Below are 69588 nucleotides of genomic sequence, written 5' to 3'. Positions count from 1 at the left end.
CTGAGCACCGCCAGGGGTAATTCCTGAGTGCATGAGCCAGGAATGACCCCTGTGCATTGCCGGGTGTGACCCACAAAAAAAATATTGGGGCTTATTCCAACTGAGGCCTTTTCTGGTGATTTTGGTGTCAGCTGCGGTTTCTGTGTCGTTCTCTCCCTCCCCAGCTTATGTGTTTGGGATTTCCAGGTGCTTCCTTCGATTCTCGCTTCTGGCTCCTCTGTTTGTCTTTAATCTTGGCCATGTGTGAGTTTCTGCCTTTGACATTTCTCCTGCATGGTGTACGCATACGAAAGTTTAGCAGTTACTTAAGCTCTTCAAAAACAATGAATCCTCAATGCTTTCACCTTGATTCTCCCGGCCCCTCTCAGCTTACATGCTATTACTTAACAGAATTCTAGTTCTGTGTAAACAGAATTCTAGTTCTGTGTAAATAAAGTTGTGTAAACGGTGGATTCTGGCCCGATAGTGTGTCTAAGAGTTAAGTTCACAGGCTCTGTGAACTTGGAGGAATGACTTCACCTTGTTTGTGCTTCTGTGGCTCCACCCATCATATGAGGGTCGTACTCACCCCTGCTTCTGATGGAGGTGACCAGAAAGTTTTGGAAGCTCTCATAACCCCTCAGCTCATGGCCTATCTTCGAAAACTTATTAGCTTTCTTCATTACTGTCATCATCATTATCTTCACCATCCTCATCTTCACAACCACCCTCCTCCTCCTTCTCCCTCCTCCTCCTCCCTCCTCCTCCTCCTCTTTCTCCTCTTCCTCCTCCTCCTCCTCCTCCACCTCCTCCTCCTCTTCCTCCACCACCTCTTCCTCCTCCTCCTCCACCACCTCCTCCTCGTCCTCCTTTTCCTCCTTTCTTCTCCTCCTCCACCACCTCCTCTTCCTCTTCCTTCTCCTCCTCCTCCTCCTCCTCCTCCTCTTCCTCCTCTTCCTCCTCCTCCTCTTCCTCCCATCCCATAAACTAGGCATTGACCTTCTTTATTTTTGCTTTTCGGGTCACACCTGGCAATGCACAGGGCTTCCTCCTGGCACTGCACTCAGGAATTACCCCTGGCGGTGCTGGGGGAACCCTATGTAGGATGCTGGGAATCGAACCCGGGTCGCCCGTGTGCAAGGCAAACGCCCTCCCTGCTGTGCTATCACTCCAGCCCCGACATTGACCTTCTTAATGCAGCTTGTGTAAGCTTATCTGGATTCCCGAGGACACACATACTGTGTCATACACACACACAGACTAACTCCTGATCTCCATTTCCCAACTACCGTTTCTCGGGGCATCTTACATTTTCCTTCAAGCATCATTCGTTTCTCTTTTTTTGTTTGTTTAATTGGTTTTTTTGAGCCACGCCCAGCTGTGCTCAGGGCTTCCCCCTGACTGTGTGCTCGGGGATCACTCCTGGCAGTGCTCTGTGGGGGGGATCAGGTGTGATGCTGGGGTCAGTCACATGCACGCCAGCTGCCTTCGCCCCTGTGCTCTCTCTCTCTGGCTGGCGCGTGCTCTAGGGGAGGTGCTCTTGCAATTGCCGGCCGGGAGAGCTCCCGCCCGTGATGCTGCTGCCCATGCTTTCCTCGGCTCATCATCCTGCCTCTGGGTCTCTCCCATTGTCTAGTTGCAGTGCTGGCCAGGGCCGCATGATCTCTTTTTTTTTTAATTTTATTGAATCACCGTGAGATAGTTACAAGCTTTCATGTTTGGGTTACAATCTCACAATGATCAAACACCATCCCTCCACCAGTGCACATTCCCCACCACCAATATCCCGGGTATACCCCCCCTTTCCCACCCTCCCCCTGCCTCTAAGGCAGACAATATTCCCCATACTCTCTCTCTCCTTTTGGGCATTATGGCTTGCAACACAGACACTGAGAGGTCACCATGTTTGGTCCATTATCTACTTTCGACACACATCTCCCATCCCGACTGATTCCTCCAGCCATCATTTTCTTAGTGATCCCTTCTCTATTCCATCTGCCTTCTCCCCTCCGCTCATGAAGCAGGCTTCCAGCTATGGGGCAATCCCTGTGAGGGCCACATACTCGTGGCCTGGTGCTCGCACACGCCTGGCTGTCAGCGTCCACCGCTCCCAAGAACCAGAGCTGCTGGGATCACACCTGGCGATGTGGCATTGGGGATCCAAACCGTGATTGCGCATTTGTGCTTCTGCTCTGAGCCAGCTGTCATCTGACCATGTTTCATATTTCATTTTCATTTTTTTTTTGCTTTTATGGGTCACACCCAGCGATGCACAGGGGTTACTACTCTATACTCTATACTCTATACTCAGGAATTACTCCTGGCGGTGCTCATCAGACCATATGGTAAGATTTTTTGGGGGGGTGTCACACCCGGCAATGCTCAGGGGTTACCCCTGGCTCTTCACTCAGGAATTACTCCTGGCACAGTGCTCAGGGGACCCTATGGGATGCTGGGAATTGAACCTGGGTCGCCCGCGTGCACGGCAAACACCCTCCCCGCTGTGCTACTGCCCCAGCCCCTCATTTTCGTCTTTTCTACCCCCCTCTCCCTGTGCTGCCCCTAATGTCGTGAGCTCTGTCCTCTGGTCAGCCGTGGGTTCTCACCTGGAGCTAAGCTGCCAGCCCCCATCCGCTCGAGTAAACCTCTAACTTGAAACCTACGTCATTTTTCAGATGGCAGAAAGTAGAAACTGAAGGACGCGCAGTAAGCAACTTCACGGAGCACAGGCTGATTTTGTACATTTTCTCTCCCCCCAGCCTCTAGCCCCAGATGTTCCTGTCCCAATTCTTCCAAACCCCAAACCTCTTACTGTCCCGGGAACTGAATTTTTCACGGTGATATGCTTTGTTTTTGAAATCCCACGTGCCTCTGAAACTACTGTTAGCTCTGGGCAATTTCTTTCTCTCTCTTTATTTTGGCTTTTTGGGTCACACTCGGCGATGCTCAGGGCTTACTCCTGGCTCTGCACTCAGGAATCACTCTTGATGGTGCTCAGCGGGGAGTTGGTCACATGCAAGGCAAACGCCCTCCCCGTGTCCTGCTGCTCTGGGACCCCCCGCCCGCCCCCCCCCCCCCCCGCCAGCTGCTTCATCACCGATACTCACTGTAATGGGACGGTTTCAAACACGCATGCTGTTTTGTGTTCTGAAATGCTCGAATCTTTCCTATCTTGTAGGATTTGGTCCTCTGATATCTGGGATGTGTGTGTGTGTGTGTGTGTGTGTGTGTGTGTGTGTGTGTGTGTGTATACTTGACACAGAGAGGTCAGTTTCCTGAAACAGGATCATTGATGAGAACACGCCAGGTGTTCCCGACTGTGTAAGGTCATTCCATTCCCCTGAAAAGATGAGACAGGAACTTGGAGAGGCTAGTCTGTCTATACACATAGCTGCTGGGGGCTGAGTCCAGGGCTCTGCTCCCCTCTCCCCTGCCCACCTGTCCTCCCCACCACTCCTGCCTTTCTGGGTCCTCTTCCCCTCTTCCCTACCCTCCTGGGCCCTCCTCCCCTCTCCCCTGCCCACCTGCCCTCCTCCCTACTCCCCTGCCCTCCTGGGTCCTCCTCCCCACTCCCCTGCCCTCCTGGGCCCTCCTCCAATCTCCCCTGCCCTCCTGGGGTCTCCTCCCCACTCCCCTGCCCTTCTGGGGCCTCCTCTCCACTCCCCTGCCCTTCTGGGCCCTCCTCCCCACTCCCCTGCCCTCCTGGGCCCTCCTCCACTCTCCCCTGCTCTCCTGGACCCTCCTACCCTCTCCCCTTCCCTCCTGGGCCCTCCTCCACTCTCCCCTGCCCTCCTGGACCCTTCTCCGCTCTCCGCTGTCCCCCCAACCCCCCTGTCCATCATCCATAGGGGAAGTGCACACAGGGGTACACCCTGGAGTGCCCATTCCCTGTTGACTTGGGGTACTGGGACTTCCTTCTTGGGGCTCCACAGGGGCCACGCAGGAGGCAATGAGCCTCATGAAGGCCTCCTACACCCCGGAGGTGATTGAGAGATCAGTGAGAGACATCGAGCACTGGCACGGCAGGAAGACGGACGACCTGGGTAGGCGGGGTGTGAGGGGCGCCCACGGGCAGGGCAGGCACCCCCAGGCCCCAAGAGGACCCAGACGGGCACCCGGAGCCCCAGGGCGGTGTGAGGAAGAGGGTGGGTGCATGTGGGGCAGGGGGCCGAGACCCTCTGGTAACGGGAGCTGAGTCGCCCCCCCGCCCCCCGCCCTCCGCAGGACGCTGGCACCAGAAGAACCTGATGGACATGAACTTGCAGAAAGCACTGGAGGAGAAGCAGAGCGACAAGGGCAGGAGCTTGAAGAGCTAGAGCCCGGGAGGGTCGCCCGGCCGGCGGGGACGCGCCAATAAAGGCCCAGCCCAGGACATCCCTGCTGTGTGGACGCCGCCCCCAACACTCAGGCCCGGAGCCCCGAGCTGGGGGTTGGGGGTCACGCGTCCAGTTTCCTCTGGTGACCCCGGCCAGCGCCGGGGAACCCACCCCACGGCTCTTACTATAAACGAGACACACACACACACACACACACACACACACACACACACAGCCAACAGCACCGGGGAATGTGGAACCACATGTCAAGGTTTATTATGCCCCGGTTGCTGGGATACACATCTGGGGGGGGCATGTGGGGGTGGGGGGCTGGTGTGTGTGTTTAGGGGGATGGGGGCGACTGCTCCGTCCAGGCTCCCCAACAAAAACGAAGCCGAGAAAATTTCGACTCTCTTAGCCCCCGTAGGCGGCATGAGATGTTTGTTCCCGCGGAACTCCGCAAAATTGAAAGTGGGAACCACGGTCCAGGGAGGAAGTGGGGGCCGCTGAGGGGCTCAGTGGGGCCCCAGGGGGCGGGAGGGGGGGGACTCCGGACGACCAAGGGGATGGACAGTGGCACTGGCAGGGAGAGTTCTGGGGAGTCCTGGGAAAGACACCCCACGGGGTGCCCGAGCCCCATTTTGAATCAAGAGCCTCGGGAGGGCGTCACTCCCTGTCTCTGAGGGGCGGAAATAGTTCAGGAGCGACTGGAGTTTGCTCTGAGCAGGCGAGACCCCCCCACACAGACAAGTGTTAGAGGTCGGGACCTCGGCAGGGGGGCTCAGGATCAGCCCAGTTGCACCTAGCACTTTCCCAGTGTCTCCTTGAAGAGCAACCGGGTCTCGACACGGTCCCCGAGCTGGGTTAGGGTCTCTCCGGCCATTCCAGCCTTGCCGGTGTCAAACAGTTCCCGCCCGCCCCTCCTCCCCCTGCCCCCCACGCCAAGAAGTGAGCACAGGCTCCTTTAGTTCCCACGAAGAGAGCAAACCCTTCCGGGGACGGCTGGGACTCTGTCTGACCCACGGGGCGCCGTCCCTCGGACCCTCAAGGCCCAGAGGGACCCCGACCGGCCCGGAGAGAGAGTTCTTGGCCCTGAGTTCCATGACAGGCCAGTCCTAGCAGCCTCCGGGCCCGTGTCTGGGGGAGCGTCGCTTGTTGTCCCCAAGGAAATGAGCGTGTCTGGCAGAGCCCCCGGGGAGACAGCAGACGCCCCAGGAAGCCCAGAGAAGTCGGGGAGAAGCGACGCCCGCCCAGGCAGGGGATCGGCCTGTGGTCCCACCTGGGCCGGGCCCCTCTGTCGTCCCCCCAGTTACGGGGGTGGGGCCGGGCACGGGAGCCAGAAGGGGAAAAATCAAACATTGGAACAAGAGGCAGCCCGTGACTTTGCGGCTTGGCTGAGAGTCACCCCGGATACTGTGTCTGTGTGTGTGTGTGTGTGTGTGTGTGTGTGTGTGTGTGTGTGTGTGTGTGTGAGAGAGAGAGAGAGAGAGGGGGGGGGTGGTCCTAGTTTCATGCAGACCTGCTTGATCACTGGCTATCAGAGGCCCGTTGGAATCATTGAGGGCCAGATGGGGGGGGGGCGGCGCGCTGAGCACCCCCTAAGAGCTGAGTGTCACCTCTTGGTTGCAGTCAGGGACCAGGGCTTGGGCCTGATCTTCTCCACCAGGTGTGTGAGGACATCGTTGAGAACCTATTCAGTGGGGTCTGCATCATTGCCCTCCCCCCCAACCCGTCATACCTCCCGGCAGGAGGGAGGGTTATTCCCCGCGTGGAATGCATTTCATGGCTAAAAGTGCCCCCTTCACAAACAGGTCCCGCAGGGAAATACTAGGCTCTGCCGACTCGTAGGAATTCCCGTCCAGAACCAGAGAGAGAGAGCGGGCCACATGCCTTGGGCAGCGGGGGAGTGTTGGCCTAGCGCCAGCGGGGCCAGAACTGCGTCCAGGGCAATGAGAAAAGGAAGCTCGGGTGCGGCGGACGACCGCCGCGGGCAGGGGTATTTGCAGGCGGTAGGTGGACAGTACAGAAGCCGCACCCCCAAAGCTTGTCACTTTGCAGAGCGGGAGCTGGGCCACCCTGTCACGGGCGCAGCTCTGGCTCGTTCCGGGGCGCCCAGAGTCTCAAAGCGAGACACAGCGGGCCACCTCGGGGACCTCCCGGGGGCGCTGCCTCGTGCCTCGTCCCGCACGCCCTGTTCCTGGAAACGCGGGCAGGCACGTCACAGTCTCGGGGTGCAGCAAGAACAGGTCCTGCCGCAAGGAAGGCCCCCAGCAGGCCAGCCGGGGTGAGAAATGGGGCGGCCCACGGAAACCTCCGGAAGCTTTTGCGTGCAGAGACCAGCCGGGTCCTGGGGGTGTCAGGCAGGGCTGGAGATCTTCCTTCTCTCGGTTGAGGGGGTCCAGGCTGGCTCTGGCTACAAGCTGGACTCCCGACAGCAGTCGAAGTCAGAGAACGGCGGCATAGCCGGGGCGCCACCTCCTCCCCTCGTGAAATTGGCCGCCACCATCAGCCAGCCGAGTTTCACTGGAGTCTATCGTGTGTCTACGTCAGTTTTAACTGTGACAGGACGGCACGTTACCTGAAGCTTTCTTTCGCTAGACGAAGCGGCCCTAGCCCCCCTGGGCTCGATCGGGAATGCACGGTCAGAGCGCGGGGAGGGCGTTTCCTATAACAGCAGGGGGCTTGGCTTGCCCTTGGCCGCAGACCCAAGTTCAATGCCCGGCATCCCTGCCTGAGCCTGGCCAGGGGCGGGGCAGTGCCAGGAGGAACCCCCTGTGGGCATCACCAGGTGGGATCTTGACTTTGACTTTTCTCCATTTCCAGGAGACAGAGTCAAGACAGGCAGGGTCCCCACAGACACCCCAGAAACAGGCCGGGTGCTGGTGGGATCCCCCGAGAGGCCACAGCTGTTTTCAGGAGAGGTGACGACCACCTCTTCCGGTGTGGACTGCACTGCGGGCAGCGGGGACCGTGACCTTACCGGTTCCACTGTCGGCAGGTCCTGTCCTGCAGCTGTCCTTGAGTCCAGCACAGTCAAGAGGGGCAGGGTGGGGCAGAGGTGACCAGGCTGGAGCACCGTCTCCCTCACAGTCTCTCAGAGCAGTGCCGCTTCTCTGTCCCCCCCGAATGGGTGGCATCCGTGGGCCGGCACCGTGGGCATTTCCCGGCCAACACACCCAGCTGGACTGTTAAGAGCCAAACGCTCGCCTGCAAAGCCTCGGAAGTTTAGGATTAGCGGGAGCAGTAGCAAAGCAGGGAGGGTGTTTGCCCTGCACTCGGCTGCCCTGGGTTCGAGACCCCCAGCATCCCATAGGGTCTCCGAAGCCAACAAGGAGCAGTTGCCAAGTAAAGAGCCAGGAGTCTGCCCTGAGCGAGGCCAAGTGTGGCCACGAAATAAAAACCGAGCTTAGAAGGATTTATTGGGGACTCAGACTTGAGCAAGGGCTTTTTTGGTCTGGGATCCCGAGAGGGCCAGAATTTAGACTTTATTATTAGCCCCATATACAGCATGGGACGTTCTTCTGCATACATGGATCTAAGTAGAAATGGTGTGTGGGAGGAGGTGGGATGGGGGGCGGTGGAGGCACTTGCCTTATCTGGGTGTGATCCCCGGCATCCTCGGTGGTCCCCCTGGCGCCCCCCCACACCCCCCCAGGCGCAACCAGGAGTGATCCCTGAGCAAGAGAACCAGAATCAGGCCCTGGAGCATCACTGGGTGTGGCTCCCAACCCAGCCAAAACCGAAAAAGGAAGCCAAAGCAAAACTGACTAAAGGGTTGGGCGCGTCCACAGGTAGACCGTTCTGTCCTAGGCAGGACACACCCGGAAGACTCATCGCCAACACAGGGGTATTAAGTGCTGCTTGCTGAGGTCAGGAATAAAGGCAAGCAACTGAAAGCCTATGGTGGATGGAGAACCAAACCAATTTTTACTTCCGTTTATGAATTCTGACCGAGAAGTCTGACCCATCTCGTCAGACTTTTTCGTGAAAACCCTGAATGAACGGTGTGAGGCTCTTCCTGTTCCTGGAGCGAGCAGATGTCACTGGGCTACAACTAGCACGCGACAGGAGACGTTCCTGGCGCCCGCTCGAGCAAATCGAAGATCAGCGGGAAGACAAGCGATACAAGTGATGAATGTTTTGGTTTTTGCACCACAGCCGGCTGTGCTCGGGGGCCCCCTCCTGGCCCTAGGCTCAGGGACCACTCCTGGCGGGCTTCGGGGACTCTCTGGGGTGCTAAGGATCAAACCCCCATTGTACTCACGCCTGGCACCCTTGGAGACAGAGCTTGGGAGTTCTCGGCATTGTGACGCCGTCTCTCCATCGGTTCCGATGGCCCAAGGAGATGGACTGGTCCTGACGAGTCATGCTGTGACCGGTCGAGTGACCACTGCTGTGGTTTGGCTCCCTTGCCAGGTACGGACTTGTGGTGTATGCGGCCTGCGGACCCCCTGGTGCCGAGGGAACTGAAGTGACAGTCACCAAAGTGATGCCTGCTCGGCTGAGTGTCTTGAAGGCCATCTTAGCATTCCTGTCGGGGGGATGTGGTCTGTGCTTCTCATTATGTTCGTGGCCCTCTGCTTCCCGCTGGAAGTCGGGAGGGCTCAGATCTGACTTCTGGAGGTCCGAGTCTGTGGAGGTCGTGAGAGTGGGCTTCTGTGTTTGTGACCCATGAGCAGGCCTTTTCGCCAGAGCCGTCCTCCCTGAATTTCTCCCAGCGGGGGATTTTCTGGACATCCTACCCACTGTGCATTCTCACGCCTTTTCACGTACAAACATCTGTCCGTCCTTCTGGGCCAATCTGCCATTAAGTGCAGCTCGTCTCTGCCCTGGACCCTGGACCTGCGTGACCAGGGGGACCGTGGAGCGACAAATGACCATCTACGCCCTCCTAAGCTCGCCTGTCGCCATGGTCACCTCTTGCTGGGGTTTCCTCCCATGCACCCTTCAGAGTGATGCCTGCAAGGGATGGACAAGCATGCAGGTCGGGGCTGACAACCTTCAGCATTTAGAAATACCGACACACTTTCCTCCCTCACTAGAAAGTGTGTTTTTTTTTTAAGCGTGTCCGGAGCAGACCGCCCAGACCCTCCTTTAAAAGTGGAATCCCCATGAATTGACAGAGTTTTAATGTTATGCATGATGGAGTTTCGGGTGTACAACGTTCCAACACCCTTCACCACTGCCCACCGAGGTTTCCTGTCGCTGGAAAGGCACTATTTCTGTTTCCCCTTTAGGCGCGGTGGCTTACCCTACTGTTACTGGTTGGGTACTACGCCTGTCACTGTGACTCCGCTCAGCCTGGCTGTGTCGCACCGGTGAGCGGCTTGAGTCTCTCCAGAGACGGAAGGAGGTTCATTGGAAGCAGTCTGACGGGTTTCACTCCCAGACCTCCTCACCCTTCTCCCAGACACGCCACATCTTGCTCACACGGACATGGCGATGTGAACGACGCTTTGGGACGACTCCTCGACTCTTTTTGTCCAAGAAAAAAGTGGCTTGAGCACAGAAATCTCAAGCTTCTCCGGCTTCGGGAGGGACAAAGGCAGAGACAAGAATGATATTGCAGAGACGCGAAGTCCCCTCATTTTGACTAGGCGTGGTCCTCCCTAAGGCAAATTTATTTTTGACTAGGAAGCGAGGAAAAGAATAAGTTCCCAATGAGGAGGAACTTGGTCTAGGACGGAAGTGCCAGCGAGTGAGATGAAGGCGGTCCCCACACGCCCGGAGCTCCTGCTTTCTCCGGGAGTTTGCTGTGAATGTGGGGCCCGGGCTAGAGGGGGTGCGGCTGACTGGGGGGGTTCGTCCTGGTCTTGTGCCCAGGATATTCCCAAATCGCTTGTTGAATGGAGTTGGGATTTTTGCTCTAGTCTATTCTTGGCTCGGAGGCTGACTGTGGCCGACCCTAAGAGAGCCCCCCCCCCCGCCCCGGGATTTCCCAGTTCCTGCTAGAGCCCCTCCTTTGTACACGCTTCATTTTTACAAAGCAGAAATTGTGACTTGTTTCTCAACAGGTGAACATTTTGAGGTCTAGAATTTGACAGTAGCAAAGGAAAGACTGTTTTTTCTTTTTGCTATACAGCTAGCATTGTTCGGGCCTTACTCCTGGCTTTGTGCTCAAGGATCACCCTGGCAGTGCTCGGAGGACCATATTTAGTGCCAGAAACAAACCCAGCGCAAGGTGACTGCCTCCCCTGCTGAACTATTTCTCTGGCTCGAGTCTTTTTTTATATGTACTTTGGTGCCACCCTGGCGATGCTCAGGGCTCACTCCTGGCGGTGCTCAGGGAACTGTATGGGATGCCGGGAATCGAACCCACGTCGATCGCATGCAAGGCAAACACCTTTCCCGAGGTACTATCTCCCCAGCCTCACAGCGATGGGATGTAATGAGTCTGAAGAAGTTGCCACCTGTCGGCTTATGGAGGGCGACACGTGGCCAGGACTCGAGCTGAGAGTCCCCCAGGACTGATGGCCAAGAGAAACTTGTGGACATCATACGGCTGCAAAGGAACCGAATTTTGCCAATAACGTGAATGAACTTTGAAAAGGATCTTTCCCAGTCGCGTCTTCGAGTTGCGACTACAGTCCAGCTTATGCTTCGCCACGCCCGTGAGCCTCAGCCCAAGGTCCTGACCCATGAGAACTGGGAGAGAAAGCTTTTTAGGTGCCAAATTTGTGGCCATTTGCTACACATCACTTGGGAAGCACATTCCCCACACATGAGGGCCCCTACCGTGGGTCCAGAGTCCAGGGAAGCTACATAGGTTGGTCAAGAAAGAAACATGGAGATGTGCTGTTTCTCCCAGCTCAGGCTATAGTTCTCATTTGCTGGCCTCTGGCAGATAACACAACCATGGACTAAGCAGTTGACAAACACCCGCAGATATTTCAGAGACAGAGACGCTGGCTCCTCTGCCCCTTCCCCTTCGAGAAGCGTCTGCAGGCATCCGTTTGGAAGAGAGACAGCCCTGAATCCATCCAGCCCCGTGTTCACTCACTGGGCTTAGCAACGGGGGGGGGGGGACCTGGGGTCCCGACACTTTCATTTGTCGCCATCATTCCATCCAGTGACCTGGTTGCCCTCCTGTGAGCCTCACCGGGCACACAGCTTGGCATCTAGACGGTTGGCAGTTGGGACAGCCAAAGGCTTGGCAGTTGGGACCGTGAGATGCTTGGCAGTTGGCAGAGTGAGATGCCAGCTTCTATTGGCATCTAAGCTGAGCATCTCTGTGCCAGGCCCCTTGGGACCTCAGCTGGGCTTGCAGCTGGAGCCCCGTCTGTGGGGAGTCTCCGCCCAGTATGTGCTCGCAGCTGTAGAAGTGGGCTTCCCCTCTCTGGCCCGAGAGAACGTTCAAGAATGACTCACAGTCAAGGTTGCACAGTCCTTACACCAGTGTGTGCTGCACTGCCACTGCACCTGCCGACACCCGGAGTCTTTGCTGCAGCTTTGAACACCGTGCCACCTTTCCCCTGGGTGCAGATGCTGTGGGTCTCTCGGGATTTTCTGGAAACTCTTTGGTGAAGATATTCCTCAGCGAATCAGCGGGTCGTTTGTCCCGGATATGTAGGGGCTCTGAATCAGGACCAGGCGAAGGAAAAGGATGGATGCTCTTGGGAAAGTCACCAAGACTCAGGTTCCAGCTACAGACCGGGATCCGGGCGCACAAAACTCCTCCCTTGGGCGGCAGGGAGGTGGCACAAAGGGCTGCACCCAAGCGGGGTCTCCCAAGCACCTTCAGGAATACACCCGCCCCCCGTAAAACCCGCCTTTCTGATTGGAGGAGAGCCTAACCGAAGATTTGCCCACATCTTTCACCCAAGGAGATGATTGGTAGAGACTGAAGACGGACAGGCAGTCTGGCCAATGGGGGAGTTATGCGGTTGGTCCCGAGGCGCAGCCGTTGGTAAGCGGTTTCCCCGTGAACATTTGACACCCAAGTAGGAGAGGGGATAACGCACGTGGCACAGGGGTTCCATCCCGCCCCCCTCAGCTTGTCCTTCAGGATCACCACCTTTTGCTGGGGTTTTCTCCCTTACAGAATTCAGAATAATACTTCTCCAAGGGTGATGATTGCAGTTTACTGACATTTAGAAATTCTTTTTTTTTTTAAATTCTTTTATTAAGTCACCATGTGGAAAGTTACAAAGCGTTCAGGTTAAAGTCTCAGTTATACAATGCTCAAACACCCATCCCTTCACCAGTGCACATATTCCACCACCAAGACTCACGATATACCTCCCTCCTTCCCCCCACCTCCCCAGCCCCCCACCCCGCATGTGTAACTGGTAAATTTCACTTTACTTTCACTTTACTTTGATTACATTCAATATTTAAACAAAAAAATTCACTATTATTGATTTGGAGTTTCTCCCCCATAAGTCGATCTGCTGAAAAGAAAGCATTTGGTAATTTGTTTTTCATTGCTGAGAATGAAGAGATATGAGGTCAGGAGTCCGCACTAGCAACAGCATAGTTTTGGATTTCTGTATTTTAGTATTTTAGTAACTAAGTCCAGAGAAATGTCTGCCAGGAATCTCAACATTGTAAGCTTGTACCTCTCAGCTACTTTATATTCCACATAAGAGTGCGATCTTTCTATGTCTGTCTCTTTCTTTCTGACTCATTTCACTCAGCATGACACTTTCCATGTTGATCCACTTATATGCAAATTTCATGACTTCATGTTTTCTGACAGCTACGTAGTATTCCATTGTGTAAATATACCAGAGTTTCTTTAGCCAATCATCTGTTTTCGGGCACTCTGTTTTTTTCCATATTGTGGCAATTGTAAACAGAGTGGCAATGAACATGGAAATGCAGATGTCATCTCTACTATACCTTTTTGCCTCTCCGGGATATATTCCCAGGAGTGGTATTGCTGGGTCAAATGGGAGCTCAATTTCTAACTTTTTGAGAATCGTCCATATTGTTTTCCAAAAGGGCTGAACCAGTCAGCATTCCCACCAGCAGTGAAGGAGAGTCCCTTTCTCCCCACATCCACGCCAACACCGGTTGCTTTTGTTTTTTGGGATGTGGGCCAGTCTCTGTGGTGTGAGATGATATCTCATTGTTGTTTTGATCTGCATCTCCCTGATAATTAGTGATGTTGAACATTTTCTCATGTGCCTCTTAGCCATTCGGATTTCTTCTTTGGAAAAGTTTCTGTTCATTTCATCACCCCATTTTTTGATTGGGTTGGCAGTTTTCTTCTTGTGGAGTTCAACCAGTGCATTGTATACCCTTGTTATCAACCCTTTATCGGATGGGTACTGCATAAATATCCTTTCCCATTCTGTAGATTGTCTTTGTATTTTGGTCACTGTTTCTTTTGAGTTGCAGAAGCTACTTAGTTTGAGATAGTCCCATTTATTTATCTTTGTTTTCACTTGCTTGGCCAGTGGCGTGTCAGCTTTGAAGATACCTTTGGCTTCAATGTCGTGGAGGGTTTTGCCGACCTTATCTTCAATGTACCTTAGGGATTCTGGTCTGATGTTGAGGTCTTTAATCCATTTTGATCTGATTTCTGTACATGGTGATAGATGGAGGTCTAAGCCCATTTTTTTTCATGTAGCTGTTCAGTTTTGCCAGCACAATTTGTTAAACATGCTTTCCTTGCTCCACTTCACATTTCTTGCTCCCTTATCAAAGATTAGATGATCATAAATTTGGGGGTGTATGTCAGAGTATTCAACCCTATTCCATTGGTCTGCAACTCTGCCTTTGTTCCAATACCATGCTGTTTTAATGACTACTGCTTTGTAGTAGAGTTGGAAGTTGGGGAGGTTGATTCCTCCCATTTTCTTTTCCCCAAGGATTGCTTTAGCTATTCATGGGGGCTTATTGTTCCATATGAATTTCAGGAGCGCTTGCTCCATTTCCTTGAAGAATGTCAAGGGTATCCCTATAGGGATCGCATTGAATTTGTACAATGCTTTGGGGAGAATTGCCATTTTGACAATATTAATTCTTCCAATCCATGAGCAGGGGATGTCTTTCCATTTCCTCGTGTCCTCTTTTATTTCCTGAAGTAGTGTTTTATAGTTTTCATTATACAAGTCCTTTACCTCCTTTGTTAAACTGATTCCGAGGTACTTGATTTTTTGAGGTGCAATTGTGAACGGGATTGCTTTTCTCAGGTCACTTTCTTCTCTCTCATTATTTGCATATAGGAAAGCAATGGATTTTTGGGTATTGATTCTATAGCCTGCAACTATAGCCTATGACTATTGTTTCTAGGAGTTTCTTGGTAGAGGTTTTAGGGTTCTCTAGGTATAGTATCATATCATCTGCGAATAGTGAGAGCTTGATTTCTTCCTTTCCTACCTGAATGCCCTTAATATCTTTTCCTTGCCTAATCGCTATTGCAAGTACTTCCAGTACTATATTGAACAGAAGTGGGGAGAGAGGGCATCCTTGTCTCGTCCCTGTTCTCAGAGGGAAGGCTCTTAGTTTTTCCCCATTGAGGACAATGCTTGCCATAGGCTTGTGATAAATGGCTTTGACTATATTGAGGAAGGTCCCTTCTATACCCATTTTGGCGAGTGTTTTCATCATAAACGGATGCTGGATCTTGTCAAATGCTTTCTCTGCATCTATTGATATGATTATATGATTTTTATCTTTTCTTTTGTTGATATGATGGATTATGTTGATTTATTTCCGGATTTTAAACCATCCTTGCATCCCCGGGATGAATCCCACTTGGTCGTGGTGTATGATCTTTTTGATGAGTTGTTGAATTCTATTTGCTAATATTTTGTTGAAGATCTTCGCATCTGTGTTCATCAGGGATATTGGCTTGTAGTTTTCTTTTTTTGTGGTGTCTTTGTTTGCTTTTGGTATTAGGGAGATATGAGCCTCATAGAAACTGTTTGGGAGGGTTTCTGTTTCTTCAATTTCCTGGAAAAGCTTGAGAAGGACTGGCAAAAGGTCCTCTTTAAATGTTTGGAAGAACTCTCTAGTGAATCCGTCTGGACCAGGGCTTTTGTTTTTGGGAAGACTTTTGATTACCATTTCAATTTCCTTGATGTTAATTGGACTATTCAGGTACTCCAGGTCTTCTTGGTTCAGCCTTGGGAGATTATAGGAGTCAAGGAATTTATCCATTTCTTCTAGGTTCTCTTGTTTCGTGGCATAGAGATTTTCAAAGTAGTCTCTGATGATCTTTTGAATTTCATTGGTTTCTGTTGTGATGTTCCCCTTTTCATTTCTGATTCGGCTTATAAGGGTTCTCTCTCTCTCTTTCTTTGTGAGTCTTGCTAGTGGTTTATCAATCTTGTTTATTTTCTCGAAGAACCAGCTCTTGGTTTCATTGATCTTTCGGATTGTCTTTTGGGTTTCCATGTCATTAATTTCTGCTCTAAGTTTTATTATCTCTTTCCTTCTACCTGGTTTGGGCTCCTTTTGTTGGTCCTTTTCTAACGTCTTGAGCTGTGAAGTCAAGTTATTTATGTGGGCCCTTTCTTCCTTCCTGAGATGTGCTTGCAGAGCTATAAATTTTCCCCTTAAAATGGCTTTAGCTGCGTCCCACAGGTTCTGGTAGCTCGTGTCTTCATTCTCATTTGTTTCTAGGTACCTTTTGATTTCTTCCTTGATTTCCTTCCTGACCCACTCATTGTTCAATATCGAGCTATTTAATTTCCAGGTGTTTGATTTGGTTTTCTGCATCTGTCCACGATTAAGTTTTATCTTCAGTGCATCATGGTCTGAAAAGATAGCTGGTACAATGTCTATCTTTTTGATTCTGTTGAGGTATGCTGTGTGGCCTAGCGCATGGTCTATTCTGGAAAATGTTCCATGTGCACTGGAAAAGAATGTGTATTCCTTTTTTTGGGGATATAAAGCCCTGTATAGATCTATTTGCCCTCTCTCTTCTATTTCTTCCTTCAAAGCCAGTATTTCCTTGGTGAGTTTTAATCTTCTTGATCTGTCCAGAGGAGACAGTGCGGTGTTGAAGTCTCCAACTACTATTGTGTTGCTCGAGATGTCCTTCTTAAGGTCTCTTAGCAGCTGTTGTAGGTATTTAGCTGGTCCCTCATTGGGTGCGTAGACATTTAGGAGTGTGATTTCTTCCTGATGTACACATCCCGTGATTAATAAAAAGTGGCCTTCACTATCCCTTCTAATCTTTTTCAACCTGAAGTCTATGTTGTCCGATACTAGTAACGCCACCCCAGCTTTCTTGAGGGAGTTGTTTGCTTGCAGGATTGTTTTCCATCCTTTGACTTTGAGTCTGTGTTTGTTCTGGCTATTCAGATGTGTTTCTTTCAGGCAGCAGAATGTTGGGTTCAGTCTTTGAATCCATTTTGCCAGTCTGTGTCTCTTAATTGGTGAATTCAGACCATTGACATTAAGGGAGATTATTGTTATGGGATTTTGTGCCATCTTTGTGCAAGGGTTTGTTGTGCTTGTAGGGGTTGTTCTTGTCTTACAATAGCCCCTTTAGTGCTTCTTTTAGATTTGGTTTTGAGTCTATGAAGTTCCTGAGCTGTTGTTTATCCCCAAAGAAGTGTATGATTCCTTCTAGTTTGAATGAGAGTTTAACCGGATAAAGTATTCTTGGTGAAGCGTTGATTTCATTGAGTTTTTTCACTATATCCCACCATTGCCTTCGAGCTTGGAGGGTTTCCTCTGATAGATCTGCTGTGAGTCTAAGGGGTGCTCCTTTGTATGCGATTTCCTTCTTGGACCTTGCTGCTTGCAGTATTGTGTCTCTCTGAGCAATGTCCATCATTGTAACTATGATATGTCTTGGGGTTTTTCTGTTAGGATCTCTTTTAGCTGGCACTCTTCGGGGGCCTTGAATCTGGATGCCCGCATTGTCCAGCTGTGGGAAGTTTTCCGCAATGATTTGTTTGACTGTCTTTTTCGTTGGGGTCGGTTCCCTGTGGTTCTGGTAGTCCAATGATTCTAATGTTGTTCCTCTTGAAATCATCCCCTAGGACTCTGATTCTGGCTAGAGCTATTTTGAGGTCTCTTGCCATGGTTTGTTGTTGCCTGTAGGCCTCTTGCAGCTCATCTTCAAGCATACTGATTCTGTCTTCAGCTGCAGTCATCCTATTGTTGAGGGCAGCCAGAGAGTTTTTGATTTCATGTATGGAATCCTTCATTTCTTTTTGAAGGTTTTTTATTTCTGCTCTCATTTCTTCCCGTATTTTGTCGGCTGTCTGTTGTATTGTTTCTGCCAGGTCTTCCTTGAAGTTGTCTATCTTTGCATTGAGTTCATTGAACATGTTGAGGATTTCAACTCTGAATTCTTTCTCAGAGAGGTCAAGTTTGTAGGAAACGCCCCTTGAAGTTTCCGGACTCCTTTGATCGTCCTCTGCTTGCACTGGGGATTTTCGCTGTTTCTTCATGTTGTTGTTGTGGTATGAAAGAGGGCCTTTGAAGATGAGTATCCCTGTTTCCTTTTGTTGCGAAAAAAGATTGTGGATAGGCTCAGTTAATAGTGGTTGCCTTTTTACTTGCCGTTTGTAGAACCTGGTCTCCTACTGAGATGTTTCCTTCAATCCTTCTGTGAAGTCTTTTGTTTTATTGTCCTACTGCTTGCGAATAGCCAGGATGTTAGTCTTGGATAGGATGTTGAGGAAACTATCTGCCGCCGCTAATGCGGCGGCTGCCAGTGATGAGGCCACGCCCACTTTTCTTAGGTCACGCCCCCTGTCGATTATGCCACGCCCCTTTCCCACAACCCAGCAGCAGTCAAAGCGCGGGGTGCTCAGGGCCGCGGAGCAGGCTGGGTCCGGAAGGGGGGGTCGAGGGAGCGTCACAGACCTTTGCTGGAAGACAGAATGGCGGCGGCGCTTGGGGTCGGCGTGCCGGCCACTCGGCCGGCAGTCCACAGGGGAGGGAAGCGCGGGTGCTCAGGCCATTTAGAAATTCTTAAAGAAAAAAAAATATATATATACAATTGAATGACAGTGAGATATACAGTTACACAGTTGTCCATGATTGGGTTATATAATATAACCAATCATATAATGTTCTGATACCTGCCCCTTCACCAGTGCACATTCCCCACCACCAATGGACCAATGGTCCCAATTTCCTGCCCCTCCCACCCCGTGGCAGGCACTGTTCCTCTCTCTCTCCCTCTCTCTCCCTCTCTCTCTCTCTCTCTCTCTCACACACACACACACACACACACACACAGAAATTCTTACTGATTGACTCTCCTCCTTTACAAGGAAGTGTGTGTGTGTGTGTGTGTGTGTGTTCTAACCACGTCTAAACACTCAAGCCAACCTCCTTTGCTTACCTTAATGCGCATTTTCTGCTCTTGTTTATTCTTGTATGCAGGCTAAACTTTTCTCTTGTTGGGGCTGGAGAAATAAGACAGTAAGTAACGCGTTGGCTTTGCTGCTTTGCATGTGGCCGACCTGGGTTCAATCCCCAGCACCACATGGGGTCCCCCACTCCCAGCCAGGAGTCATCCCTGAGCACAGAGCTGGGAGTCATCCCTGATCACAGCCTGGTGCGGCCCCAAAACAAACACGCCAAAAAATCAAGGTCACATGGGCACAGACCCTCCATAGAAAACCAGCTCTCCTCCTCCTCTGACACCCCTACATGTCATTCCTTATTTCATTTACCGTTTCTATATATGTACACACCTACAGAACAGAAAACATTTTTAAAACTTTTTTGTTTTGTTATGGGACTATGCCCAGGGGTGCTCAGAACTTACTCCTGTCTCTGTGCTCAAGGATCATTTCTAGGGCTGGAGTGATAGCACAGCAGGTAGGGCGTTTGCCTTGCACGCGGCCGACCCGGGTTCGAATCCCAGCATCCTATGTGGTCCCCTGAGCACCGCCAGGAGTAACTCCTGAGTGCAGAGCCAGGACCCTGTGCATCACAGGGTGTGACCCAAAAAGCAAAAAAAAAGAAAAGGATCATTTCTGGTGGTGCCCAGAGAGTCATATTTGGTTCTGGATCAACGCGGGATTGACTGTGAGTAAGACAAGTGCCTTAAGCCCTCTACCATCTCTCGGGGCCCTAACCTGTGAACTTTTTATAATAGCTTATCTTAAAAACAGTGCATGGGGCTGGAGCAATAGCACAGCGGGGAGGGCGTTTGCCTTGCACGCGGCCGACCTGGGTTCAATTCCCAGCATCCCATAGGGTCCTCTGAGCACTGCCATGGGTGATTCCTGAGTGCAGAGCCAGGAGGAACCCCTGTGCATTGCCAGGTGTGACCCAAAAAGAAAAATAAATAGTGCACTTAGATTACACCTGAACTCTGACTAAAAAATATATATATTGGGTGGGGGTGCAGAACCATAGTACAGTGGGGAGGGCGTTTGTCTTGCATGCGGCCGACCCAGGTTCAATCCCGGGCATCCCATATTGTCCCTCAAGCAATGCCAGGAGTAATTCCTGAGTGCAGATCCAGGAGGAACCCTGAGCATTGCTGGGTGAGACCCAAAAAGCGATATATATATATATACATATATATATATTTACATGTAACTATATATATAAATATATATAAGAGGCCGTGACCTCTTATAGTCTAGCCCACTGACGTGCCTAAAGCAGCACACATGTGTTTGGTTTAACATACTTGCTTGTATTCTCTGATCTACATTCTCGTCCCTCTCGGAGAGCCCAGCAACTGCCAAGAGTATCCCGCCTGCATGGAAGAGCCTGGCAAGCTCCCCGTGGCATACTCGATATGCCAAATACAGTAACAATAACAGGTCTCATCCCTCTGACCCTGAAAGAGCCTCCAGTCGCTGGGAAAGATGAATAAGGAGAGGCTGCTAAAATCTCAGGGCTGGGATGAATGGATTTGCCCTCCATTCATCTCGAGCAAATCGATGAACAACGGGATGACAGTGATACAGTGATATATATGTTTTGGGGTCACCCTCTGCAACGCTCAGGGGTTACTCCTGTCTCCGCCCCCAGGAATCATTCTTGGTGGTACTCAGGGGACCGTATGGGATGCCCTGTTTGGAACCCTGGTTGGCTGCATGCACGGCAAGCGTCTTCCCTGTGGGTCTGTCTCTCTGGCCCCTGCGTCCTGATCCTCAGGCATCCGCTTTCTGTTCTGATAAACTGCTCGCTGCCTCCTTGGATTTGCTCTTGGATGCTTTCCTCCAGCGAAGAGCGTGGAACCTCTGGACAGAGCTAACGGCCTCAGCCCTGAAGGACTTTTCCTACCATTAGAAGGATTGACTCCCCCACACCCCCCCTTAGAAAAACGCCTCCAAATAAAAGCAACATCACGGTTTCAGGACAGGTCGCCGGGCATAGTGCCCTCCCAGGTGTGTAATAAATGCTACTTCCCGCTCCTCCTGGTTCACAGTTCCTGATATGTTTTGAGGAGTGTGCTGGCATGTTAATAGGCGTTCTGTGAAACAGTGTCCCGTGGCCAGATGAATTTGGATCATGCCACTTGAAACGACACTGAACAAGTTTCTGTGGCACAAGACTGCGGAAAACCCGGGAGATGCGGAAAGTTATGTTCTCCCCAAGTGGTTGCATTGGGTTCCCTTGCTCCCCCCTCCACCCCCCGCCCCGCCCCACCCCTACACACCACCTAGGGCATGGGCAGTCATGTCCATCATGAAGATTTTTATAAAAATGGTGGGTCTGGGGTTCCAGGAGGTCACAAGGTCGGAGCAAAGGTTGGCGGGTGGTTTGTGCACGGAAGCGCGCGTCCTTGCGAGAGTCCCCGAGAAAGTGGCCGCCTGCAGGTGTGTCCTACCCTCGTCTGGGCCGTGAGTCTCTCCCAGGAGAAAGAGGCGGCTTCACGGCAGTCCTGGAGGAGTGAGACGGGGAGGGGCTGTCTTCCTTCCTGTTCTCTGCCCGGTGCTGAGGGCCCCCCAGTTTATGAGAGGAGAGAGTGAGCTGCCCCCGGTCAGGGCCAGGACTCCGAGACTAGATGGTTCCTCATTTCCTATGTCAGAGAACACCTATGGCGCGAGGGTGTGGGAAGCCAGGAGGGGGGAGAGTCTGGAAGTGGGGGTCTCAGGCAGGGAGCACTGATCCTGGGAGCACTGGTGAATGAGTGGGGAGAGGGAAAGAGAGAGAGCAGAACGGGGCCTGCCTCATTGGGGGGGGGGGGGTTAGGAGATGCTGAGTCAGCAAAGCAGATGGTTTCGGGGGCGCGTTGCTGGAGCCAGAGTCCTGATGTGGAATGGAAATGGGGGGTCATGGGCCTGCTGGAGGCCAGGGGTGGAGAGTACCACGGCTGCCGATTGTTCTCCCAACTGGCTCCTTTAAGGATTCCTGACTGGCCGGCTCAGATTTTAAGACTCAAAGGACCGGAAGCCCAGGGGTCAGCTGCTATAAAGAAACATCACAGTGGGGTCAAAGGGGAAGACCAGGTAAGGCGCTTGCCCCATGCGGCTGAGTCTGGGTCCATCCCTGGCACCACGTGATGTGTCTGCTGGCCCCATGTGGTTTTTTTTTTTTTTTTTTGCTTTCGGGGACCCTATGGGATGCTGGGAATCGAACTCAGGTTGGCCGCATGCAAGGCTAACGCCCTCTCCGCTGTGTCATTGCTCCAGCCCCTGCACCCCACTCTGAGCACCACCAGGAGAGACTTCAAAAGCCAGAGTAGACGCAACCACTCTGGGTATGGTCCAGCTCCGGACCCCCACCAAAAAGGAGCAAGGAGAAGAAAATTCTCCCCCAGGCAGAGTATTCTGCTACAGACTCCACCACGACGTTCCCGCCTGGGAGGTCATCTTCAGAGCCCCCATTTTTGCACATCTGGACACAGAGGCCCAGAGAGGCCCAATGACTGGCCCCAGGACACACAGCAGCTGGGGTTTGGATCCACCAGGTGCAGCTCTGAAGTCTGTGCTCCTCGCCGGGTGACCGTTCCGTGGTCCTGGCGGTTTTCCCGGGCGCTGGTATGCCCGGGCGAGGCGTCTGGAGTGTTTGCAGAGAGAAACAGAGGAGGAAGTTCCCACGGAGATTTCCATGCGGAGGCGAATCCTGCCACACTGATGAGGAAGTGCCAGGGATGTTTTAATTTTATTAACTATTAATTAGAGTGATAGCGCAGCGGGTAGGGCGTTTGCCTTGCACACGCCCGACCCGGGTTCAATTCTTCCGCCCCTCTCGGAGAGCCCGGCAAGCTACCGAGAGTATCCCGCCCGCACGGCAGAGCCTGGCAAGCTCCCTGTGGCATATTCGATATGCCAAGCACAGTCACAACAAGTCTCACCATGGAGACGTTACTGGTGCCTGCTCGAGCACATTGATGAGCAACGGGATGACAGTGATACAGCCAGCCTGTGCCTCGGGCTGACTCCTGGTTCTGTGCTCTAGGGTCACTCTGATGGGGCTCAGGGGGTTCCTTTGCGGTGCTGGGGATGGGTTCGGGGTCCGAGACATGCTAGTGGGGAAAGGGAGTGGCCGAGAGCAGGTGCCCGTGGGCAGTGCCAGCAGAGGGGTCGGCCAGTTGTGTTTCCAGGGAACAAGTGGGCAGCAGATGGTCCCCAGCCCACAACTCCCACCCCAGAGATGAGCCCAAGAGCTGCGTGGCCCTCGCCTCTGTCCCTCCTCACTTTGCAAGTGGGGAAACCAAGGCACACAGTGGTATGTGACAGCATGCCTCCCCCTGCCCGTCCCCCAGCCGTGCTCTCATTATCCTGGCTCAGGCAGTCCCCGTGGGCAGAGCCAGGACTCGGGCCTCTGGACCCTCCCTCCGGATGCAGGTGGACAACAGCCTGAGCCCGTTTAAGCCTCAGTTGAGCTGGTTTAGTCTCGAACCTTCCTCACAGGTGGTGGCAGGGTTAACAGGGGCAGTGTGTGTGTGTGTGTGTGTGTGCGCGTGCGCGTGCGCGTGGGGGGTGGGCTGGAGAGATAGCATAGCGTGGAGGGCATTTGCCTTGCATGTGGCTGACCCAGGTTCGATTCCCGGCATCCCATAGGGTCCCCTGAGCACCACCAGGAGTGATTCCTGAGTGCAGAGCCAGGAGGAACCCCTGTGCATCTCCGGGTGTGACCCAAAAGGCAAAAAACGGGGGTGGGGGGCAGTGAGGCTGGAGTGATAGTACCTCGGGGAGGGCACTTGCCTTGCAGGCAACCGATCCTCGTTCGATTCCCTGACCTGGGTTCGACTCCTGGCACCACATAGGGTCCCTGGGGCCAGCCAGGAGTGATCCATGAGCACAGAGCCAGGAGGAAGCCCTGAGCACAGCCAGGAAGGTGTGTAAAAACACAAAAATAAAAGGAAAAGCGCGGGCGAGGGAAGGGACGGAGCCAAGATGGTTGGTCTCACCGCAGTTTATTCCAATCTCCTCTCTCCATTCTCCTCTGATTCTCCTCCTGCTTCTTCCTCCCCCATCCTACTTCATTCTCCCTCTCTGCTCCTCTGGAACTCGCCCCCAGCCCCCTCATACAGCTACCTTAAATCCCCCACATCCTCCCCGGATGAGGCAGGCCGGGGCTTACACAATAGGTGTGGTTACAGTCAATAGGGGGATGCTTTCACTAGGACAGAATCTCTCTCAGCAGGACATCCGCCCAAGAGTGGAATCCCATGGGTGTGTTTCTCCTCTCTTTATCTGACTAACATGTAAGTATTCATATTATAAATCATTTTGTATGGACATAGCAAGAGACACATTAAGCTTATAGAATTGCTCTCCTGGGGTCACCTGGATCTCAGACTACAGTGCTCAGGCCAGATTAATCTTTCCTAGTCCTAGCAGGGCCCTAGTCTCGTCATTGCTTTTGGATCATGATATGACATGTCCATGACCAAGCTCTTAACATATAGTTAAGCATTAGGCGCTTTGGCCAGGCCCATCTCGATGCCAGGGTAGCACATAACTCACCGCTTGCCCCGGGTCCGTCTCGTCCCTCGTTGGGACCCTACTTTTGGGGGTGCTAGGAAGTAAGGGCAGCTGAGGCTTAAGTCGAGAAAACAGATGCCCAGGAATGAATAATATTTGAAGCCAATTAAATCCCATGTTACCAAAGCATATTAATAAATGTCTTTCTTTGTCCATACAAAAAGGATATTGTTTTAAGGTAAACTATTCAAAAGACATAAGAGAGGAGAAAGGCAATATTAACTTACAAGTTCACTGTCTTAGCAAGGTCTGACCTTACAAATTAACAGTTTGATCAGAGGAAGAGCAGATAAACTGGTAGAAGTGGTTACAGATAAACAAAGGAATGGGAGTGACTCGGGAGCACTTTGATGGGTGTGACTGATAAACCTAAGCTCCTAGTGGCAAGGGGAGCAGGACAAACCAATGATATCCAACAGAGGGCATCCCCCACCCCCACGCCCCAAAGAGTCCCTCAGTGGGACGGGTGTGTTAGGGGCTGGATGGGTGCCACTCACCCTCAGTTCCCGACGTCTCCTGCTCTCCAGAAACTAGCGGGGGAGGGGCACTAAGGGCCGTCCCCAAGGCCAGAGCCCTGCCCTGGGTGTGAAGGCAGGAGACAGATGCACACAGAGGACAGCAGGGCACTAACTGTCCCCTTAGCGCCCCGCCCCCTACCCCTGCCCGCCACCACCCTCCAGGGGTCTGAATCAAGGGACCAGACAAGTTCCTGCAAAGCTCAGCCCGGGGTCTCTGGGCTGCGGACTGCAGCTCTAGCGGGGACCAAAGTAATGTCTGCTTTTGACCACCAGAGGGCAGCACCCGGCCGAGTGGAGGACGAGAAAGAGGGGGGCGGGTCATAACTGGTTCCTGTTAAGTCGGGTCCTGCCCGCCTCCCCCCCCCCCCCCCCCGCCCCTCCGCCCTCGCCCTCGACTCTGCGTCCTTAGTTCTTCAAATGTGGAAACCTAGGGATGATCGAATCCAGCCTTCTGAGCCTCAGTCTTCTGAGCCAATTTCTATCACTTGCTTTTATAGTTTCTTTTTTCTTTTTTTCTTTTTGGGTCACACCCGGCGATGCCCAGGGGTTACTCCTGGCTCTGCACTCAGGAATCACTCCTGGCGGTGCTTGGGGGACCCCATGGGATGCTGGGAATCGAACCCGGGTCGGCCGCGTGCAAGGCAAAGGCCCTACCCGCTGTGCTATCGCTCTGGCCCCCTTCCTTCCTTCCTTCCTTCCTTCCTTCCTTCCTTCCTTCCTTCCTTCCTTCCTTCCTTCCTTCCTTCCTTCCTTCCTTCCTTCCTTCCTTCCTTCCTTCCTTCCTTCCTTCCTTCGTTCCTTCCTTCCTTCCTTCCTTCCTTCCTTCGTTCCTTCCTTCCTTCTTTTCTTTCTTTCTTTCTTTCTTTCTTTCTTTCTTTCTTTCTTTCTTTCTTTCTTTCTTTCTTTCTTTCTTTCTTTCTTTCTTTCTTTCTTTCTTTTCTTTCTCTCTCTCTCTCTTTCTTTCTCTCTTTCTATTTCTGAAATTTTTCTGATTGCATATGTAATGCAGTTGATGATAGAGCATAGTGCATCTCCCCGAGTAAAAACCATAGGGAATGACACTTTGGGGTTCTTTTCCTTTTCAGGTCTGTAAAAGGAACTGTCTGTTCCCTCCACGCAGCCCCGGAGACACTGATGCTTCTACTGACGCTTCGAGACCCCTATTTCTTATGAGTCCAGACAAACACGCCAGTGCTTGTTTCCCCCCTGAACAGACCCCTTTCTGCGCCGGCCTTCAGTGGGCTTTCCCTCGGGTCTGCGTGCGGAGACTGGCCTTGGCTGATGGATCGATTCTGGTGTTCAGACCACACGTAGCTGTGCTCGGGAGCTGCTCCCAGCTCAGTGCTCAGAGATGACTCTCAGCATTGCTCGGGGGCCCACGCGGGGTTTGGCTCTATTCAGCCTCGGGGCGGGGGTGGTTCCAAGGCTGGGCTTCCTCGTGACCTGGGGGCTGGGTTCTGGGCGGGCTACACTTGGGGACACCCCGGGAGACGGGTTCTTCTTCCCAGCCTCACGGGCTCCGTGACTCTCCTTCCTCTCGTGGAGGGGCAAGTCCCCTGGATCCTGGGTCACTGGCAGTCGTTCTACCCACACACGCCCTTTGTCCTTCTCCCAGCCTCTCTCGTTCTGGCTTCACGGGGCGATGCTCAGGGCTTCCTCCAGGCTCTGCCCGCAGGCACCACCCCTGGTGGGACCCAGGAGACTCTTACAGAGCACCGGGGGTCGAATCTGGCCCAGGTGCAAGGCAAGTGCCCTAACCACTGAACTACCTCTTTGGCCCTCGGTGTGGACACACATCAAGTCATCCTGCTGGACCGAAAGAATCCCACCGGGCAGCCTCCATCCTTTCTCCTCATCCGTGATAACCTTCATAAAGCCGCAGGGAAAAGGAAGTTGCTGAGCCCGGAGAAGGCGGGCCACACCCCGTCAGTCATCTGGGGACAAGGAGCTGCAGCGCAGCGCAGCTGCACGAGACAAAAATATTCTCCCCGGAGCAGCGTCGTCAGAACAAGCTCCTAATGGGACCCAATCTGGGCACCGGATGGAACCAGCAGGGAGGTGCCGCCGTCTCGGGGGACGGGGAGACTTACTGCCCTAGGGCGGGAGAGACCCCGCACGCGGCCCCCGGGGCCCCCTCACGCCCTCCTCACTTTGGTCTGTGCGCATCATCGTCCGTGAGATAAGCCCCCGGCAGGCCAGAGGGTCCCTGGGGTTGTTTGGGGGGTTCTGGTTTGGGGAGGGCTGGCAGGGGCTAAAGGCGGGAAACAAAGTAATGTCTACTTTTAACCACCAGAGGGCAGCACCCGGCCGAGTGGAGGTCTCTGTAACCCCTCGATCAAAAGACCACCACCATCCAAACCAGCTGGCAAAGAGGACCCAGGAGGGCTGGCAGTCAGCCTCAAAGACGGACGGGGTGGGGAGGGGGAAGGGACCCACCTCCAGGCAGAGGGCCGGGTGCTTGTCTGGCTTTAAGACACCACCAACCGGGGCTGGAGTGATAGCACAGCGGGGAGGGCGTTTGCCTTGCACGCGGCCGACCTGGGTTCAATTCCCAGCATCCCATAGGGTCCCCCGAGCACCGCCAGGAGTCATTCCTGAGTGCAGAGCCAGGAGGAACCCCTGAGCATCGCCAGGTGTGACCCAAAAAGCAAAAAAAAAAAAAAAAGACACAACCAACTGCATCACTCCTAGACCCCGGGGTACCGTAATCTCTGTGCTGTTTAAACGGTCCCAGTAGGAAAGTCAGGAGCCAGGGCAGGGTGGGGGGAAACCACTCCTTATCCAGTGCAGCTACTCGCGTGCCTGGACGTGGGAAGACATGTGTGTCACTTCCTAAGAACGGGCTGGGAAGTGGCTCCCGGGTGGGGAACGGGGCTTGCCTAGGTGAGCCCTCGGGTCTGACCCCAGGCACCAAGGGGTTGTGGTGGACACGGTCCTTTTAGGATGGAGGCTGGCAAGCTGGCCGCTAACCAGCAGAGGGTGGCGGGTGAGAGCTTAGGACGAAGGACAAAGCCTGAACAGCAATGCCTCTCGGCTTACCCTGTGCCACAGCGCCTGTGAGTCTGTGCTGAAAGGGAGAGAAAACCACACTCATCCTCCACTTACTCCAGGGTAAGTCCCATAAGCACATTCGAAATGGGAACGGTATTTTTTTTTTTGGCTTTTTGGGTCACATGACAGGGACTACCACGTGACCGGGACAAATGGAGATGTTACTGGCGCCCGCTCGAGCAAATCGAAGATCAATGGGAAGACAAGTGATACACAAGTGATTTTGGGTCACACCCGGCGATGCTCAGGGGTCCTTCCTGGCTCTGCACTCAGGAATGACTCCTGGCGGGGCCTGGGGAACCCTATGGGAAACCAGGGATTGAACCGGGGCTGGCTGCGTGCAAGGCGAACGTCCTCCCCGCTGTGCTATCACTCCATCCCCACACATTTGAAATTGGAAAGAGCCTAAATTGAATAGTTGTGTGTGTGTTTGGAGGCCACACCTGGTGGTGCTCAGGGCTTCCTCCTGTGACTCTCTCCGGTGCTCGGGGGCCGCTGGGGAATGTCAGCAGCTCCCTGAGGCTCTGTGGAAGATTTTACTTATTCTTTGCTGCTCATATCAGAGATTCTTGGAAGAAAGAAGGTTTTATTTTTGGTTTTTCCCTCCCCTGAAATACTCGTGCACCTTTGCTTCAGCGAAATGCTCTAATTCAGGGAAACTGAGGATGGTTCGGGATGATGTCGGGGAGCCTTCCAGCCTCGCCAAAGTGAGGCTTCCAGACTCCAAGCCCTGCGTGCATGAGGTGGGGGGGCGAGGAAGGCAGACACCCCGGTCTCCTTCTGACTATGCCGGAATTTTAAAATTCGTGATATTTTAAGCACCCAGCTAGCTCAGTCGAGGGAACGTGAGATGCTTAAAATATACACCCCTTGACAGCTTCCTCAAAACTCTCAATTCAAAATGCAAAAGGGCGCTTTGTAAGGGTTTGATTTTTAACTTGGCCTCCCATATTCCCCCATCCTGAAAGATAGCAGCGTGTGCAGGCATGCACACACACACATGTGCACGCACTCACACATGTACATGCACACACGTGCATACATGCACAGTGCACACATACACATGTGCGTGCACACATGCACATGCACACATGCATGCACATGCAGACCCATGCACCCACACATACACACACGTGCACACACATGCACACATACATGCACACACACATGCACAAACATGCATACACACGCATTCTAAAGATTAACTCGACTTGCCAACATGGTCGAGAGAGATGGTTTAGCAGGTCCTGAGCACCGGGGTGAGTCGCAGGAGTCATCCTGAGAGCATCCAGGTGTGGCCCCAAACACACAAACAACTCTTCAACTTGGGCGCTTTCCGACTTCGAGTGTGTTTATGGGAGGTAAGTGGAGGACGGGCGGTAGCTTCTCTCCCTTCCGGTACAGCCCGTTAGCACCCCAGATGGAGCTGCCCCTCCCTCTCGGCCCACCCATCACACCCTCCCCGTGGCAGCCACCGAGGCATGTCCGAACTCCATCCCCTCTGCCCGGCCACACTCACGCATACACTCACACATATACACACATACACACTCACACACACACATATACACTCACACATACACACTCACATATATACACACATATATACACTCACACACTCACATACACACATATACACACACTCAGACACACATATACACACATTTATACACACTCATACTCACACACACACTCATACATATATATACACTCACACACACGCTCACACACATACACAGTCTCACACACACAAACACACACTCACACTCTGCCGAGCACATCCCAGCACATGTGCGCAAGGCCTGCAGGACACTGCGAACCCGAACAGACGCTCAGGGGCCGGCCCTGTCCGCGGGCGCCCAGAGGAAGCCCGTCCTTGTCCTTTATTTGACCACACACACAGTGGCCGGGCCCAGGACAGCGGCATCAGGCCAGGGCCGGAGCTCCGCCCCCAGCCCCCCGGCCAGTAGTCGGGAAGAGGTGAGCACCCTGGGCGAGCACCCCACGGGCTGGGCCGCTGGCGGGCCCCCCGGGAGCCCAGTGGCAGGCAGGTGAGGCGGGGCCACGGGTTCGAGGCTTTCTCTGGCTCGGCCGACAGGCAGAGACAAACTCGCCACCGTGTCCCGGGGTTCCAGGCCGGGCCCTGACGTGCAGGCCCTGCTCTGTGTCCCCCTCTCCTCGCGGGCCGGGTGGGCTCACTAGCGCCCCCTCCTGGGGTCTGGCCGCTGGGCCTCGTGCAGCGGGAGGGGCCGAGGGGGCGGTGCCGGGTACCTGGGCCCTCACAGCGAGGCCGGAGGGGCTCTGGGCTGCCCCCGCAGCCTCTGTGCGTCCCTGGCCACGTCTGGTGGCACCTGGGGACAGAACCTGGTCCCAGCACACGCGCCCCTGGCCACCCAGCCACCTCCAGGCCCAGCCGCCCTAGACTTTGTTTTGGGGGGTGCACACCTGGCGATGCTCAGGGGTCACTCCCGGCAGTGCTCGGGGGACCCCACAGAATGCTGGGGGTTGAGCTGGGTCAAGGCAGACACCTTCCCGCTGTCCCCTCTCCCGCCCCCGAGTCTAGACTCTTCTCCCTGAGCAGGGAGCTGGCCCCCCGCAGCCCCTCCTGCCCGCACACCTCACCCCCTGCGCCGGGCCTGTGGGGCGGGCCGGACACGCACGGGGCTGGCTGCCCGCGTGGCAGTGGGGGTCCCTGGCGCAGAGCCCAAGTCACACAGGGAGTCAACTCAGGGATGAGGGGACGAGAAGAGCCACGGGGAAGGGGCGGCCAGCGAGCCGGGAAATGAAGGCAAGGAGTTCTGGAAGGTTCTAAGGGGTCAGACCTGGGAGCAGGGGAACTTGCAGGAAGGACGTGTGTGTGTGAGTGTGCGTGTGTGTGTGTGTGTGTGTGTGAGTGAGAGAGGGGGGGGACTGAGAGGGACAGAGACAGAGAGAAAAAGAGAGGGGGAGAGAGGAGAGAAGGAGGAAGGGAGAGAGGGAGAGAAAGGGAGAGGGAGAGGGAGAGACAGAGACAGAGAGACAGAGAGATACAGAGACAGAGAGAGAAACAGAGAGAGAGAGAGGGAGAGAGAGAGAAAAGGAGAAAGGGAGAGAGAGGAAAGGAGAGAGAGGGAGAGGGAGAGAGGAAGAGAGGGAGAGAGGGAAGGAAAGGAAAGAGGGAAGGAGAGAGGGAGAGAGGAAGGGAGAAAGAGAAAGGGAGAGAGGGAAGGAGAGAGAGAAAGGAGAGAGGGAGAGGGAGAGAGGGAGAGAGAAGAAGGGAGAGAGGGATGGAGAGAGGGAGAGAGGGAGAGAGGGAGAGGGGGGAAGAGAAGGAAGCATAGAGAGCAAGGTGAGGCGTGGCTGACCTCTCCCCACCCCGCCCTGGTGCAGGCTCAGTACTGGGACTCGGTGCAGGTTCAGTACTGGGACTCGGTGCAGGCTCAGTACTGGGACTCGGTGTCCCTCCTCCAGCCGCCGTCCCAGGCGGGCAGGGCCAGGTATTCCTGCTGCTTCAGGGCCTTGAAGAGCTGGATGGCGGGCAGCTGGGGGGCGGCCGGGCCCCGCGGCTTCTTGCTGGGCAATGCCGGGTCCTCGGCGTCGGGCGCGGGCGCGGGCGGGCAGGGGTCCGGCGGGGGCACCGGGGCGGGGTCGGGCAGGAAGCAGTAGTCGCCCACCTGCTGCAGCACCAGCAGCTCCTCGGGGTGCGGGGGCGCGGGGCAGGGCTCCCCGGGGCGCGGGGGGCCGGGGCTGGGCAGGGGGGGCGCCCGGAGCGTGGCCTGGGGCCGGGGGCAGCTCCACGTAGTCCCCGAACCCGGGCTTCAGGGGGGCCCCCCCAGGCGGGCCGGGACCGAGGCGGGGGGCCTGGTCTGGGGCGGGGACCCCGGGGGCAGGGCAGAGGGTCAGGTGCGCGCCGGTGACGTAATCAGGGGCCGGGCCCCCGGCACTGGCGGCCGCTGCGGGGGGGGCGACTGTCCCCAGGGGAAGCCCCCAGCCCCAGCGGGGGCCCCGACCGGCCCTGCCCCGCGGGGGGCACACACAGGTAGTCCAGGGACCCCGAGGGCCGCGGCTGGGGGGGCGCCAGGAGGTCCCCGAGGTTGGGCAGCGAGCGGCTGTGCGGCAGCCCCAGGTAGGGGCCGTTGAAGTGCAGCCCGGGGGGCCGGGGGCTCTGGGGGGTCCCGGGGGAAGCAGGCGACGGGGCGGGCTCGGCGGGCGCGGCCCGGGCACCCCCTGGTTCCTCGGTGGTGAGCGGCGACACCTCACTGCGCCCCAAGTCTCCGGAAATCACCCTGTGGGGAGGGGGCTCGGAGTGGGACCCTGGCCCCGCCCGCTGGGGGGCAGGGGGGCGGGGGGGCAGGGTCAGGGGTCAGGGCCTGAGCAGAAGCCCCGTGTATTTCGGACCCAGTCTCCCTGAGGACCCTGGTTCCGAAGCTCGGCCCGGGGGCTCGGTTCTCACCCCCGGTCGTTTTGGGGGCCCCCGGCGGTGCCCAGGGGTGGGGCCGCTGCTGGCAGGACCGGCCCGCAGGTGTGAGGGCTCCACGCTGGGGGTGCTGGGGGTCACTCTGCCCCTGGCCACAGCCCACCCGGGCTGCCCATCCCCCCCTGCTCCTGCCTGCTGCTCCTGAGGGCCGGGCCTCCCCCACCAGCACCCCTAGACCCCCTCCCCCACCGCCCCACCCTCCCTCTGGGGGGCCCTTTGCTTCCCTGCAGACCCCAGACGCCCCCAGGGTCTCTCTCAGCCCCCCACGCCCCCCACACACTCACCCCTGCAGCGCGGAGAGGAGGCCGGGCCCTGGGCCCTGGTGTGGGGGGCGCCGGCTGACGGGCAGCCGCAGCCCGGCGCCCCCATTCTGGAAGGGGAAGGGCATTAGTGAGGGGGTCCTGGGGAGGGGCTGCCTGGCACCCCCCTCGGGGGTCCCGTCTGCACCCACAGACCTTCTGCCCAGTGGCTGTTCCTCCCGGCACCCCCAGACCCGCCAAAGCCCAGCACGCCAGGAGCGACCCCGAGGCCACGGGGGAGCCCCGCCCCTGCCCACCCCCCCACTGCTGCTCCCGTGTGGGGGCGGGGCGGCCTGGGCTGGGGCCGGGACCCCCTCTCCCGCCCCTACCTGGAACAGGAGGCTCTTGGCCGGGTTCGGGATCTTCTCCTCCCACTTCCGGTTTAGCCTGCAGTGCGGCGGGGAGGGGGTCAGGCTCGTGCACAGAGGGGAAACTGAGGCCCAGGGAGGGGGCTCCTGGGTCCCGCAGCACCCCCCCCCCGCCCGCCGTGGGCGCCGCTCACCTGTACCCGTAGACGCCGCAGAAGCGCAGGGCGGGCACCGAGGCCAGGGTGAGGAGCACCAGGATGAGGACCAGGCCCCAGGTGGGCAGCACTGCGGGCGGGAGGGGACCGTCCTCAGTGCCTGCACCCCCCCCACCGCCCAGTGCTCGGGAGAGGGAGACACGGGGCTCAGAGACTGCACACGTGTGTGCATGTGCTGTGTGCACGCATGCATGTATGGGCGAGGTACATGTGTGCATCTGTGTGTGTGTGACTGCGTGAAGTGCAGGTCTATGTGAGTGTGTGTGGATACAAGCATGTGTGTACATACACACATGGACACACGTGTGTGTCTCTATGGGTGTGCATGTGGTGAGTCTGTGCGTGTGGGGGGGGGGGGTGTGTGTCTGTGCGTGTGCAGCCTCCAGGCAGCCTGTTGGAGCGTGGTTGTAGGCTGAGGCAATCCTGGGGACTTCCTGAAGGAGGCAGCACATGTGCTGGTCCTGGAGAACCCGGGTGGGTTCTGAGGCCCGAAGAGCAAAGATGTGGGTGAAGGAATCAGCAGGCCCAGCGGGGGCCTCCAGCACTGCGCTGGGCAGACTGGGGTCCCCAGGGCTCCTCTCCCCCCACCCCTACTCCTTCTGGCGCCTGCTGGTGCAGGGAGCAGGAGCAGGAAGATGGGGGAGCGGGAAAGTGCACACAACCCCCAATTCTGGGTCCATCTGGGCTCCTGCCCTGGTCACGGGACCTGCAGGCCGAATGGTCACTGGGCAGTGGCTGCCCCGGGTCATATCACAAGAGACAAAGCGCCAGGGGGAGGGAGGTTGGCGGTGAGACCTGCTCCCCGCTGCGCTGGCTGCCTCGCTTTCCTTGGGGGGGGGGGTGGTCCCACCTCTAGGTGCTGGGCTGTGCTGGGGTGGGGGGAGACGTACCCCACTCAGTGTCCCAGACGCTCTCCTTGCTCCACTCGCTCCAGACCCCGTTGTAGCCATTGGAGGTGGGCTTGACCCTGACCCTGGCGTGGTAGCGGGTGCCGGGCGCCAGCGGGGGCAGCGCCATGCTGCGCGCGTTCTGGAGGGACTCTGCCTCCGTGTCCTGAGGGCGAGAGGCGCGGCCCCCCCAGCCGCCAGCGCTGCAGGACCCCGGGTCTGGCCCCGCGTCACCCCCGGGCGCCTCCCTGCAGCCCGCAGAGGGACAGCCTGGACTTGGCCACACGGGCCAACCACGTGCAGTGCCACGTCCCGCCCTCCGGGAGACCCCTCGGCCCCCAGCTCCCTGGGGTGAACCTCAGGGCTGCACCACCGCTCCCTGCCTCAGTTTCCCCAGTCCTACCCCAAAGCCCCGAGACTGGCTCTAGGTTTCTGAGCGGGGCTCTATGCTATGCCCACAAGCCCCGAGGGCTGCCTGGAAGAGGAGGCGGCAGGCCCGGGCCGGGGCTCTGCCAAGAACGATTCTGCTCAGTGGCTGAGTCGTGTGCATCCGGGGTACAAACCTTCTGGGAAAATGTTCCGGGGGGGTTCCTTGGCTTTGCGGACCCGTCACCCCTCCGGCCCTCAGCCCCTGCCCTCTGGGGGGTCACTGCCCCGTAGTGACTCGGGGTCAGCCCTGATCGGCTCGGCCAAGACACGTGACCTCGCGGAGGTTGAACGTCTTCGCCGCCCACACGCGGCCGGGCTCCCTGACAGCCGGGGGCCTGTCCCGAGGGGTCCGCGGCTGGGGCCCAGTGCCCGCAGGACTCCGCCCCGGGTGCTCCTCGCCCCGCCCCGCCCCGCCCGCTCGCCGCGCGCCCTCACCTCCCACGCGGCCTCCTCGGTCTTGTACTGGACCTGGAAGGTGAGGCCGATGTGCTCGTACGCCAGCCGCTCCGCCGTCCAGTTCAGGCCGTAGCCGTCCCCGGCCCGGGCCACGCTCAGGGCCGGCCGGGCTATCTGGACTGGGGGGACATTCAGGGGCCTCTGCTCACCTGCTCCCCGGGATGCCCACCCGGGCCCGTCCCTCTGACTCCCCCCCACGGTGGCCCCGCCCCACCCCGCCCCCAGCCTGGCCGGGGGTGGGGACAGCGGCTCCCCGGGGTGGCCCGCAAGGCGACCCCACTAGCGGCTCTCTGCGTGTGGGGGAACGCGGGAGTGTCCTGCTGCCCCTCTGTGTGACTCTCCGGCCGACCAGGCAGCAGTGGAGGGCGGGGCCGGCCGGGCTGGTCATCACGGCCGGCACAGAGGCTGTGTGGGGGTGGCGGGCTCCGACCCCGGGTCCCGGGTAAAGGGTCCACGCCGGCCCTCGCCACCACGAGCCAGGCCGGGGCCCCACTGCAGAGCAGAAGGCCGACTCAGCTGCAGAGGACTGGCCTGAGAGGCTCCCAGGAACCTGTCGTCCTCCTCCCTCTGCTTCTGGGGTGCACCGCTGTACCCCAGTTTCTCCTACTTCAACAAGACCCTGGAAGGGGCCTGCTCAGGGCCGCGTGGGGGTCAGTGACGCCCAGGAGACTGGACCGTGAGGAGCCCTGCATTCACACGGGACACACATGAGCCAGGCCGTGCCAGGCTCCCAACACAGGCACACACGTGTGCACACGTGCAAACACACAGACATATTCACACTGTAACAAAAACATGTACATGCACGCATGCAGACACAGACATGTCTACACACACGCATATGCATAAGCACATATGCATTCTCTACAAACACAAGTGCACAAATGCATGCACACACATAAACACGTGCATAAACTCACACACTTTTGTACATAATATATAAACACAAAACAACACAAATACACATATACACACAAACACATACATGCACACACATACACAACACGTATGCGTAAAGTAGACAGACTTAAGCATGTGCACACACATGAACTTACGCATATACACACATGCATGCACACACATGCACAAAAACAGGCATGCATGTATACACAGGCATACACGCACACATGCACGCACACACTGACACGCATGTACACACATGCACACATATGGACTTATGCGGGGCTGGAGCGATAGCACAGCGGGTAGGGCGTTTGCCTTGCACGCGGCCGACCCAGGTTTGATTCCCAGCATCCCATAGGGTCCCCTGAGCACCGCCAGGAGTAACTCCTGAGTGCAAAGCCAGGAGGTAACCCCTGTGCATTGCCGGGTGTGACCCCCCCAAAAAAACCATATGGACTTATGCACGTACACACATGCACACACATAAACACATGCACAAACACAGGCATACATGTACACACAGGCATGCATGCACACATACATGCAAATTGCCATGCACGTACACACATGCATGTACATATACATACGTGCACACATAGGCATGCATATATATGCACACAAACGCGCGCATGCACACGCAGGAACACATGTACATACATACACGCACGTACACACATGCATGCATGTACACACTTGCACACACATAGGCATGCATGTATACACGCACGCACACAGACGCACGCACGCACACACGCAGGCACGCGCCTGCAGCGGCTCGCGACCCACTCACTGTTGTCGGAGCTCTTGATGAGCTTCTCCTCGCCGCGGGGCCTCACGGACACCGTGTACCGGCTCTGGGGCTCGGGCGCGGGGACGCGGATCTCGCAGCGGTGCCGGGTGTAGCCGCTGCCGCGCGGCTCCTGCCACACGGGGGCGCACTCCTCCTCCCTGGGGAGCGGGGCGTGAGGGTGCGGGGCGGGGGCCACCCGCCCGCCCGAGCCTGCGGGAGCGGGGCAGGGCAGACTCACGCGGCGCCGGGGCCGGGTCTGTAGAAGAGCGAGAAGGGCAGGGCGCGGGCCACCTCGGCGTGCACGTCCCAGGAGCAGCGCAGCGCGTGCGCCCCGTCGAACAGGCACTGGAGATTGTGGGGCTGCGCCTCGTCGCCTGCGGGGGAGACCGAGGCCTGCACCCGGGCTCCCCGACCCTGTCTTGGGGGGCGTCGCCCGCCCCACGCTCCGCCGGGCGCCCTGGGCTTTGGGGTCCCGCTGCAGCCCGGCCCTGCCTGCGGAGTATGGGCAGGTCGGAGACTGACCCCGGGGGCTCGGGGCTGAGTTTCCGTGTTGGGGGCTCAGCGTGACGAGTGACGCGAGGGCACGGACTGTCAGTATCCTGGCAGCGTCGGGGCCAGGTCGTGGCCCGGCCAGGGGAGGGGCGTATAAGGTTCTGGAGCCCCGCAGTGAGGCCTCCCTTGGAGCTGGTGACCGAGCGCAGTGACTGTCCCTGGGGCTTGGCCCCGGCGCCTCCTTACCGGCCGGAGAGTCCCAGGGCACCGCGGCACTCCACCCGCTGGGCTGTCCGGAGAACCGCGAGCCGGGGGCCAGCTGGGCTCGCACCCGTGCCAGGTAGGTGCCAGGGGGCAGGAGCTGGCGTGCCAGGACCACGCGGGGGGAGCTGGCATAGACGGTGGAGGTGTCCTGGGGAGAAGGCGGCTGGAGCAGGGGCTGTGTGCGGGGGTCCCCGGGCTCAGGGCGCCGCTGCCGGGGCGGGGGGGCGGACTGCCTACCTCCCAGGAGTCCTGGAGCCGTCGGTACGCCACCTCGAACTCCAGGCTGGACAGCCAGGGGCTCTGCGTCACGTTCCAGGTCAGCAGGAAACTGTCCGGGCCAGCACTGACCTGGAGGTCCGTGGGCGTGGGGGGCTGCACTGCAGGGGGGCGGGGGAGAGGGCTCACCAGGGGCTGAGGAATGCGGGCGCCTGCACCGCAGCTTGAGCGCGCCCTCCCCCAGGTGGAGCCGGCTCCCCTGAGGGATCTGCCCCGCCCTGCAACGTTCTGGCTCTAGAACGTGCACCTGACACCCCGCACCCCCCCTACACACCCTGGCACATCGGAGCTTGCAGGACTGAGGGTCCTGACGCTGCCTTGCGGCCTCCTGCCAGCAGAGGGCGCCATGGCCCGCGTTTCTCTCTCTCGCGGCACACCTGGCTTCACACCTGCCTTCCCAGCATCCCCAAAAGGCTTGGTCTCCAGCACCTTCTAGAAAAATTGCCTCCCGGGGCCGATCCCTTTGCTTCTGTTCCTTTCCTCCACCCGGGAAGGAACTTGTGGGTGTCCCGGTTGGATCTTTTCATCAAATAATCAAAACTTTCTGCAATTTCTTTTTTTTTTTTTTTGGTTTGCTTTGGGGCCGAACCTGGTGATGCTCAGGGGTAACTCCTGGCTCTACCTTCACCCCTGGCGGGGCTTGGGGGGGCCATATGGGGTGCCGGGGGCCGAATCTGGGTTGACGGGGTGCAAGGCAAGTGCCCTATGGGCTGTATCATCTCTCCAGCCCCACAATCTCTTTTTCTAATTCACTTTGTCCCCCCCCCCCCCACCTCGCCCTTGCAGCGATGCAGCAGGGATCGGGGTTAAGAAAGAGAAACCAATGGCCTGAGGCTTGCAACTGGGAGGAGGCCCCCCCACTCTTTCTGGGAGAAGCCCCCGACTTCCTTAAGTTGATCCCGGGAGCCTTAGGAATCCTTGCCCCGAGCAGGCCCCAGGCCCCTGTTCCTGAAACCCCCCTGTCCGGGCGCCCCCGTCTCACCGTGCTGGGCCAGGGTCACGTCGAGCTTCGCGCCCAGCGGCCGGTTGGGCCGGAAGGAGAAGTAGTCGTAGTCGGCCAGGACGAACAGCGTGTGCGGGATCTCACACTCCCGGGACACACAGCCCGGGCACGGGGCCCCCGTCCACGACAGGTCATCGCTCCACTTGCAGGACACGGGCTGCGGGGGGTCCCTGCCGGGGCGCGGCGGGGTCAGCCAGGCACTCGCCTCCAGCCTGCCCGCTGCTGAGGCTGCCAGGGGGGCTCCCTGAGCACTGTGGGATGAGGCACCCTAGCCACCGCCACCACTCATGCCGCCTCGAGGGCTGGGCAGAGGGCTCACAGGGCCAGCGCACAGGCTTCGCGTGCGGGGGGCAGGGGGTTCGATCCCCAGCACTGCCTGATCCCCCAGGACTGCCGGGAGGGACCCCCAGGTACTGAGCGTGGGAGTGTTCCCTGAGCATGAGTGGAAAATACACTGTGTGAAAAGGAAACTACTGGAACCGTGTAGCCAACCAGCAACGGAGGCTGGGAGCCCACAGGGCCCCGTGAACCGTGACGTAGGGTGAGGGCAGCCAGGTTGGTAGAAACCAGGACCTTTGAGTAGAACTATGAAGGGGGTGAGGGAGGGAGAGCCGTGGGACTCGGGCAAAGGAGACTTCGGGTCATTTCTGGGGAAAAGCATGTGCCAAGGCCCTGGGGCAGGCAGGCAATGGTTGAGTTGCAGGGTGACAGGAGGTGGGGACCAGGGAGTGTTGGAGTTTCGGGAGTCCGGGTCCGAGGACAGAACTCTCGAGCCCAGGGAGCTATGCCCGGCTGCAGGCAGATTGGAGAGCGTTGGCGGACGTGCTTCCAGGGCATCCGGAGTCTGCACGTCTGCACGTGGCTTGCCACAGGGGCGACAGCCGTGGGTAGACCACACTCTCTGCGGGCATTGGCTGATGGGTGGGGGCTGCGCGAGGGGGCCCCAGGGTGGGTGAGACTGGAAGCATCACCAGCCGCTCCGCGGTGCTTGACTCGGGCCCCGAGAGCGCCCCCGCGTGGAGGGCGGTGGGACTGCGGGGACCGAGCCTGGATCGGGGTTAGGGGATATGCAGGCTGGAAGGCGGAGGGGGGGTCTGGGCAGAAGGGGGCACGTGAGAGTCCCGCCGACGCCCGCCCCGCGCCCCGGGCCCGCCCCCCAGGGCCCACTCACGCGTTGAGCCTGCGCAGGAGGGTGAGGCCGAGCAGGCGGCGGGCGCCGGAGGACTCGGCCCAGCGGCACCGGATGCGGCTGGTGTAGTCGTTGTAGCAGCGCAGACTCTGCAGCGGGGTCGGCCCTGCAGGGACCCCCGGTCACTCCTGGCCCCGGCAGCCCCGCCCCGCCCCTCCTGGTCCTGGCCCTGCGGATCCTGCAGGGGCTGGGGTGGGGCCTTGCTAGGGGGGGTCCCGGGTGCGCACCCTCCTTTGGGGCACACACGGGCTTCTAGATTATTCTCAGGACCCCCCCCCATCCCCGCTGGACCCTCCCTGGTGGGGGGGAGGGGCGCAAGGGGAATGGACTCTGAGCCTGGACCCCCGGGAGCCTGGGGCACCTTTGCCCCACCTCTGGGGCAGCCCCAGAGCCCCCGCTCTGCTGGGGGGCGTCACAGGGGTGGGGGAGGGGATGTGGGACCCCAGGGGTCAGAGAATCAGGTTCTCTGGGGGTTGGGCTCAGTGACTCAGGACCCCCGCCCCGGGCCCCCAGCCCCTGCCAAGCAGAGAGGGGGTGTTGGGGGCCGGGCAGGGAGGGGCCCCAGGCTGACTTAACGCAGGAAGATGAGAACTGTGAAAGCAGTGGGGTGGGGGTGTGGCAGAGGGAACATTCTGGAAGAGACAGCCTGGCATGGGGGCTTTGAATGGCACCCAAGGGGAGAGAGGTCACAGGGGGCAGAGAGCGGAACTGGGCGGGAAATAGAGGGGGGAGGGGGAGGGACAGAGGAGAGAGGAGGGGGAAGGGGAGGGGGGGGAGGGGTCTGGAGTCTGGGAGCTTCCTGGGGGCCTAGAGGGGCCCCTGCGCCCAGGGGACGGGAGGGATCGTGGGGCTCACCTTGGGCGCTGGCCAGGAGGGGCCCCCAGCACAGGGCCAGCAGGGCGCCGGGCAGCAGCATGTCCCTCAGGGTCATCCTGGGCCGCGGGGCGGTGCAGGGGCGGTGCCGGGGGCGGCGCGGGGGGCCAGGCCCGAGCCACGTGCCTGCGAGCGGCCCAGCACCGCGTCCTGAGCTGCGGGAGGGGCGCCGGCGGGCACGGGCCTGGGGCTGGGGCTGGGGTCCCACAGGGCAGGCGCGGGGTCTCCTGGGCCGGGCACCCGGGTTGGACTGTCCTGCGCGGCTCTGGGTGGGCGCCCAGAATCCTCTCGGGCTGAGCACGCGGCCTGAGGCCCCCCCACCGTGCACCCCCCACCCCCACTTCCTCTTTCTCCGAAGCCGCAGCTGGGGGTTCCGCTGTGCACTTCCAGGCCCTGGGAAGTACCCACAGAGTGTAAGGGCAGATGTCGCATGGGCACACACATGTATACACACATACACACACATGTGCACACACATTGACACACGCACAAACACACACAATGCATGTACACATACACACATGCACACATGCACACACCACACACATGTGCACACAGTCACACATATGGGCACACACACAGACATGCTTGCACACACATGCACCATATGAGGACGGACACAGCATACGCACATACATATGCACACTCATACACATGCACACAGATGTGCACACTCACACATGTGCACAAACACACACTCCACAACTAACACATTTATACTTCATACGCACATTCACACAGACTCATAATACACTCACACACATATAAACACACACTCACATGCTTATACACTCATGCAATACACTCTCATGCTGATTCACACTCACCCTCACATACTCATGCACACACATAGACACATCTGCACACTCACACAGATGCACACTCACATAGATGCACACTCACGCACATTTTCATATTCACATGTTTCATGCACATTCACACACACAGACTCACCCTTGTTCATGCATATTCACAAACACACATTCCCAGTTACACACTATTCCACCCATCTACATAATCACACTCATACAACACACACACAGACACACATAAACACACTCACTTTGCTTCACACATGCTCACATATACTCAGAAACACAGTCACTTGTTCTCGCTCCTCTCCCCTTCCTCTCCTCTCTCTCCTCTCTCCTTCCTCTCCTTTCCTCTCTCTCTCTCCTCTCTCTCCCCTTCCTCTCCTCTCTCTTCTCTCTCTCCTCTCTCCTTCCTCTCCTCTCCTCTCTCTCTCCTCTCTCTCCCCTTCCTCTCCTCTCTCCTCTCTCTCTCCCCTTCCTCTCCTCTCTCTTCTCTCTCTCCTCTCTCTTCCTCTCCTCTCCTCTCCTCTCCTCTCCTCTCCTCTCCTCTCCTCTCCTCTCCTCTCCTCTCCTCTCCTCTCCTCTCCTCTCCTCTCCTCTCCTCTCCTCTCCTCTCCTCTCCTCTCCTCTCCTCTCCTCTCCTCTCCTCTCTCTCCCCTTCCTCTCCTCTCTCACCACTCCCCTTCTCATGCACTCACACGAAAGACCAACGCTGACATGTAAACTCTCTGTTACACAAGGATGTTCTGTAGGATGGATGAATCCCGAATCAGTGTGATGGAATAACAACAGTGCAAAGGAACAGAGCCACCACATCTAGCCTGTCGCCGAGTCCCTGTCACACCCTGTCCCCCAGATGCCAGGTTAAAAAAAAAAGAAAATGGCAGTGTAAGAGCCAGGAAAGCTGAGAGCAGTGGGAGCGAACCCATCTGAGCAAACGCGGCTGTGAAAGAAGATGGACTCAGGGACAAAGCTGGCAGAGGGCAGGGTGAGTGCGCTCGCGCACACACACACACACACACACACACACACACACACACACACGGTCTCTTGTATATTCGGAAAAGACTCACCCACAGCCAAGGAGAACGGCGAACCCCAAAGCTGCGCATGCCCGAGTCACCGAGGACAGACCTGCCCTTCCTCGGACACGGCTCAGCCCCCCACGGCGTTAACGGACCCCCATGACATTCCCAAGTGGGCAGTTTGCCCCACGGCTGACGCTGGTGGGAGTCGCACCCGCAAGCTGGCGTTGCTCGACGGGCCTTGCGGGGAGCCGTGACCCCTCCGTGCGCCCCTGCTGCTGTCGGAAGCCCCCCGCCTCACGGTCTCTGCTTGGGAGGGACAGGCTGGCGGGACGCGCCCGTCGCAGGCTGGCACTGCAGCCTAAACTTGTCCCCGCTTGGCCCACCATGCAATCGGTGACATTGCGCACCCCCCCCCCCCCCGCCCAGAGACCCCACGTGTGCAGAGGTGCCAGATGCAGCAAGAACCAGGCCAAACTTTCAAACGTCCGGATCGATGGTACGGGGGTGGGGGTGGGGGGGAAGCGTTTGCCTTGTGTGTGCAGAACCTCGTTTGATCCCCGGCACTGCACAGGGTCCCCTGGGCAGTGCCAGGGGCGATCCCAGAGCACAGAGACAGGAGTCTTCCTCCCCTCTTCCCCCCTTCCTTCCCTCCCTCCCTCCTTCCTTCCTTTCTCCCCCACCCCCTCCTCTCCCAGGAAGCCCAGGGCCCCCCTCCCTGCAATTCACCAGCTAGGCTGGCGGCTCAGTGCAAATTCCTGAGGACATGGTGCTTGAACCCAGTGGCGATGGGCATTACCCAGACCCTGCTGGTGAGCTCCAGGACCCCAGGACTGCACTTGTGCAGCTTGGAGGACTCTGTAATGCCGGGGTGTTGGACCAGGAATGGTTGCATGCAGCCATGCGCCATAACCCTGGAGCTATCTCTCTGCCCTGCTGCCTTTCCTCTTTTCTAACCTGCAACCGATACACGACGGCAGGAGCTGCAGCAACTGTTTTGGGCCCTTGAGAATGGAAGTCATGTACAACAGCAAGAGAAGGACCCGAATCCCTTTCCTCAGGGTAGGACACACAGGCCGCCTGGGACCCTGCCCCTGGCCGCCTTCCTTGAGGGGAAAGTGGGTCTCTCTAGCGCAAGTCACTGTTACAAGGGGATCTTTTCACCTGATACATTTGATACAATTGAAAACAGAGGAAATGTGTCCCCCCTCCCCCCACAAAAGGAGACAGTCAGTCGAGCAAAGGGCATGATTCAGGCCTCTTTAGCAGAACCAGAACTTTCACTCATCCAAGAATAAAAGGAAACAAGCTGTTTCTCTTCTTCCCCCCTTTTTGGCCACCCTCAGCGGTTCTCAGGGACCGTCCAGACAGAGCCTGGGGCAGACCGTGCCCAGCCGTGAGGAGGCAAGCAGCCTGCCTCTGTCCCGTTTCTCGGCTGAGAGGTCTAAATCGAGACTCGGAGTATGTCAAAGGTCGAGCTTCCTCAGAAGTCGTGAACACATCAGGACAGAGAAGAAGTTCCGAAGACTCTCTCTCTCTCTCTCTCTCTCTTTGTTTTTTGGTCACACCCAGCGATGCTCAGGGGGTTACTCCTGGCTCTACACTCAGGAATTACTCCTGGCGGTGCTTGGGGGACCATATGGGATGCTGGAATCGAACCCAGGTCGGTCAAGTGCAAGGCAAACACCCTACCCGCTGTGCTATCGCTCCAGCCCCCTCTCTTTTTTTTTAACTCAAAGAAATGTCCCGTCCCGCAGGACTTGGTCAACGTGGATGGCTGGGAGAGGGTGCACGAGTGAAAAAGAGACAGACATAAAAGAAGAGAGACAGGTACAAGAAGAATGGGAGCAAGCTCCAATTTCATTTCTCTTAAGCTAGTTGTTTTATAGCTGATTCTATGAGGAAGTGGGCAGAAGGGGGGAATAACAAAGCAGGCAAACGTTTAATGAAACTGGATGTGGGCCCTGATGGCAGTTTCCCTGGGCATTGTTCTGCAACCTTCAAAAGGTACTTTGATATTCTTCCCGAGAAGCAGTTGTTCCTTGGTTACAGGTCAGGTTGTACTGACATACCCAGGCACTGGCTCCCGGCAAAGAAATGACTTTGGGAGGTGTTCCAGCGGGGAGTCCCAGGAGGAGAGACGGCAGCGGGTGAGTGGTAGCCTGGGCGAGCAGAGAACCTGCAGCCACAGCAGGAGGAGGAGGAGGAGGGGGAGGAGGAGGGGGATGGGGAGGGGAGGGGGAGGAGGAGGAGGACGAGGAGGACGAGAACGAGGAGGACGAGGACGAGGAGGAGGAGGAGGGGGAGGAGGAGGAGGGGGAGGAGGACAAAGAGGAGGAGGAGGACAAAGAGGAGGAGGAGGACGAGAAGGACGAGGAGGAGGAGGAGGATAAGAAGGAGGAGGAGGAGGACAAGGAGGAGGAGGACGAGGAGGAGAAGGACGAGGAGGAGGGAGAGGAGGGGGAGGACGAGGAGGAGGGAGAGGAGGGGGAGGAGGAGGAGGAGGTGGAGGAGGAGGAGGACAAGGAGGAGGAGGACGAGGAGGAGGAGGACAAGGAGGAGGGAGAGGAGGGGAGGAGGAGGAGGAAGGACGAGGAAGAGGAGAAGGAGGGGGGGAGGAGGAGGAGGACAAGGAAGAGGAGGAGGCAGATGAGAAGGACGAGGAGGAGGAGGAGGGGGAGGAGGAGGGGGAGGAGGAGATCCTGGACGCTGATGCCAGACCCTCGTGAGGGCTGACACAGTTCACGCGCAGCTTTGAGGGCTCCTGTGGGCTGGGCGTGGGGGTCGCTGCCAGTCCCGGTGAGCATCAGGGCAGGCTGCAGCGTTTGCTGATGGTGTTTGGATGCTCGGCCTTCGCCAGAGCCCAGGGGTGGACAAGAAGTGTAAGTGTGATGGTGCGTTATGGGGGTGGGGCGAGAAGCAGGAGGGGAAAGGTGGGCCGTGAGGGGGCCCGGCGGGGGGAGGAGGCAGGAGACGGAGAGAGAAGGAAGCACAAACCCCCTCCCGCTCGTCACAGTGCAGCCAACTCCCCGGCGGGTCCCGAGGGGGCTTGGCCAGGGGACGCCCCGTGAGAACAGATCAGAGACGGGCGACTGGCTCTCCAAGGATCCAGCACCGGGGAGCGGGTTGCTGGGCTGAGGACAGCAAGGGACGCCACACAGCGGAATCTGGGGGCTTGTCCCGGCCCCAGCAGTGATCTCAAGACCGTCGGGGGCGGCTGAGTTCCAAAGCTGGACGGTTACGGGGGTCCCGGCCTCCCACACGCCAGGTGAAGCAAAGCCCTGAGAGTCGGAAGTGGTTGGAGTCGGGGTCCCGGGCGTGGCTGGCAGCAGAGCCCCTGCCTGGCCTCGCGTGATGTCATGCGTGGGCTGCCCGGGGTTGCACGTGGACACACACTGGCCTCCTGGATCCCCAGTGTCACACTGAGTGTCCCACCCAGAGCCCCGACCGCCCAGCTCCGGCAGGTGGCAGGGCTGCAGGGCGCGAGCACTGGGGGAGGGAGACAGAAAAGTTAAATAGATCAAAGCGATACAAGTGTTTCTTGAGTGTCGAAGCTCTGGGGTGTCCCTGTTTGGGTGCCAGATGTCGACATCTCGGGCCGAACAGGGACATGGGGAGACAGTGACTGCCCCGAGTGCACCGGGGGAGCCTCAGTTCCCGTGGGATGGTGACCCCAGAGCAATGATATCTGGCGGCCGAAGAGGAACCCTGAGGGTCGCTGATTACCAGCCAGCCTGTGGTCTCTGTTCCTTCATCCATCGTTGGCTGGTTGGGGGGGACGGTGATTGGACTCAAATGTACCAGGGGACCCCCAGGTCACCCGGTGACCCTCAAGCAACGACACTTTAGTACTGGCTGTATGACTCCCACACCAAAGAGAATGAAGGAAAAAGGGTGACTGACTTGACTTAGAAACAACACCCCCTAGGGGCTGGAGAGATAGCACAGCGGGTAGGGCGTTTGCCTTGCACGAGGCCGACCCGGGTTCAAATCCCAGCATTCCATAGGGTCCCCTGAGCACTGCCAGGAGTAATTCCTGAGTGCAGAGCCAGGAGTAACCCTGTGCATCGCCGGGTGTGACCCAAAAAGCAAAAAAAAAAAAAAAAGAAGCAACACCCCCTCTTTTGGGGGCGGGGGTACATGCACAGCGGAGAGGGCGCCCCCAACGGTGCAGGGGGCACGAGATGCCGTGGCTCAGACTCGAGCGAGGGAGGCACAGGCGCTGTCCCCTGGTAAATGGCGTTTCATATGATACACGCTGTCTTTTGGGGGGTGTGGAGGGGAAATAGGATAGCGGGTAGGGCTTGCAGACCGGGTTCAATCCCCAGCATCCTATATGGTCCCCTGCACCCCACCGGAGTGATCCTTGAGAGCACAGAGGCAGGAGTCAGCCCTGAGTACCAGCAGGCGCGGCCCCCAAACAAACCCAGAGATATCTATTTGGGGGTGGGGAGCTTCCAATTGTTGTTCCGGGGTCTGGGAGTCGCTTCTGCCCCTACACGCCCAGTGGGTGCGAGGTTGGGTCCCAAGGATGCTGCTCGGGTCCCGCAGTGAGCAGCCACCAGGGTCATCCCAAGGTTCTCAGGGAACTCCAGGGCAACCCCGGGGACTCAGAGGCTGGGGCCAGAATCTTGCTCGCACCCTCCCAACCCTCTCACACACGACGCCACAAAACGTGGTAGGAGGGGCTGGAGCACTGTTCAGAGAGGAGGGCGTTTGCCTTGCATGTGGCCAACCTGGCTTCGCTCCCCCGGTCTCCCCTAGGACCACCCCGAGCACATCCAGGAGCGATCCCTGAGTGCAGAGCCAGGAGTCACCCCTGAGCATCGCTGGGGTGTGCCCCGTCCCCGGAAAAAAAAACCCAAGCAAAAAAAAAGTTATGGTCAAAAGAACAGCTACGGGAAATCTGCCAGAATGTTCCCAATACAAGCAAAACAATTGCTCACAAAGTCATTCCTAGAGTTAATTTGCAAAAGACCAAGAGCGACAAACAAAGGGACCCAGGACATTTCCTGCTTTCTGCCTGAGCGGGATGGAGAGAGGACGGTGAGCATCCGAGCAGAGGAAAGAAAATCTCTGAGCTGGAGAGAGAGAGAGAGAGAGAGAGAGAGAGAGAGAGAGAGAGAGAGAGAGAGAGAGAGAGAGAGAGAGGAGGGGAGAGGAGGGGGAGGGGAGGGGAGAGGGAGAGAGGGAGAAGGAGAGGGAGAGGGAGAGGGAAAGGGAGAGGGAGAGGGAGAGGGAGAGGGAGAGGGAGAGGGAGAGGGAGAGGGAGAGAGAGAGAGAGGAGGGGAGAGGAGGGGGGAGGGGAGAGGGAGAGAGGGAGAAGGAGAGGGAGAGGGAGAGGGAAAGGGAGAGGGAGAGGGAGAGAGAGAGAGGGAGAGGGAGAGGGAGAGGGAGAGGGAGAGAGAAAGGGAGAGGGAGAGAGAGACAGGGAGAGAGAGAGAGAGAGAGAGAGAGAGAGAGAGAGAGAGAGAGAGCGCTTTCGTATTCATTATATCGACAAAATGGAAAAAGCGAGACTTTCCCCAAAGAGAAATTAGACCTTTTTAAGAAACAATCCTGGGGGGTGGGGGGGGAGTGAGGGGGAGGGTGTGAATTCAGTTTCTTTTGAGGATTCTTTCACCAACTCTATTAAAATTGTCAAAGGGCAAATCTCTTGCCCGGCACTTTGGCTTCCAGGAAGCTGAGCCGTAGCAGCGTTTCCCTGGCGGCGCGGGAATAACCTGAGCTCTCATTAGCACGAGTTCGAGTAAACGGGGCTGATAAACGCCGCAAATTTCCTCAATGGGTTCATCAATGAGCTCAAGTCTGAATGAATTCCTAAGAGAAACTGTCCAATGCGGCATGTTACACTGCAACATTGTTACAGCTACAGTGCAACTTGCACCTCAATTAGGCCCACAGAAAAACTCTAGGGGGCCCCGGGAGGGCTCCGGGGCTCACAGCTGTTACCTTGCTAGTGGGAGGCCGTGAGTGGATTCCCCCATGACCCCCACATGTGCCTGGCCAGGTCCTGGTGTTTCCGCTGTGGCCCCTCCCCCACCCCAGCACCTGTGAGAGCATCATCACAGGAGCAAAAGTGAGCACTGGGAACTCTGAGACAAAAGTGGGTGACAAGCCCGCTTCAGAGCACCCTGGCGGAAGGTGGGAGCACTCCACGCGATGTGGAGACTCCCCCAGAAAGGGAAGGAAAGAGGAGAAAGAAATGAGCTTCAGGGGAGGCAGGAAAGGGCCTCGGGGCGCCCCGGAAGAGGGCTGCCGGCTTCCTCTGAACATTCGCTCTAGGGGGCCTTGCCGGGTCACGCGTGATCCCTGCTGTGACAGTGCCAGGACCAGCCCGGATCTAATACGCATAAACAAAACTCATCCGCAGGGCCTGAGTGACAGCACAGCGGGGAGAGCGTTTGCCTTGCACGAGGCCGACCCAGGTTCGATTCCCAGCATCCCATAGGGTCTCCCGAGCACTGCCAGGAGTGATTCCTGAGTGCAGAGCCAGGAGGAACCCCTGTGCATCGCCGGGTGGGACCCAAAAAGCTAAAACAAAAACAAAACAAAACTCATTTGGGAGAAAGTGCGAGTGGGCCGGCCTTGCCCCCTTCAAACTCTCAGTGAGGGGGAAGGACGTGCCGAGACCAGCGCCTGGAGACCCAGAACGCCAGCAGCAGGCCCGGGGGACAGCAGTCGGGGACCTTGGGGGGCTGCCCCCCGAGGCGGGCCCACACAAACACCCGCCTTCCTGCCGCAGGGCGAGCGCCTGTCCCCACCTGACGCAGGCGCCCCCAAACGCTCGCCCACCAGCTTTGGGGCCGGGCCTGAGCCCCCCAACTCGAACCCGAGTCAGGGAGGGCCTAGGGTAAGTCCAAACAATTTTTCGGGGAGAAGACGTTGCCTCGGGCAGAGAGAGGCTCGGCTTGTCCCCTGTGCTCGAGCCCCCAAAGTCCCCGGAAGTGCCCCAGTACTCCATGGACACACACATAGCTACATGTGCTCGGCCCCAACGCGTGGACACACACACACATACGCAAACACATTCTCTCTAATTCCAGGTGCATGCACACACACACAGACACACACAGACACACACACACACAAACTCTCTAACTCCAGGAGTATGGACACATACACACACACATTCTCCAGGTGACAGGGTATATGGACATACACATACTCTCTCTCTAATTCCAGGGGCATTCACACACACACACACACACATACACACACACACACACACACACACATACTCTCTAACTCCAGGAGTATGGACACATACACACACACATTCTCCAGGTGACAGGGTATATGGACATACACATACTCTCTCTCTAATTCCAGGGCATTCACACACATACACACACACATACACACACACAACACACACACACACTCTCTCTCATTTCAGGTACACACACGCTCACATATACATGCACGCACACACTCTTTCTCTAATTCCAGGTGCGTGTGCATACACGCACACACACACACACCGCATACACACTCTCCAGGTGCCAGGGTGTGTGGCTGTCCCCACTGTGGACCCCGGGCACCCGTCCCCACGGCCACTAGTGAGGGACCAAGCGAGACGAATGAGACTCGGGTGTGAGACTCCCACACTCCCCCTCCTTTTACCCTAGAGACCCCGCCTGACCCCCCGGAGTTCCGGCTCTCCCCCTTGGCCCTCCCAGACTCCCCGCGTGCCCCCTCACCTCTCTCGCTGGAGCCCCGGTTTCCTGCTGGAGTCTGGGGCGCCGGGGACTCGCTGCTTCCTACTCAGGCGCCGCGCCCCGTCTTGGGAAACAGACGCAGAAAGAGGAAGTGACACCACAGGCCCGTTTCTGCCCCGGAGCCCCCCTGCCCCTCAGAACCGGGCGCACCCAAAGGGCCATTGTCAGGGGCTGGAGCAATAGCACAGCGGGGAGGGCATTTGCCTTGCACGAACGGGACTGACCCGGGTTGATTCCCAGCATCCCATAGGGTCCCTGAGCACCTCCAGGAGTAATTCCTGAGTGCAGAACCAGGAGGAACCCCTGAGCATCACTGGGTGTGACCCAAAAAGAAAAGAAAAAAAACAACCGAAAGGGCCATTGTCCCGAGGGCCCGGGAACCCGTCTCTGCTTGTGTCTCTCTGTCCCCTCTTCTCTCTGCTCCTGTCTGCGATGGGGGGCGGGGGGCTGCAGACAGTGTGGGCGGGGCCCCTGGGGCCTGGCCTGGCCCCCCAGCTGGCCCCCCACTCCTGCTCGGAGCTGTGTGGGCGCCCTCAGGTCAGCTCCTGTCCGTGACCTCCGTGGACGTGTCTCCGGACATTCTCCATGGACGTATCTACACAGGTGAGGGGCCCCGGCGATGCAAGTGTTAATTTCTGCTGTTTTGAGTTCCTGGGGTCCCTTGGGTGTGACGATCCGATGATGCACGGAAGGTCCCTCTTCCTCGGAAGACCCCGACTCACAGTCTGTGGAGGCACTGAAGAGAGATGAAGAAATTCTCAAACACCCCCTTACAAATAATAAAAGCAAACTGAAACCTAAACAGAAGAGCATCGAAAAGGACCAAAAATGAGGGTCTGAAAGTGGAGGTCTGAGCCAAAAGGAAATGCAGAATTTGCATTTGCTTCTTGTGCAAACAAAGGAGTCTGGCCCACCTGGATGTTTAACAACATGGGGCAGGCGAACCCAGCTTGAACCCAGCTTTGTCCCTTTGACACCGGGCCCTGGTGGGGGCTGACACCAGTTCCAGGGGCTGTGGGTTCTGCCTCCAGGGGAAAGAAACTCCCCTGGAGAAGAAGGTCCATGATTTCTGGCCCAGGTTTCCCCTCGATTCAGTCCCCATCAGCATTGGGCAAACTCACAGGGAAACCAGGCGCCACGGAGAGATGCGGGGAGATCCCCATGGTAGAAGCAGATCCGTGCACGTGACCGGATACTGGTGTGAGAGAAAATGCCCAGGTGCCCATAAGCAGAGGAGTGAGAAGGAGACAGTAGCACACACACACACACACACACACACACACACACACACACACACACACCCTACAGAATCCTACTAAGCTCCAAGATGCGATCATGCAATTTGGGGGGATGGATCCAGAGGGGATCATCCAGGGGTCCAAGACCAACTGATCTCTCTCCCATGTGCGATATAAAGAAACGTGATAAGGGCTAGGGCGCTGGGACAGCCGGGACCGTCTTGCACATGGCTGACCCAGCTTCAATTCCCGACACCACATAAGGTCTCTTGAGCACTGCCAGGAGTGATCCCTGAGCACAGAGCTAGGAGTAAGCCCTGACCACCGCTGGGTGTGGCCCAAACAACAACAACAACATAATAATAATAATAATAATTAAGACACATAATAAGGGATTAGCAATTGGCCAGAGTCCACGGAGCTTGGAGTCGGACTTCATAATTGATCTGCGGAGGGGACTGGACGAGAGGGGACCCTCAGACATCGGGAAATGGTCACAGAGTTTGGGGGTATGTCAGTGAACGCTGCCTGCTGTAACCATGAGCAGTACGGTAAATCGGGGTGCCTAGTTAAGACTTAAAAAACATACTGCCACTTGCAGAAAGAACAGCAGAAACCTCGGTGAGACTGGGGAGAGAGCCAAGCTGTGAGGTGATGCTGGCCACACCCAATGCCTTGAGTTTGATTCCAGCACCACATGCTCCTGCCCCCCCACCCCCCACCCCAACCCCCCCACCCCCGTCCCGGCAGTAAGCCAAACACAGCAAGTGCAGAACACGAAAATCTTGGGAGACGCTTGTGGAGAGCCCATTGCCTCACCGCTAGGTCACCTCTCGAAGTCGCAGGGATTGTCCTAGTGATGTCTCAGCCCTGACCTTTGCAGCGAAGGACCAAGGCTGCCTCTGGGGTCCATCTTTGCAGCCCCCAGGGGAAGCCCCCAAAAGCTGTCAACTCTGTTTCCTTAAACGCACGCCTGTCAGGAGTTTTACAAGTGTCTCCTGATTCCTGGCTTGTCTGATGACTGCGCGTCATTGGATCTAGTCTTTCTTTTTTGTGTTTTGGGTCACCCCCACGATGCTCAGGGGTTCTTCCTGGATCTGTGCTCAGGAATAACTCCTGGTGGTGCTTTGGGGGCCCTGTGGGATGCTGGGGATTGAACCTGGGTCGACGCATGCAAGGCAAACACCCTCCCCACTGTACTGTCGCTCCGGCCCAAGTGTCATTGGCTCTAGAAGATGCCTTTTTGGGGCTGGAACAGGGAATTGGTGCTGGAAGCCGTCAGGGGCCCCCACTAGCCTTCAATTCCCATCGGTCCTGCTTTGGGGCTGGTCCCACCCACTGCTGAATTAGGTGGGGTTGGGCCAAGCGTGTCCCCTGGGCTGTTGAGCGAGCATTTTGTGGAGATGTCCTTTGGGAGTCTGTGGGGTTCCTTGTGCGACACCCATGCCCCCATGCCTGATTCAGGGGGCCATGACACCCGTCTCCAGACAGAACCTGACCATGCAGTTACCACTCGGAAATGCCTCGTCACTTCTGCAATCATCACTCAGCACCCCGTCATCAGAAAGGGCTTCCTGCCCGTCCGTGTGGGCTCAGGGGCGCCAGTTTCAGGAAGCGGGTGGTCACTGATTCCCATCCATGTGTGTCTGGAGCCTTGAGTCACCGCAGTGGGGGCTCTTTCCACTCGGCCCCCGTATCCTCGGCCCACCTGGGCGCCGTTCAGGAAGCCCTGTTTCATTTTCTTTTTTCTTTTTTTAAATTTGTTGTCATGTAGGCAAAAGCCACAACTGTTCATACAATTCTAGAGTTGAAACTGATTAGGTAACAAAGATATTACCATCAAGACATATACAAAAATCAAAATTTTATGTGAACTATGTGAAATATCAGAAATATTGTTATATCTGATCACAGGGTGGTTAAGTCCTTGTCTAAGAACTTCTTAAGCTATTTGTTGCTAGCTGAGCCTTCTGTGTTATTATTAGTTGAGTTCAGTTGATTTCTTCTCCTTCTCCTTCTTCTCCTTCTCCGTCTCCTTCTCCTTCTCCTTCTTCTCCTTCTCCTTCTCCTTCTCCTTCTCCTTCTCCGTCTCCTTCTCCTTCTCCTTCTTCTCCTTCTCCTTCTCCTTCCTTCTCCTTCTCCTTCTCCTCTTCTTCTCCTTCTCCTTCTCCTTCTCCTTCTCCTCTCCTTCTCCTTCTCCTTCTCCTTCTCCTCCTTCTCCTCCTTCTCCTCCTTCTCCTTCTCCTTCTCCTTCTCCTTCTCCTTCTCCTTCTCCTTCTCCTCCTTTTCCTTCTCCTTCTCCTCCTTCTCCTCCTTCTCCTTCTCTCCTCCTTCTCCTTCTCTTCTCCTTCTCCTCCTCCTCCTCCTCCTCCTCCACCTCCTCCTCCTCCTCCTCCTCCTCCTCCTCCTTCTTCTTCTTCTTCTTCTTCTTCTTCTTCTTCTTCTTCTTCTTCTTCTTCTTCTTCTTCTTCTTCTTCTTCTTCTTCTTCTCCTTCTTCTCCTCCTTCTTTTTCTCTCCTCCTCCTCCTCCTCCTCCTCCTCCTCCTCCTCCTCCTCCTCCTCCTCCTCCTCCTCCTCCTCCTCCTCCACTCACCAGCCCTCCCGCCCTTCAGGCCACCCCCATCTCCCTGAATCAGACCCTTCTCCCCAAGAGCGCCAGGAGGGAGTCCCACCTCCCTGTCCCGAGCCTGGGACCCTGGCCATCTCCCACACCCGCCTCCCTCTTCAAAACACCCATTTTCCCAAGGTATGGAAACCCCCCAAACATCCACCCTGGGTGAATGGGTCAAGAGTTTCTGGAATAAGGACCAGGGCAGGGGGTCGGACATTTGTCTTACATGACCTGGTTTGACCCCCAGCACCCCGTAGGGTCCCTGAGCTCTGCTCGGAGTGATTCCTGGGCACTGAGAGAGGAGTCAGCCCTGAGCACTGCCCGGCGTGGTCCCAAAACAGAATGAAAGGAATGACTGACTCCACGCAGCACAATATCCTCTGGTTCCATGCGTCCGCCCCCTTGGGGGTCCCCCCTAAGACCTGCCGTGCAGCCCCAATCTCTGCTTCAGCCCTGACCCCTGGGGCCCTCCACAACGTCCGGGGGTGTGCGACGGGGGCTCCCGATCTCTGTATGAGGAAGGCGCAGGGGACAGCAGGGAGGGTCCTGCAGGGGTGCGGGGGGGGGGCAGGGGCCTGAGGTCTGGGGCACGAGGGCAGGTAGGAGAACACTCAGGGGAGAAGCAGGACCCCGAAGCGTGTCCCGAGTGCCAGCCCGGGAGAGAGACCACAGGGTGAGGTCACCGGGAGGGCGGCGGGGCTGGGGGTCCCTGTGACCCCGCATCTCTCCGCCCTCCTGGTTGGCATCTGGCCTCGCCCTCCCCGCCCCCCTCCCCACGGCCTCACTGGTCCTGTCTGTTTATTTTTTATTTTATTTTATTTTATTTTTTGCCTTTTGGGTCACACCCAGCGATGCACAGGGGTTCCTCCTGGCTCTGCACTGAGGAATTACTCCTGGCGGTGCTCAGGGGATCCTATGGGATGCTGGGATTTGAACCCGGGTCGGTCGCGTGCAAGGCAAACGCCCTCCCCGCTGTGCTCTTGCTCCAGCCCCCTGTCTATTTTCTGATGGGGGAGATAGCACCCCCCCCCCCGCCCCGTCCATGTCCCTGTGTGCCCCCTCCCTTCGGGGTGAGTCTCTGGGCGCTGCTGCAAGCTGCCTTCGGGGGTCTGTCTGACGGACACGGCTGGCAGCCACGGAAGAGACATTGTCCCCCTCCCTGGGGAGGCCCGTCCGGAACATTCCAGCCCCAGGCAGGCTGAGCCGGAAAAAAAAAACCCAAACATTTGGGGCTGGAGCGACAGCACAGCGGGGAGGGCGTTTGCCTTGCATGCGGCCGACCCGGGTTCGATTCCCAGCATCCCATAGGGTCCCCTGAGCACTGCCAGGAGTAATTCCTGAGTGCAGAGCCAGGAGGAACCCCTGAGCATCGTTGGGTGTGACCCAAAAAGCAAAAGCAAAAGAAAAACAAAAACCAAACAAACATTCAAAGATAAAAGAGAGTTATTTGGGGTGAACGTGGGGTTCGAGGTGCAGCGCTCAAGACTCGCCTTGTGTGAGGCTCAGGGGGGCTGGGGTTTTATTTTGTTTGTTTAGGCCTACCCCTCCCCCACCCCAGGGCTCAGGGCTTGCTGCTCGCTCTGTGCTCAGGAGTCACTTTGACAGTGCTCAGGGGTCCCTCTACGGTGCAAAAACTGAGCCGGGGTTGATCGCACACAAGGCAAAATGCCTTCAGCCGTGCCCCGTCTCTCTGGCCCCCGGGGCTCCGGCTGTAGCCCCTACCGAGTGCCACCCCGTGTGGCCTCCACGACTAAAGCAAACGGGGGGTCTGCACGGGGGAGGTGCCCCGAAGGACGGGGCACACGTCTCATATGTCCGGGGCACTGGGTCCAATCGCGGGCAGTGCCCGTGCGGTCCTGGTGCGACCCCTGGCCCCCCTCCCCTGGCACCTCGGGATGTCGGCCGCTCTGCATTATGGGTAGGACGGCCCCGGCCCTGGGCCACGGGTCCCCCGGCCCCTCCCGGGCCCCTCGTGGCCCCCGACACGGTGCGGCTGTGACGTCTGTCCGCCCACCCGTCCCGGACGCCCGGGGAAGCCCGTCCCGAGGGAGTTTCAGACGCGCCACGCTGGGCAGATGACGGCTCGTCTGGTGATCGCCGTGACCCCTGCGGGCCGCTGCCCTTTCCGCGGAGACGGCCAGAACCGGCCCCTGCCCGGGGCTTCCCCGCGGTCACCCGGGGGCGGTGCCTCTCCCCCCCACCCCCCGCCCCTTCCTAGAATGAGAGGCGGAGAAAGGGAAGAGGCGCGACTGGGCGAGCTGCAGAGAAAGCTGCCCCCCCCCCCGCACCCCCCCAAGCCGCCAGTAGGTGGGACCTTGCTTGGGTTAGGTTCTTTTTTTTTTTTTTTTTTTTTTTTTTTTGCTTTTTGGGTCACGCCTGGCGATGCACAGGGGTCACTCCTGGCTCTGCACTCAGGAGTCACCCCTGGCCGTGCTCAGGGGACCATATGGGATGCTGGGAATCGAACCTGGGTCGACCAAGTGCAAGGCAAACGCCCTCCCCGCTGTGCTATCGCTCCAGCCCCATGCTTGGGTTCAGGAGGCAGCATGTGCCTCGATGCTTATCCCCTGCCCTGGTGAGGGCCTTGGGTGAGATTTGGGAGGCCTGTGGGTCCTTGCTCTCCCACGGAGGTTTTTTTTTTTTTTTTGCTTTTTGCTTTTTGGGTCATACCTGGGCTGGAGTGATAGCACAGCAGGTAGGGTGTTTGCCTTGCACGCGGCCAACCCGGGTTCAATTCCTCTGCCCCTCTCGGAGAGCCCGGGAAGCTACCGAGAGTATCCCAGCTGCATGGCAGAGCCTGGCAAGCTCCCTGTGGCGTATTTGATATGCCAAAAAATAGTAATAACAAGTCTCACCATGGAGACGTTACTGGTGCCCGCTCAAGCAAATCGATGAGCAACGGGAGGACAGTGATACAGTGGGTCACACCTGGTGATGCACAGGGGTTACTCCTGGCTCTGCACTCAGGAATCACTCCTGGCAGTGCTCAGGGGACCCTATGGGATGCTGGGGATAGAATCCGGGTCGGCCACGTGCAGAGCAAACGCCCTCCCCGCTGTGCTGTCGCTCCAGCCGCCAGGAGGTGACCTTGTAGGTATGTTCTGCGCCTTTCCTGGGTCCCCGAGTTTCCTGCCAGGCGGAAGTGGAGCCTGGGAGAGACACCATCTGCCTCAGCTCCTCCCAACCCCTCTACCAGCCATCTGGGACACCCCACGTTCCCGGCTGTTCTCCTGGACTCTCGGCTATGACTTCCTATCTAGTGTCTTAAATGAAAGAAGTGTCTTTGCTCCCTCTTTCAAAGCCCAAAGTTCCAAGGGTGGAGGGTCGCCCCATCCCTGCCTCTTGCGACTTTCGGGGGACCTCCCTGGCTTTAGATCTAGCTCCAGCCAGCTCCCATCCCAGCTTCCCCAGGCCTTCCCCTGGTCCCCAGGTGCCCCCCTCACCTTCCCTGTGGGGACCCTGTCATTGGATTCGGGGCCCACTTGGATAAACGGATGATCTCATCTCAGAATATCTACCTAACTCCATCCGACTACGCCGCTTTTATTCTTCACCCAACGCAGTCACTGTCACGTGCTCTGGGGACCGAGATGTGGCCCTCCTGGAGCAGCAGCCTCTCGCCTGCGGCCCTGGGTATCAATTCACCCAAATTCTTCGAACTACCATAGCAGTGGAACAGACAGAGGTAGACAGAGGGGGGCTTCTGCCACGAGTCCCCCAGAAGTCATAAGACCAGGAGAGGCTTTCAAGAAGTTCCCCTTTCAGGTTCTAAAGTGATAGCACAGCGGGGAGGGCGTTTGCCTTACACACAGCCGACCCGGGTTCAATCTCCAGCATCTCATAGGGTCCCCCGATCACCGCCAGGAGTAATTCCTCAGTGCAGAGCCAGGAGGAACCCCTGTGCATTGCCGGGTGTGACCCAAAAAGCAAAAAAGAAAAAAAAAAAAGAAGAAGTTCCCCTTTCATTCACCGTAAACTGGTCTCACGCATGCTGGCCAGACCCATCTGTGGGCCGGATCCCGGCTCTGATAAGACTCTGAGCTGTTGCCGGCACAGAGCGGAGAGGCCTGAGCCCCTCCAGAAAGGAGAAGCCCCAGCAGGAAGAAAAGCCTGTGACAAGGACACAGAGGTGGGACAGCTCATCCCCCACCAGCAACCCCCCCCCCCCAATTTTTGAGCATCAGACTCTTATCTACATAGAAAGCCCCCCCCCCCGCCACTCCCATCATCCCGGGATAGTTTAGGAGAAAAACCTATAAAACTAGCATCACAGAGGCAAGTAAGATGGATTCTCTAACTTGGAGGCTAGGGCTGGAGTGATAGCACAGCGGGGAGGGCGTTTGCCTTGCACGAGGCCGACCCAGGTTTGATTCCCAGCATCCCATAGGGTCCCCCGAGCACTGCCAGGAGTAATTCCTGAAAACAAAGCCAGGAGGAACCCCTGAGCATCGCCGGGTGTGACCCAAAAAGCAAAATAAATAAATAAATAACTTCTAACTTGGAGGCTACCCGAATACGCCACGGGCAGCTTGCCAGGCTCTGCCGTGCGGGCGGGATACTCCCGGTAGCTTGCCAGGCTCTTGGAGAGGGACGGAGGAATCGAACCCGGGGCGGCCGAGTGCAAGGCAAATGCCCTACCCGCTGTGCTACCGCTCAACAACAAGCCTCACAGTGGAGACGTTACTGGCGTCTGCAGCGGGTGATTCATACACTGCAAAACCACAACCCCCTCCCCCACTGGTTTCAGAGAAGGGACCTTGCCCAACTTCCCTTGATGGGAGCACGGTTGCAATTCCTTATCTGACGATGCTCTCCGCAAGTGCTCTGGGAACCCCTGACCCCCACTTGGTAGCTTTAGGAGCTTTGCCTGGCCGTGAGCCGGGCCCGGCCAGCGGGCGCCCAGAAACACCTGGTTTTCCTGCCACATCTCCGTCCTGGAGTGCTCGGCGGAGAGAATTTTGGTTTGTTTTGTATTGTTTGGTTATGGAGAAACCGCTGCACAGGCGCCAAAGAGCTTTCCTTAGGGGAGAGTGTGTGAAGACTGTTGTGTTTCACCCAGGGGCCACCGAACCCTTCTATAAGAGATGGCTTATATGTTGTTAAAGGTTGAGCCTTGGGGCTGGAGCGATAGCACAGCGGGGAGGGCGTTTGCCTTGCATGCGGCCGACCCAGGTTAGATTCCCAGCATCCCATATGGCATATGGTCCCCTGAGCACCACCAGGGGTAATTCTTGAGTGCAGAGCCAGGAGTGACCCCTGAGCATTGCCGGGTGTGACCCAAAAAGAAAAAAAAAAAGTTGAGCCTTGTGTGCTTATATATATACACAATTAAAAATTATTTCAGTTCTACTTTGGGGCAGGGGTTGGGGTTTGAGATGGAAACATCGAAAATGTAATGGTGGGAAGGTGCAATGGTGGAGGGATTGGCGTTCGAATATTAAGTGTAATCAAATATTGTGAACTGTAGCATTGTAGCACTGTCATCCTGTTGTTCATTGATTTGCTTGAGCGGGCACCAGTAATGTCTCCATTGTGAGACTTGTTATTTTTATTTTTTTAATTACTATTATTATTATTATTATTTGCTTTTTGGGTCACACCTAGTGATGCACAGGGGTTACTCCTGGCTCTGCACTCAGGAATCACCCCTGGCGGTGCCTAGAGGACCCTATGGGATGCTGGGAATCGAAACAGGGTGGGCCGTGTGCAAGGCAAACACCCTACCCGCTGTGCTATCGCTCCAGCCCCGAGACTTGTTATTTTGATTGTGAACTACTTTATAAAAATAAAAAAAAATTTGGGGGCCGGAGGGATAGCACAGCGGGTAGGGCGTTTGCCTTGCACGCGGCCGACCCGGGTTCGATCCCCGGCATCCCATAGGGTCCCCCAAGCACCGCCAGGAGTAATTCCTGAGTGCAAAGCCAGGAGTAACCCCTGAGCATCGCTGGGTGTGACCCAAAAAGCAAAAAAAAAAAAAAATTTTTAAAAGAGAGAATTTTGGTTATAGCCCAGAGCGATAGATAGTCCAGCGGGTAGAGTGTTTGCCTTGCGTGTGACCGTACTCTGGCATCCCACAGAGTCCCCACGCACGGCTGGGAGTCATTTCTGAGTGCAGATCCAGGAGGAAACCCTGATTGTTGCTGGGTGTGGTCCCCAAACCAGACTAAACAAACAAACAAAAACAAACAAACAAACGTTGTTTTTTGGGGGGCCCAGGGAGACCGCTGCTACACCAAGATGCCCCAGTGGGCAGCCAGTGAACTGGGTGTGTGGGGGGTGTGTGGGGGGGGTTGGGGTGGAGGGAGGGGAGGGGAGGGGGAGGAGGTGCCTCTGGGAAGGCGCCTGCAGAGAGAACGTGCTCCCTCTCGAACCTGTTTGCTGTGCTCTCTCTTTCTTCCGTTTCTCGTAATGTCGAAAGAGAACGTTTCACTTCACTGCTCCTCTCCTCCTGGAATTCCTGTTCAGAGAAGAACAGAGACCCACCTCTAAGGAACCGGGCCGGGCTGAGGACCGAGTCCCCGTTTCCCGAGGTGAGCGATCCCTCACTCGTCCCCGAGTCACTCCTGCCAACCCCGGTAGTGGCATTGTTTGCGCCAGCCTCGATCTCTGGGCCCTGCCCGAGACTGCAGGGTCAGCTCCACTCACTGCGAGAGGCCCCGGGCTCCAGGGCCCCGCTGGACCCAGACCTTCATCCAGATACTGCCGCTTCCGGGCTGGCCTCCAGGCCTGCTCCCTCTGCCTCTCCTGTGCCTGCAGGGACTTACTGGGTCCCCAAACCAAAACAAACAACAAACAAACAACCAAAACCCCCGTCTGGAGGCCCCAGTGAGATCTCCAAGCTACCAAGAGGCTCAAGGTCAGCAAGTGAAGGGGGGGTGGAGGTGCCTCCACCCCCTCCCACTGCTCCCTTTGTCCACGGTTTGTTTAGTTTTATTTTGGGGGCACCCCCAGCAGGGGGCTCAGGGCTTACTCCTGGCTCTGTCTCAGGAATCACTCCTGGCAGGCTTCGGGGGACCCTACAGGATGCCGGGGATCGATTCGGGGTCAGCTGTGTGCAAGGCCAGCGCCTTCCCCCACTGTCCTATCTCTCCAACCCGCTCTGTTCACGATTGGGGTTGAACTGTCCCTACCTCCCCAGGTCCCGAACCTGCAGAGCCTCTGACTGTGACCAGCCCGAGACAGTCTCTACAGACGGATGGGAGTCAGTCTGAATAAGGCCTGAGAGTAGATAAAGCACCAAACAGGACGGCCTCTCAGAATCTGTATTGCAAACCATAATGGCCAAAGTAAAGAGAGAGTATGGGGGACATTGTCTGCCATAGAGGCGGGGCGGGGGGGGGGGCTGGAGCGATAGTACAGCAGTAGGGTGTTCGCCTTTCATGCGGACCGACCCGGGTTCTATTCCTCTGTCCCTTTCGGAGAGCCTGGAAGCTACCGAGAGTATTGAGCCCGCACAGCAGAGCCTGGCAAGCTCCCTGTGGCATATTCGAGATGCCAAAAAACAGTAACGATAAGTCTCACAATGAGAGACGTTACTGGTGCCTGCATGAACAAATCGATGAACAATGGGATGACAGTGACAGAGGCGGGGGGGAGGGGTGGGATGGGGGATACTGGGGACATTGGTGGTGGGGAATGTGCACTGGTGGAGGGACGGGTGTTTGATCATTGTGTGACTGAAACTCGAACATGAAAGCTTGTAACTATCTCACGGTGATTCAGTAAAACAAAACAAAGCAAAAGCAAAACAAAACAAAAACCCAGAATGTGGGAAAAAAGTCTGAATAATGCTGTTCTGAGGCAAGTGAAGACGGAAAGGGCCCTCATGCCCTCTGACCGAGGCACACACGGAGAGTGAGTCCCACGGACATGGACACGGCCCACCGGAGCCCAGGGGACACACTTGCAGACACCCCCTGGCCCCCCCGCAGCCTCATGGCTGTCCCCCAGGGCCCTTGGGGAAGTCCCAGACAAGGAGTCACCTGTAGGCCAAAAGGCAGCTGACAGGGCCAGGAGGACTGGCCACGGGTGGGAGCTTCCCACGAGTGTGTGGAGCAGAGGGCAGGTAGGACAGAGAAGGGGCCCGTGTGAAACAATAGAAAAGAACATTCTGGACAGGAACTAGGGCAGAAGGTAGGTAAAGGGACGTACATGGATAACCGTTTTGGTACCTGTATTGCGAACCATAGTGCCCAAAAGGAGAGGGAGAGAGAGAAAGAGGGAGAGAGGGAGAGAAAGAGAGGGAGAGAGAGAGGGAGAAAGAGAGAGAGGGAGAGAGGGAGGGGGAGAGAGGGAGAAAGGGAGTGAGAGAGAGAAGGAGAGAGGGAGAGAGAGAGGGAGCAGGGAGGGAGAGAGAGGTGGAGAGAGAGAGGTGCCTGCCATGGAAACGGGCGGGGTAGGGGGGTGGGAGGAAACTGGGGACACTGGTGAGGGAAATGTGCACTGGTAAGAGGACAGGTGATGGGACATTGACTGAAGCCCAGTTATGAACAACTCTGTAACTTGTAAACTGTGTAATCTCACTGTGACTAAAAATAAAATCAATATAGAATAAGGCCAACAAACAAAGAAACAACCCCCCTCCCCATCAAAAAAAAAAAAAAAAGTATGGCTGAGGGCACCAGTGAGCCTAGGACCAGTACAGCGCATGTGAGGTTCTGGATGAACGGAGCGAGATGCCAGACAGCTGACAGGGGAGAGGAAAGGAAGGATGGGAGGGGGCCGGAGTGATAGCACAGTGGGGAGGGCGTTTGTCTTGCACGCGGCCGACCAGGGTTCGATCCCCAGCATCCCATATGGTCCCCTGAACACTGCCAGGGAGTAATTCCTGAGTGCAGAGCCAGGAGGAACCCCTGAGCATCGCCGGGGTGTGACCCAAAAAAAAAAAAAAAGGAAAGAAAGAAAGAAAGAAAGAAAGAAAGAAAGAAAGAAAGAAAGAAAGAAAGAAAGAAAGAAAGAAAGAAAGAAAGAAAGAAGGAAGGAAGGAAAGAAATGACAGAAGAGGTGAGAAGTGACCGGGGGACCCATCAGGCAGGGGGCAGAGGAAGGACAGGCAGACCCAAGTCATTTGGCCCTGCTCTGAGGATGGAGACCCTGGGGAAACTGAGGCATGGGCCTCTCCTTCAGCCTCTTGGTCTCAAGGCATGGAACCTGCCAATCAGAGTTCGTCCCCGTTCCGGGCCTCGATGGCGGGCAGCGTCTCTCCCGGCACTGGGAGACAGTCTGGCCTGAACTGACCCTCCCAGCGCTGTAGCCGAGCTCCTCGCTTATGGTGGGGAGGGGGAGGGGGGCAGGTCCTGGCCTGGAGCTTCTGGGTCTTGGGGCTGTGCTGGTGGCCCTGGCCAGAGGAGGAAACGGCAGTTCCAGTCACAGCCTCACAGGCTGTCGTCAGGCCGAGAGCACCCCCCAGGCGTCATAGCCTCAGTCCGAGTGGAAGGAAAAGTGCTCAGGACTCCAAAATAGAAAAGCTGCTTCATGCTTCCAGTGTCGCTGCCGACACCCTTACAGAAGCAGTTCCTTTGTGTACCATTTTTTTTTCCCTTTTTGGGTCACAATCCAAAAAGGGGTTCCTCCTGGCTCTGCACTCAGGAATTACCCCTGGCGGTGCTCAGGGGACCCTATGGGATGCTGGGAATCGAACCCAGGTTGGCCACGTGCAAGGCACACGCCCTCCCCGCTGTGCTATCGCTCCAGCCCCGTAGCCCCCTTCTAAGAGAGACGTAGCTACGGCCAGGAGCCGGGCCGGGGCGCTTGGCAGAGATGCCAACAAGTGCCCGGAGGACACCCCATTCTCAGCCGGGGGCCGGGGTGGGCAGCGGCCCTGTGGCACATTGCACACAGTCCACTGCTCTCGGAAGCCCGGGACGTCGGCCTTCAGAGCGGGCACTGCCCGCTGGACAGCGGGGGAGGCGTGGAGCCTTAGGGCTTTACCCAAGAGGCCGATTTTCATGCCAGGCTGAGGGTCAAGGCCTGGCTCCCAACACTGGAAATGGTCAGACTCGACCCACAGCTCCTAGAGGCCGGGATGGAGCCCCCGGGGAGTGGACAGGAGGGAACAGTGACCAGACCACGGAGGGGAAGGGGTGGAGGGACACGCGGGTCAGAATCCCTTTGGGGATGGTTTTGTTTGCTCTGCTCCTCACAGGCCCACCCTTCCAACATGGACACTGACCCCGAGGGTCGGCAGCTGGCCACAAGTGTGTCTGCGGGCGGGGTGGGGAGGGCAGTTAGAATAGAGAAGGAACCAGCATGATAGTAATGGATGGATGAAAATGATTATTTTGGACCGGAACTGAGTGTTCAAAGAGGGATAAGGCATGTATCTGATAAACTTTCAGTATCTGTACTGCAAGCCAGAAGGCCCAGAGAGAGAGAGAGAGAGAGAGAGAGAGAGAGAGAGAGAGAGAGAGAGAGAGAGAGAGAGATGGACAGACAGACAGACAGAGACACAGATAGACAGAGACACAGACAAGCAGAGACAGAGGAGAAAAGTGCCCGCCATAGAGGCAGGCAGGGGGACACTGGGGGTGGGAAATGTGCTACTCTGATGAAGGGGACAGTGTCGGAACATTCCACAACTCAAACCCAATAATAAACCACTTTGGAACTGTGAAAAAAGTAAATTAAGTAAATTAAGAGTATTGGCTAAAAGCAAACAAACACAGACCCCCAGAGAGGCAGGGGTGAGGGGGGGAAGGGGGCGGGGTTCAAGGGTGGAGACTGTCCAGGTCTCAGATTTGAGACTGGGCCAAGGAAATTAGGGGTCGGATTCAGCACCAGGAGCAGAAGAGCCGTGGGTGAGAGCGGGGTGAGAGCGTCAAGACCCTTTGTCCTTATCCTAAAGGCCAGAGAGGTAGTGCAGTGGGCAGGGCCTTGCCTTGCCTTGCCCTTGGTCCATCCAGGCTCGATTTCTGGAGCCGCACAGGGCCCCCTGAGCCCTGCCAGGAATGATCTATGAGCACAGAGCCAGGAGTCAGCGCTGAGCACAGCTGGGTGAGGCCTCCTCACATCTGTTCATTAAATCCTGTCGCTATCACTGCCATCCCGTTGCTCATTGATTTGCTCGAGCGGGCACCAGTAACATCTCCATGGTGACACTTGTTGTTACTGTTTTTGGCATATCGAATATGCCACGGGGAGCTTGCCAGGCTCTGCTGTGCGGGCGGGATACTCTCAGTAGCTTGCCGGGCTCTCCGAGAGGGGCGGAGGAATTGAACCCAGGTCGGCTGTGTGCAAGGCAAACGCCCTACCGCTGTGCTATCGCTCAAGCCCTTCATTAAATTAAATGAATATAAGGGATAAGAGGTTAGAAAGCTTCATCAGGAATCTGCATCTGCCATGACATCAAGAAGCGTGTCTGGGGGTCCAGCCCCGGTTGTGGGTCACCTTAGCGTCCAGACTAACCCACCCTGTAAGTAGGAGCTTCCTGTTCTTTCTTTCTTTCTTTCTTTCTTTCTTTCTTTCTTTCTTTCTTTCTTTCTTTCTTTCTTTCTTTCTTTCTTTCTTTCTTTCTTTCTTTCTTTCTTTCTTTCTTTCTTTCTTTCTTTCTTTCTTTCTTTCTTTCTTTCTTTCTTTCTTTCTTTCTTTCTTTCTTTCTGTCACACCCAGTGATGCACAGAGGTTCCTCCTGGCTCTGCACTCAGGAATGACTCCTGGCAGTGCTCGGGGGACCCTATGGGATGCTGGGAATCGAATCTGGGTCGGCCGCATGCAAGGCAAACGCCCTCCCCGCTGTGCTATCGCTCCAGCCCCCAGCTTCTCTGTTCTCAAACCCCTCCTGTGAGCCGGCAGGGAAGGCGCTCGCTCTGGGGCCGTGTCTGCTCATCCTCTAATACCCTGGTGCTCGGGGGCCCTCCGCGCCCCTCCCCTCCACCCTTCCTTTGCTTGGGGGACCGGGAAAGACACTTTCACGGTTGCAGTGAACCTTTCGGGTCTGCAGTGCTCAGGCTGCCTTTCGCTGCAGGAAGGACACGTGCCCTGGCTCCACACCACGGCGTGTTCCAGCAGATAAATGCTGGGTCCAGGATATCGTTTCAGAGACAAACGGGTCAACCAGCCGCTTGCGCCTGACCGGAAGCCGCCGCCGAGTTCTTGTAAGGCCGAGAGGAAAAGCCCACTTCACAGCGATGACAGCGCAGTTCCTGGATGGCGTGTTTTCGGGGTCAGGCTTCTCCCTCCGAGGAATTGTTCCAGGATGAGGGGTGGGGGGGGTGTGGGGGGGCGGCTGGGGGAGGGCCAGTCCGTGGGAAGGGCTGACCCGATGTCTGATACGTTCTGCCGGACTTAACTCTCAGCAAAGCAGCCCCACCCCTGCCGCCCCCAGCTCAGACTTAGTTCCCTGTGGAAGCTCAGGAGATTTTTATTTTTTTTTTTTACGTTTCCTTCTTTTTCCCCCACAAAGTCTCGCATTTAGGGGGCGGGTGCTTTATCCAGACAATGCCCCAGATCAACGTCCCCGATTTTTACAAAATCTGTGACAGGGACAGCGAAGGCAGTGTAAGGGTAAGTAAGGCCTTCCCTGTCGCCGGGTTCTGTCCCCGGCACTGCACATGGTCCCCTGAGCACTGCCAGGAGTGATTCCTGAGCTCGGAGCCGGGAGTAAGCCCCGAGGAATGCTGGGTAACGCCCTCCGTCCAAAGCAAAGGAAGAAAGTCTTATTGCAAAGGAAGGCGTAATTTCGTGCAATTCTCCTCAGCTCTTGTCTTGCAGAAGGAAGTGAAGTTTTTTATCCACGTGGCCAGGCTGGGAAGCGATGGTGACCGGACGCCCGTTTAGTTGCTTGTTGTCCGAACCAGGGTAGAGCAGGTGCAAGGCAAGCACCCTACCCACTGTGCTACCCGGCCCTCAGAGACACCTGCCTGTGCCACAGGTCACATGACCTCTCCTGATCACAGCCGTCACCTCATCCTCCCTAGCAGGCACCTCCCTCCCTCGCCCCACGGCCCGCTACCCCCCAGCTTCCTGCTCGGCCCCTGCGGGCAAACCTCCAAAGCAAAGTTCTCGTGCCGGTTTCTTGCCCCTGGCCTCAGAGCCATGAAGCGTTGCCCAGAGGTGGAAAAAGCCCCTAAAATTTCAGTCCAGGAAACGTGACCCCGGGCCCACGCTGTCTTGGACTCCGGCCCTGGCCTTTCTTCTCCCTCGGGGCTCCTAATCTAGCCTCCCATCCCGCAGCCTCATCTTTCAGGAAAGTCCCACCTCCACCACGTCCCTTTCCAGAAGGGTCCAGGAAACTGGAGGTTATGGCACCGGGGGGTGGGCCCGAGTGGTGGTAGCACTGCGGGTGGGGGGCTTGCCTTGCACGTGGGTGGCCCGGGTTCGATCCCCAGCACCCCATATGATCTCCCACGCCTGCCAGGAGTCATCTCTAAGTGCAGAGCAAAGAGTGAATCCTGAGCACTGCTGGGCGTGGCCCCCAAACAAGAACAACAACAAAACTCTGTCACTGTCCTCCTGTTGCTCATCGATTGGCTTGAGCGGGAACCAGTAACGTCTCCATTGTGAGACTTGTTGTTACTGTTTTTGGCACATCGAATACGCCATGGGGAGCTTGCCAGGCTCTGCTGTGCGGGCAGGATACTCTCGGTAGCTTGCCGGGCTCTCCGAGAGGGATGGAGAAATCGAACCCGGGTCGGCCATGTGCAAGGCAAACGCCCAACTCGCTGTGCTATGGCTCCAGCCCAACAACAAAACACAAACAAAAATAAATAAAAACCCACACAAATGAGATGGGACAGAGGTAAGGCACTTGCCTTGCGTGTAGCCAACCCTGGTTCTATCCCCGGCACTACGTATGGTCCCCTGAGCACTGCCAGGAATGATCCCAGAGCACTGAGCCACGAGTAAGTCCTGAACCTTTTTGGTTAGGACCCGATCTCTCTCTCCCCACCAAATCTGCAAAATGATCTCAAGCAAGGAGGGAACCAATGCTTTCTTTGTAGAACGGATCAAAATAGTCGATTCACATAAATGAGGACTGTGAATGGAAGAATAGGAACCTTCCATGGAAAACACATCAGAAATGTCACATTTCATAAAAAGAGTAGGGGCTATCTAGGAGCCCGTCCCCCAAACCCAGGCGCTGAAACAATTGCCCACATCTCTCTCCTCCTACAAGAAGGAAACCCTACTCCGAATTTTATACTTGCTACTGTTTTGTCCTTAGTTTTTGAGTGTTATGAAATTAAAATTAAAGCGGCTGGAGCAACAGCACAGGTACGACCTGGGTTCAATTCCTCCATCCCTCTCGGAGAGTCCGGCAAGCTACCAAGAGTATCCTGCCCACACAGCAGAGCCTGGCAAGCTCCCCGTGGCGTATTCGATACGCCAAAAACAGTAACAAGTCTCACCATGGAGATGTTACTGGTGCCCGCTCGAGCAAATCAATGAACAATGGGAAGACAGTGCTCCAGTGCAGTGGGTCACACCCAGTGATGCTCAGGGGTTCCTCCTGACTCTGCACTCAGGAATTACTCCTGGCGGTGCTCGGGGAACCCTATGCGATGCCGGGAATCAAACCCGGGTTGGCCTCATGCAAGGCAGACGCCCTGCCTGCTGTGCTACTGCTCCAACCCCAAGAAGTCTATTTTTAATTGGGGAATCTGTCACCATCATTTGCCAATTGTCCAAGATCCGTAAGTAGATCATGAACATATGTCCTATTGCAAGGAGAATGTTTTGTCTCTGTTCATGATGTCACCGGGATCCCAGCAGCTAGTTCACTCCTGACTGTATACAATTCACTGAAGTGACTTCCTGTGACGTGAAGAAGAACGAACGGCAGATGACTCAGAGGTCAGCTTATGACTTCCGTTAACTTTATACTTTGGGTGAGCACTTCTTCTTCTTCTTCCTCTTCTTCTTCTTCTTCTTCTTCTTCTTCTTCTTCTTCTTATTATTATTATTATTATTATTATTATTATTATTATTATTAATTATTGGGGCTGGAGAGATAGCACAGTGGTTGGGCATTTGCCTTTCACGCGGCCGACCCAAGTTCAATTCCTCCGCCCCTCTCGGAGAGCCTGGCCAGCTACCGAGAGTATGGCACCCACATGGCAGAGCCTGGCAAGCTACCCGTGTGTATTGGATATGCCAAAAACAGTAACAATAAGTCTCTCAATGAGAGATGTTACTGGTGCCTGCTCAAACAAATTGATGAGCAACCGGATGACGGGATTATTATTATTATTATTATTATTTTGCACAGGAATAAAATTTGATGTCATCACCTTCTCACCAAAATGTCTTCACAATCTCAGGGGCCAGTTCCTGTTTCCATGGTAGAGAGTGTGTCAACCCGGGGTGAAGTTTGACGCCGGGGCCCACTCCAAGCACTGATAGTAAACAGCCTTTTAAAATCCAAACTTTCGGGGCATCGTGGAAATCCCAAGCTCTGCCAATGAAGCAGGCGCATGGTCTGAAATAAGCGGGTCCTTTGTTTTCAGTGATTAGCGGGGAGGCTCGGGTGCCACTAGGGAAATACAAACACACACATCACGAGAAGTTCAGGAAGCAGGTGAGCTCAGTAGTTTCCCAGAAAGGATGGAAACACCTTCCAACGGCTCTTTCCTGCCCGGCCGGGAGTGGTGTTTGCCCTGCTGGCTCCCGTGGTGATTTTTCTCTGATTGCCGGAGCTGTTCTGTTGGCATAATCAAGGAC

The 69588-nt window shown here is 56.7% G+C and overlaps 3 protein-coding genes across 3 annotated transcripts in view; 1 reads left to right on the top strand and 2 right to left on the bottom strand.

The window, feature by feature from the left end:
• Positions 1-4315, top strand: part of TEX33 (testis expressed 33) — a 17743-nt gene extending 13428 nt beyond the window's left edge. The window contains exons 5-6 of the mRNA XM_055143951.1: positions 3912-4022; positions 4204-4315. Coding sequence (XP_054999926.1) covers positions 3912-4022; positions 4204-4295 — 203 coding nt within the window. The 3' untranslated portion in view covers positions 4296-4315. The remainder of the gene's footprint in view (positions 1-3911; positions 4023-4203) is intronic.
• A 26788-nt stretch (positions 4316-31103) lies between these two features.
• Positions 31104-31466, bottom strand: LOC129405905 (cytokine receptor common subunit beta-like; the record flags this gene model as incomplete). The annotated part of the gene is made up of 1 exon (XM_055143619.1): positions 31104-31466. A coding segment is annotated over one exon (363 nt), but the record flags the coding sequence as incomplete, so codon positions are not given.
• CSF2RB (colony stimulating factor 2 receptor subunit beta) lies at positions 31464-50105 on the bottom strand. Its single transcript, XM_055142411.1, has 14 exons — positions 50065-50105; positions 40507-40650; positions 39634-39757; positions 38442-38632; positions 37421-37560; positions 37166-37346; positions 36666-36801; positions 36428-36585; positions 34714-34853; positions 33853-34015; positions 32942-33032; positions 32769-32826; positions 32425-32510; positions 31464-31949 (listed from the first exon to the last, which is right to left on the bottom strand). Exons 2-14 carry the CDS (start codon positions 40580-40582, stop codon positions 31586-31588), a joined length of 1908 nt encoding a protein of 635 aa, XP_054998386.1. The 5' UTR covers positions 40583-40650; positions 50065-50105; the 3' UTR covers positions 31464-31585.
• Positions 50106-69588: the final 19483 nt, after the last annotated feature.

Source organism: Sorex araneus, chromosome 6 (assembly GCF_027595985.1).
Source record: "Sorex araneus isolate mSorAra2 chromosome 6, mSorAra2.pri, whole genome shotgun sequence".
In the NCBI taxonomy this organism is placed as follows: domain Eukaryota; kingdom Metazoa; phylum Chordata; class Mammalia; order Eulipotyphla; family Soricidae; genus Sorex; species Sorex araneus.
Note: the sequence above shows the minus strand (reverse complement) of the source record. Positions and strands in the feature narration are given on the sequence as shown.

Excerpts from the sequence above, each read along its gene's own strand:
- CSF2RB (XM_055142411.1), bottom strand. The coding sequence starts at position 40,582 with ATGACCCTGAGGGACATGCTGCTGCCCGGCGCCCTGCTGGCCCTGTGC. Across the intron at positions 37,561-38,441 it reads CGTGACCCTGGCCCAGCACG|TGCAGCCCCCCACGCCCACG; the intron begins GTGAGACGGGGG and ends GCCCCCCTGCAG. Across the intron at positions 31,950-32,424 it reads CTCCTCTCCGCGCTGCAGGG|GGTGATTTCCGGAGACTTGG; the intron begins GTGAGTGTGTGG and ends CCCTCCCCACAG.